This window comes from Strongylocentrotus purpuratus, unplaced genomic scaffold (genome assembly GCF_000002235.5).
Source record: "Strongylocentrotus purpuratus isolate Spur 01 unplaced genomic scaffold, Spur_5.0 spur5_contig_804, whole genome shotgun sequence".
Taxonomy (NCBI): domain Eukaryota; kingdom Metazoa; phylum Echinodermata; class Echinoidea; order Camarodonta; family Strongylocentrotidae; genus Strongylocentrotus; species Strongylocentrotus purpuratus.
This window is the reverse complement of record NW_022145507.1, coordinates 143,867-215,955: the sequence shown is the minus strand read 5'-3', so window position 1 is coordinate 215,955 and position 72,089 is coordinate 143,867. Positions and strand designations below refer to the sequence as shown.

General features: G+C 35.4%; 1 protein-coding gene across 19 annotated transcripts; it reads left to right on the top strand.

Moving 5' to 3' along the window:
* Nucleotides 1–12,133: 12,133 nt before the first annotated feature.
* Nucleotides 12,134–43,694, top strand: LOC584759 (hyalin). Of its 19 annotated transcripts, none has more exons than XR_004062482.1 (11): nucleotides 21,043–22,925; nucleotides 31,865–31,903; nucleotides 32,502–32,755; nucleotides 33,331–33,532; nucleotides 33,800–34,047; nucleotides 35,171–35,419; nucleotides 36,546–36,740; nucleotides 36,977–37,171; nucleotides 37,408–37,602; nucleotides 37,839–38,033; nucleotides 39,644–39,693. XR_004062482.1 is itself a non-coding variant. In XM_030977308.1 (9 exons), exons 2-8 carry the CDS (start codon nucleotides 22,908–22,910, stop codon nucleotides 39,913–39,915), a joined length of 1,440 nt encoding a protein of 479 aa, XP_030833168.1. In that variant the 5' UTR covers nucleotides 21,043–21,165; nucleotides 22,827–22,907; the 3' UTR covers nucleotides 39,916–39,920; nucleotides 41,035–41,121. The 19 variants fall into 19 exon arrangements, 10 of the variants coding, with proteins under 10 accessions (XP_030832801.1, XP_030832853.1, XP_030832915.1 ...); XR_004062487.1 differs by lacking the exon at nucleotides 39,644–39,693 and adding an exon at nucleotides 38,270–38,319; XR_004062470.1 differs by lacking the exons at nucleotides 36,546–36,740; nucleotides 36,977–37,171; nucleotides 37,408–37,602; nucleotides 37,839–38,033; nucleotides 39,644–39,693 and adding exons at nucleotides 38,270–38,518; nucleotides 41,047–41,172; nucleotides 41,594–41,698; nucleotides 42,530–43,694.
* Nucleotides 43,695–72,089: the final 28,395 nt, after the last annotated feature.

Here is a 72,089-nt window from a genome sequence, read left to right as displayed (position 1 = left end):
GATATTGCTCGCAAAAGACAGGAATGTAGTATCCAGATTTGAGAAAAAGTATTCTCCCATAGGGATTACACGCAAAAAGTAATGGATTAAGTGATAATAGGGTAATAACAAAGTGAAAAGGGTTGTTTATGACATTATTTTTCGATTTAACGTGTTTAAATAATCAAAGGAGATGGTACAGTGAAAGGTCAAAAGGAAAAAAAAGTGAAGAAAAAAATTGTTGGAGACACCCGGACTTGAACCAGGGATCTCGAGGTTGGAAGTGCGTTACTGATATACCAAAACATCTCCCATAGCGATAACACGTAAACGGGAAATGGAATTCTGAAGTCCTACTTTGCAAGTGAAATATGAGCATGATCCCGGCATATGATGGGAAAATAAGGTGCATACTGGAGATAGCCTTTTGTCTCAGCTACAACATACCCGAAGCTCAGCAAAAACAAAGCTAAAACAACCGAGATATTGCTCGCGAAAGAGGGAAATGTAGAATCCAGTTTTGAGAAATAGTCATGTGCCGTAGACAATACACGCAAAATGTGAAAAATTGACATGCCTCCTTTAATCGCAAAAATACGACATGATACCTTTGTCAAACTGGAAAATTGTGGACACTGCATTTGTAGAAAATTATCTCATCTAGAACATATCAAAATTTGCAAGAAAAACGATCAATATTTACAGAGATATAATCAATTGTCCAAAAAAATGCAAACGTCATACTATCAAAATTTTAATTTTTAGTTCGGAGGTCATTATGATGACGTCATGAGTTAATTGAGGGTCAAATGAGACATGAAATCATATCTCCGACCCATAATCTATCTAAATATGAAAAATATCGGGAGTTCCTATCTATTCTGAAGAGTTCCAAAGAATTTTGTATAGGCATGTTTTTGCTCATGTATTGTGGATAAAGAAAACGCAGGTCCGCGCGCGCTGTCAACTTTGACGGACGCTCATTGCGTTATTAAAAGGTTAACAAGTTATCAAAATGCTTGGAAAAATGTGCCAAATATGATGATAGAGAAAATTCGGCGATTCTATGTTGCAAAATGCTAGTACGCGCAAAAAACGCGCGCGCATGCGCGTGAGCATAATTTTTTGTCAAATGCTCCATATGGCCTAAAACGTATGCGAAAAAAATTTGGGATGATTTAGAGCATTTTTAATTTTTGCGCGCGCGTAAACGCGCGGACGAACGTGCACGCGCGCATTTGCGCACGTTTATTGACCTGAAATTGACCGGACGGATATTGATCTTAATCGTGATAATTATGAATGAGAAATACTTTTCCGTTATGAAGATATGATCATAAGTTGATTTTCACAAAATGGCGCCTGGATGACGTCACGATGATTTTGAGTTTTTGAAAAGTCAGGCAGTTCTAAGTTAGGCTAAGATCTATCATCATGGCAAGTTTCATGATAATGGCTTTAGCCATTCTTGAGATATCCTGCGAACAAAATTGAGGAAGAATAATAATAATTTCTTCTATACAGACACAAAATAAATACTAGACTTTAATTCGTCACTTTGACGAATTAGGTGATACGTAATTATGCTCATGTAACATAATGAAGAACGCATTTTCACGATTTCATCTTTTGTTATAAAATACTTCTCCCATTTATGGTCTATCTTTGAGTCAAGTTTCAACTGTGTAGGGCAGAGGGAGACAGAGCAATAGAATAAGAGGGAGGCAAGGCAAGAGAGAGAGAGAGAGGGAGAGGGTGAAAGAGTAGAGAGAGAGGGGCAGAGGGTGAAAGAGTAGAGAGAGATATAGATAGATGCAGAGACAGACCAAAAAAGGGAGCGGGGCAGAACATGAAACCAAGTAACACATTAATCCATTGCAAATTAAGAAACTGAAAAATCTTTAAATTGTTTTCCACCTCACATCCATATTCTGGACCCTTCAGAACATTCAAAGAAGATAAGACGATAGGTTTTTACCTCTTTTCTACAAAAGGAACATACATTTGACTGTGTTAATCCAAAAAGATACAGTTTATCATTACAAAATATGATATTATGTAAAAGTTTATACTGAAATTCCCTGGTGACCATGATTAAGAGTGGTATAGCACCCCCTTCAGGTATTTGATAGAGATTGTAGAATCAGGATTTCAGAAAATAGTCGCCTAACACGCAAACTAAGAAAATTCTGACATGTCCGCTTCAATTGAATTTTTCACTATAATGATGTTATCAAAATGATAAATGATGTTCAACATTCTTGTAGATAATTTTCTTAGCTACACCGTATCAAAATTTGGGAGAACATAGAGCACAAATAAGCTAGATAGTGCTCAAAGATCAACGTCATGTAGATTCATGATGTGAACGAAATTCACCTTACATAGGCATAACACGCAAATTGAGAAAATTCTGACATGTGGCCTTTAATTGAATTTTGTACTATGATGACATCAATGAAATAAAAAGCAGTGTGTATTTATTTTGTAGGCAATTGCCGCAGCTACAAGATACCGCAATTCGGAAGAAAATCAGTCAATATTATGAGAAATACACTAAATTGTCCATAAATATAATGACGTCATAATATGCAATTTTGTTTTTTGACTTCGAAGGCCATTGTGATGACGTCAAGATGCATTTAATGGCCAAATGAGATATGAAATCATATCTCTGACTCATACTCTATCTAAATATGAAAAAAAACTTGGCAGTCCTTGTTCATCCCAATGGACTTTTTATAGGCATGTTTTTGCCCATATATGCTATGTAATATATGAGCTCGCGCGCACGGATATTTATATTGAACGGACGCTCATTCCGTTATTAATAGTGATAAAGAGATGAACATGGTGTCAAAATGCTTGGAAAAATGTGTCAAACACGATGACAGGGAAATGCGCCGATAATATGTTGCAAAATGCCAGAACGTGCAAAAAACGCGCGCGCATGCGCGTTTGAGTGATTTTTTGTCAAATGCTCCATATGGCTTGAAACGTATGCAAAAAAATTTAGGAATGATTTGGAGCATTTTCAATTTTTGCGCGCACGTAAACGCGCGCACAGACGCGTACGCGCGGATTTGCGCACGTTTTTTAATCTTAAATTGACCGGTAGGATATTGATCTTATTCATGATAAATATGAATGAAAAATTACTTTTCGTTATGAAGATATGATCATAAGTTGATTTTCACAAAATGGCGCCTAGATGACGTCACGAAAACGTTGAGTCTTTGAAATGTCATGCAGTTCTAAGTTAGACTAACATCTATCATCATTGAAAGTTTCATGACAATGGCTTTTGCCATTCTTGAGATATCCTGCGAACAAAATTGAGGAAGAATAATAATAATTTCTTCTATACAGACACAAAATAAATACTAGACTTTAATTCGTCACTTAGACGAATTAGGTGATACGTATGATAATGGTTTACATAACGAATAATGCATTACACGATATATTATTTTGTAAAATGCTTCTCCCATTTATATGCTTCTCCCATTATGATCTATTCATATGTCAAGATTAAATTGTGTCTCCTTGATCATCATGGATCTAGGGAAGATAGATTGAAACAATATATGACCTTTGACCCTGTGCAGTAACCAGTTACACATTTGACTCTAATTTACATCATGAAGAACACCTTTTGACGATTTTATCTTATTCAAAGAAATGAAAATGTAATTGATAAATGATTATCATCATTATGATAATGATGATCATGATGATAATGATCATGATCATGAGCGCGATCATGACATCTTATTGAAAAAATGAGGGTTGATTTAGATAGCATATAGTCTCAGCTACAACTTACTCAAAAGTCAACAAAATCCAAGCAGAAATAACGGCGATATTGCTCGCAAAAGACAAGAATGTAGACTCCAGATTTGAGAAAAAGTCATCTCCCATAGAGATTACACGCAAAAAGTAATGGATTAAGTGAAAATAGGGTAATAATAAAGTAAAAAGGGTTGTTTGTGACATTATTTGCGATTCTACGTGTTTTAATAATCAAAGGAGATGGTACAGTGAAGGTCAAAAGGAAAAAAAAGTGAAGAAAAAAATTGTTGGAGACACCCGGACTCGAACCAGGGATCTCGAGATTGGAAGTCAAGTGCGTTACCGATATACCAAAACATTTCCCATAGCGATTACACGTAAACGGGAAATGGAATTCTGAAATCCTACTTTGCAAGTGAAATATGAGCATGATCCCGGCATCTAATCGAAAAATAAAGGGCGCACTTGTGATAGCTCATTGTCTCAGCTACAACATATCCGAAGTTCAGCGAAAACGAAGCTAAAACAACAGAGATTTTGCTCGCGAAAGACAGGAGTGTAGAATCCAGTTTTGAGAAAAAGTCATGTCCCATAGAGAATACACGTAAAATGTGAAAAATTGACATGCCTTCTTTAATTGCAAAATTACGCCATGATGCCTTTGTCAAAATGGAAAATTGTGGATTATTTATTTGTAGAAAATTGTCTCAGGTAGAACATATCAAAATTTAAAAGAAAATCAATCAATATTTACAGAGATACAATCAATTTTCCAAAATTATGCTGACGTCATAATATGCAAATTGAAATTTTGAGTTTGGAGGCCATTATGATGACGTTATGAGTTAATTGAGGGTCAAATGAGACATGAAATCATATTTCCAACTTATAACCTATCTAAATATGAAAAAATATTGGGAGTTTCTATCTATTCTGAAGAGTTACAAAGAATTTTGTATAGACATGTTTTTGCTCATGTATTGTGGATAAAGATAACGCAGGTCCGCGCGCGCTGTCAACTTTGACGGACGCTCATTGCGTTATTAAAAGGTGAACAAGTTATCAAAATGCTTGGAAAGATGTACCAAATATGATGATAGAGAACATTCGGCGATTCTATGTTGCAAAATGCTAGTACGCGCAAAAAACGCGCGCGCATGCGCGTTTGCGTGATTTTTTGTCAAATGCTCCATATGGCCTGAAACGTATGCAAAAAAAATTTGGGATGATTTAGAGCATTTTAATTTTTTTCGCGCGCGTAAACGCGCGTACGAACGCGCACGCGCGCATTTGCGCACGTTTATTGATCTGAAATTGACCGGATGGATATTGATCTTCTTCCTGATAAATATGAATGAAAAATTCCTTTCCGTTATGAAGATATGATCATAAGTTTATTTTCACAAAATGGCGCCTGGATGACGTCACGATAATTTTGAGTCTTTGAAAAGTCACGCAGTTCTAAGTTAGACTAAGATCTATCATCATGGCAAGTTTCATGATAATGGCTTTATTCAGTCTTGAGATATCCTGCGAACAAATTCGAGGAAGAATAATAATAAATAAATAAATAAATAAATAAATAATAAAAATCTTGACGAAATCAAAAGGTGATACGTCTACGTACGTATCACCTAACTAGACTTTAATTCGTCACTTAGACGAATTAGGTGATACGTATGATAATGGTTTACATAACGAATAATGCATTACACGATATATTATTTTGCTTCTCCCATTCATATGCTTCTCCCATTATGATCTATTCATATGTCAAGATTAAATTGTGTCTCCTTGATCATCATGGATCTAGGGAAGATAGATTGAAACAATATATGACCTTTGACCCTGTGCAGTAACCAGTTACACATTTGACTCTAATTTACATCATGAAGAACACCTTTTGACGATTTTATCTTATTCAAAGAAATGAAAATGTAATTGATAAATGATTAGCATCATTATGATAATGATGATCGTGATGATCATGATCATGATCATGAGCACGATCATGACATCTTATTGAAAAAATGAGGGTTGATTTAGATAGCATATAGTCTCAGCTACAACATACTCAAAAATCAACAAAATCCAAGCCGAAATAACGGCGATATTGCTCGCCAAAGACAGGAATGTAGACTCCAGATTTGAGAAAAAGTCATTTCCCATAGGGATTACACGCAAAAAGTAATGGATTAAGTGAAAATAGGGTAATAATAAAGTAAAAAGGGTTATTTATGACATTATTTGCGAATCTACGTGTTTAAATAATCAAAGGAGATGGTACAGTGAAGGTCAAAAGGAAAAAAAAAGTGAAAAAAAAGTGTTGGAGACACCCGGACTCGAACCAGGGATCTCGAGGTTGGAAGTCAAGTGCGTTACCGATATACCAAAACATCTCCCATAGCGATTACACGTAAACGGGAAATGGAATTCAGAAATCACACTTTGCAAGTGAAATATGAGCATGATCCCGGCATCTAATCGAAAAATAAAGGGCACACTTTTGATAGCTCATTGTCTCAGCTACAACATATCCGAAGCTCAGCGAAGACGAAGCTAAAACAACGGAGATTTTGATCGCGAAAGACAGGAGTGTAGAATCCAGTTTTGAGAAAAAGTCATGTCCCATAGAGAATACACGCAAAATGCGAACAATTGACATGCCTCCTTTAATTGCAAAAATACACCATGATACTTTTGTCAAAAATAAAAATTGTGAATATTACATTTGTAGAAAATTGTCTCAGCTAGAACTTATCAAAATTAAAAAAAGAAAATTAATCCATATTTACAGAGATACAATCAATTTTCCAAAAATATGCTGACGTCATAATATGCAAATTAAAAATTTGAGTTTGGAGGCCATTATGATGACGTCATGAGTTAATTGAGGATCAAATGAGACATGAAATCATATCTCCGACTCATAATCTATCCAAATATGAAAAAATATTAGGAGTTTCTATCTATTCTAAAGAGTTACAATGACTTTTATATAGGCATGTTTTTGCCCATGTATTGTAGATAAAGATAACGCAAATCCACGCGTGCTGTCAACTTTGACGGACGCTCATTGCGTTAATAAAAGGTGAACAAGTTATCAAAATGCTTGGAAAAATGTACCAAATATAATGACAGAAAAAATTCGGCGATTCTATATTGCAAAATGCCAGTACGCGCGAAAACGCGCGCGCATGCGCGTGTGCGTAATTTTTTTATCAAATGCTCCATATGGCCTGAAACGGATGTAAAAAAAAATTGGGATGATTTGGAGCATTTTAATTTTTTTCGCGCGCGTAAACGCGCGGACATAAGCGTACGCGCATTTTTGCGCGCATTTATTGACTTGAAATTGACCGGACGGATATTGAGTTTAATCATGATAAATATGAATGAAAAATGGCTTTCCTTTATGAAGATATGATCATAAGTTGATTTTCACAAAATGGCGCCTGGATGACGTCACGATGACCTTGACTGTCTGAAAAGTCACACAGTTCTAAGTTAGACTAAGATCTATCATCATTGAAAGTTTCATGATAATGGCTTTATTCAGTCTTGAGATATCCTGCGAACAAATTCGAGGAAGAATAATAAAAATAAATAATAATAATAATAATAACTAGACTTTAATTCGTCACTTAGACGAATTAGGTGATACGTATGATAATGGTCTACATAACGAATAATGCATTACACGATATATTATTTTGTAAAATGCTCCTCCCATTCATATGCTTCTCCCATTATGATCTATTCATATGTCAAGATTAAATTGTGTCTCCTTGATCATCATGGATCTAGGGAAGATAGATTGAAACAATATATGACCTTTGACCCTGTGCAGTAACCAGTTACACATTTGACTCTAATTTACATCATGAAGAACACCTTTTGACGATTTTTATCTTATTCAAAGAAATGAAAATGTAATTGATAAATGATTATCATCATTAAGATAATGATGATCATGATGATCATGATCATGATCATGAGCGCGATCATGACATCTTATTGAAAAAAATGAGGGTTGATTTAGATAGCATATAGTCTCAGCTACAACATACTCAAAAATCAACAAAATCCAAGCCGAAATAACGGCGATATTGCTCGCCAAAGACAGGAATGTAGACTCCAGATTTTAGAAAAAGTCATCTCCCATAGGGATTACACGCAAAAAGTAATGGATTAAGTGAAAATAGAGTAATAATAAAGTAAAAAGGGTTATTTATGACATTATTTGCGAATCTACGTGTTTAAATAATCAAAGGAGATGGTACAGTGAAGGTCAAAAGGAAAAAAAAGTGAGAAAAAAAAGTGTTGGAGACACCCGGACTCAAACCAGGGATCTCGAGGTTGGAAGTCAAGTGCGTTACCGATATACCAAAACATCTCCCATAGCGATTACACGTAAACGGGAAATGGAATTCAAAAATCCTACTTTGCAAGTGAAATATGAGCATGATCCCGGCATCTAATCGAAAAATAAAAGGCACACTTTTGATAGCTCATTGTCTCAGCTACAACATACTCGAATCTCAGCGTAAACAAAGCCAAAACAACGGAGATATTGCTCGCGAAAGACAAGAATGTAGAATCCACTTTTGAGAAAAAGTCATGTCCCATAGAGAATGCACGCAAAATGTAAAAAATTGACATGCCTCAATTAATTGCAAGATTACGCCATGATGCCTTTGTCAAAATGAAAAAGTGTGGACACTGCATTTGTAGAAAATTGTCTCAGCTAGAACATACCAAAATTTGAAACAAAATCAATCAATATTTACAGAGATACAATCAGTTTTCCAAAAAAATGCTTACGTCATAATGTGCAAATTAAAATTTTGAGTTCGGAGGCCATTATGATGACGTCATGATTTAATTGAGGGTCAAATGAGACATGAAATCATATCTCCGACTCATAATCTATCTGAATATGAAAAAAATATTGGGAGTTCCTATCTATTCTAAAGAGTTAAAATGAATTTTGTATATGCATGATTTTGCCCATATATTGTGGATAAAGATAGCGCAGATCCGCGCGCGCTGTCAACTTTGGCGGACGCTCATTGCGTTATTAAAAGATGAACAAGTTATCAAAATGCTTGGAAAAATGTGCCAAATATGATGATAAAGAAAATTCGGCGATTCTATGTTGCAAAATGCTAGTACGCGCAAAACACGCGCGCGCATGCGCGTGAGCGGGACTTTTTATCAAATGCTCTATATGGCCTGAAACGTATGCAAAAAAAATTTGGGATGATTTAGAGCATTTTAAATTTTTGCGCGCGCGTAAACGCGCGGACGAGCGCGCACGCGCGCCTTTGCGCACGTTTTTTGACCTGAAATTGACCGGACGGATATTGATCTTAATCGTGATAATTATGAATGAGAAATACTTTTCCGTTATGAAGATATGATCATTAGTTGATTTTCACAAAATGGCGCCTGGATGACGTCACGATAATTTTGAGTCTTTGAAAAGTCACGCAGTTCTAAGTTAGACTAAGATCTATCATTATTGAAAGATTCATAACAATGGCTTCATTCAGTCTTGAGATATCCTGCGAACAAATTCGAGGAAGAATAATAATAAATAATAAATAAATAAATAATAATAAAAATCTTGACGAAATCAAAAGGTGATACGTAGACTTCGTTACGTATCACCTAATAAATAACAATCTTGACGAAATCAAAAGGTGATACGTTGACTTCGTTACGTATCACCTAATGATTCCTTCAAAATTTGCAATTTCAACTTTCGATCGAAAATTTTAACATGATCCCAACATCTGATTAAAAAACAAAGTCACCCTTTTTTGTAGCCCATGGTCTCAGCTATAACATACCCCAATTTGGGAGAAAACAGAGCACACATAAGATAGATAGTGCTCATAGATGAATGCCATGTAGATTCATGATGTGAACGAAATTCACCTTCCATAGACATAACACGCAAATGACGAAAATTCTGACATGTGGCCTTTAATTGAATTTTGTACTATGATGACCTCATTAAAATGAAACTTAGTGAAAAGTGATCTTGTAGAGAATTGCCTTATCTACAACATATCGACATTTCAAAGAGAATCGATGAATATTGAGAGAAATACACTACATTTTCCATAAATACAATGACGTCATAATATGCAATTTTGTATTTTTGACTTCCAAGGCCATTATGATGACGTTAAGATGTACTTAATGGCCAAATGAGATATGAAATCATACCTCCGACTCATACTCTATCTAAATATGACAAAAAAATTGGTAATCCCTATTCATCCCAATGGACTTTTCATAGGCATGTTTTTGCCCATATATGCAATGTATTACAAAAATCGCGCGTACGGACGGTTATCTTGAACAGACGCTCATTCCGTTTTTAATAGTGATAAAGAGATAAACTTGGTATCAAATTGTTCGGAAAATTATGAGGAATATCCTGTCAAAAGTTTTTGCGGAGGAATTATTTTTCGTTCGGCCGTGACGAACGAAAACGCGCAAAAATGCGTGTTTTGCGCGATTTTTTATGAATGCTTATAATGGCCTGAAACGTATGCAAAAAACATTTAAGACGATTTTGAGCAATTTAAAATTTTACGCGCGCATTTTTGCGCGCGCCTACGCGTACGCGCATTTTTGCGCGCATTTATTGAACTCAAATTAACCCGACGGATATTGATCTTAATCTTGATAAATATGAATGTAAAATTACTTTCCGTTATGAAGATATGATCATTAGTTGATTTTTACAAAATGGCGCCTGGATGACGTCACGATGACTTTGAGTCTTTGAAAAGTCACGCAGTTCTAAGTTAGACTAAGATCTATCATCATTGAAAGATTCATAACAATGGCTTCATTCAGTCTTGAGATATCCTGCGAACAAATTCGAGGAAGAATAATAATAAATAATAATAATAATAAATAAATAACAATCTTGACGAAATCAAAAGGTGATACGTTGACTTCGTTACGTATCACCTAACTAGACTTTAATTCGTCACTTAGACGAATTAGGTGATACGCATTTTCACGATTTCATCTTCCGTTATGAAAGACTCCTCCCCTCATGGTCTATAGATGAGTCAAGTTTTAACTGTGTAGGGCGGGGAGGCCGTAGAGCAAGAGAATAAGAGGGAGGCAATTATAGGCAAGTGAGAGAGAGAGGATCGAGAGGGTCAACGAGTAGAGAGAGAGAGCGAGATGCAGAGACAGCCCATGCAATTAAGAGGATAACAATTTAATAGAGAAGAGAAGGGAAACAGCTAGAGCAAGCGAGAGGATCGAGGGAGAGAAATGCAATTGAGAACAATGCCTTTAATATTTTTAGAATTTCTTGAATCCTGATCAGGAAAGTGTTGCCGATAATTCAAAAAACGATAATGTTTATGAATACGATGATGACGATATTAATAATAATGATGACCATGATTAAAAGTGGCATAGCGCCCACTTCATGTATTTGATAGAGGATAAACTGTTTACTTACTAAACAAGCTTAAAACAATATTTTTAAATGAATAATAAAACATGTACATGGTGATTTATTTAGTCCTGCTTAAATATAAAATATGAGTAAGATATTAATATTGTACCCGTCCATATTTTAACATCTGTAAGATGTTAAATCTAGAAAAAGTTGTTATATTATGGCAGTGCATGGCCAAACGATAAAAAATACCTGGAATTTCCTTGGATCAAATTGTTATATTATGTAATAAACTAAGTAAATGAGACAAGTCGAGATGATATGCCGAGAAAAAGGGGAGAGAGTAGAGAAAGAGAGGCAGCTAGAGATCGACAGAAGGATCGAGACAGAGCAAGAGAGGAAGAGGGAGAGGGAGAGGGAATTGAGTGAGAGGAAGAGGGTGAAAATGTCGATAGAGAGAGGGAGAGAACAATAGAGATGCCGAGAGACGGAGCAAGAGAGAGGAGGGATAGAGAGGGGGAGAGATGCAATTGAGAAAGATGCCTTCACTACTATGTCTAACATAAGTAGGCTCTTGAATTACGATTTGTGCCGATGATGATATAATGATAATGTTCATGAATACGATAATGACGATATTTATTTTTTTTACTTTTTAAAAAGCTTTTTTTTGCCTTTATTCAGATTTTCATAATTATACAAAATGATGATTAGAAACACAATTGTTCTTACAGTATAAACATACATGTAGTACATTGTCTCATACATTATAAACACAGACATATTTCAAAAATATTTTCCATAAGTATCCAAACTAATATAGTACACATTCAATCAAGTGTACAAATTGTGCTACAATTCCTTTAAAAAAGGAAAAGGTGACGGTAATACTTCATATTAATATTTTTGGATAGGTCTACAACATTATAAAAAGGATATTGATGATGATAAAAAGTGGTAAAGCGCCTCCTTCAGGTATTTTTTAAATATTGATTTGTCGTTTAAATACACCGTACAATGTGTTCCCAACAACACCAACAAAACATAGCGCATGTGTATACGTACACACATGTCCAGGCTCCAGCTTTGAAATTTCGGTAAGCATTGCTGCTCTTGTATTATTAAAAAAAAAATATATATTTATTATTCCCATTATCGTGAATCATTTCATATTTCTTAGTAGGACATTTCGCATGTGGTTTAAGTCACCACTCTTTCAGTATGCACAGTATCGGTGTATTGCGTCAGTACAAACGTGATAGTGATACGGTGACTAGCTGTAGCTCTTGCAGTCTTGGCTACATGTAGGTACAAATTATGTGTGCGCTTTCGGCATGAAGGTTTCTGCCGCTGCCATGGGGCTAGCTGTTGGAGACCATTTGGATAGCCTACGCAATTCGAATGCGATCTGTTGATGTGCTGATTAGATTTTTGTTTCAGTATTGGATGAGAAGAATGACATTGTTATCTTTCATTTCATACTAAACTTCTATGATGTGATTTATGTTTTCGGCAGTTTGTTTTGCTGCACTGTTTTCAAGAGCCGTGTTTAGTGCCATTCTCTACCCTGATCCCGCATTCAGGATGAAACAAAAAAGGATCTAGGCCTAGGGTCTAGACCCTCTAGGATGATTGTTTACCATATGTGAATTTGCTTTTAGTGAAATTTCAGCGAAATCTAGCGTGAACACATACCACACAAAAATGATACCAAATGATTTGGGATAAAACACTCTTTCATAAGATAGAATCTAGAGTCTAACGTTAGATCTAGAAATCTATAGGTCTAGACTATAATTAGGGTGTCTGAACGATTTTTCAATTTTCAATTTGGGATCGTTTTTCACCATTTTTGTTGGATATTGGAAAATAAAATGTAATCAGAATAATACCTTTCAAATTTCAAGACTCACCGATGTTTCTATCAAAAGATACAGCCCCTCATAGGCTTTTTGGTCAGAATTAATGGACAAAAAAGTGGTTCACGCAGAGTTATAATTTCTGCTCAAAAGCTGCACAGCTAATGCATAGCACGATATGCAAAGCGTGGAGCAAGGGTATTTTCAAACTGTTGTGCCAAATGATCCCTTGGGACTAGAGAAAAAATAAGTGCATGGATATATTCTTTACAGCTGGCCGAACTTATCCCTCGGGGGAGCAGTTCGTGAAATTGGTAAATCTCCGAGTTACCATGGAATCGATGTTTAAATCGCTGTTTTGAGCAAGATATTTTTAGAATTCCGGGGGTGGCCCCCTATGGGGAATATGGAGAAAAACCTGCTCTTTCATATGACACCACATTTATCAAGTTTCACCTTCAGGGTCATTTGTTATAAAGGTTTGAATTTCAAATTTTTCATAAAATCATTGACCAATTTTGCTTAGTCGCGCAATGCACATAGGGATGCGTGCAATCTCTATGGGAAAGATTTTAGCACACAACATCGGGTGCGCGATCAGACACCCTACTATAATAATTTACTGTTTATAGAGGGTCTAAATTATTTTAAAAATAATTAGCAATTTTCTAGGTGTAGATCTAGACTCTAAACTTTTTTTTTACTCACACGGTATGAAGAAAACAATTTAATAGTGGATAGTCAGGCAATGACGTCACAGACTCATGAGTGAGTTGCCAAATTGTCTTGTGATTTTTAAAGTTGTTCATGTCATTAAAAGGTAATAGATCTACAAAGTTTTGAAAAATTTTGAAAATTGGCTTAACTCCTTACAATTTTGATTTGGATGCCCATGTGTTATAAGCACTACAAAATTTAGCACCTAACTTTTGCTTTGAAGAAAAATTTAATATCACAATTTACCGATGCTCCCGGTAAATTTTGATAAATTTCAAACGGCGTTCAAACAGTGCCCATGAAAAAAGTACAATTTGTTTTATTTTTTAAACTGTTCCATTTAGCTAGAACTATATATCATTAGGATAGGCAGGCCAATGCCCGGGCGTAAGGCTTCTACACCTATGATTTGTGCGCTCGTCGTCCACTTCAAAAAATTAGCAGATAGAAAAAAAATGATGTAAAAATAAAAATTGATGAAAATAACAAAAGAAAATACAATGATACATTTCACAACATAGGTCTACCTATAATCACGGATCTGTAACGGTCTTTCACCATTTGTTGACGATCTTGCAGATTTTGACGTATTTAAATCCAATAATTGTCATAGCAGAAGAACATGGCGCGCACGCCCACCGACTAAGAGAATCCTAGAGGGCGTACAGGTTTGCTCACTAAAAACCTTCTAATTGGCAAAAGGTAGACCCTAAAAATATGCGATCCGTTTTGATTTAAGAACTTTTGATAGAGATCAACATTTCAGATGTTCACAATTGTCACTTCTAACCACTAGAAAATATAAAGAAAAAAGATTATATCTTTTTAAATATGTTTGATTTTTACATACTGAACATTCGAAGGTAGATAGAGTACGATGTTTATGTCAATCTTGCGTTGGTTTGAGCCCCATAGCTACAGCCATCTCAAAATGAGAAGAAAAACAGTGAACAGTGATCTCATTGTTCTAGCCAAATATGGAGGTCTTGCGACATCATAATATGAATATGTATGGCTCCGGTCATATCGCGCGCCAGACAAATCTCTCGTAGTCTCACACACAGTACCTTACTCTCACAGCACTATAGACTCGAGTGTCGAGCTCGTGCAGTAAATCATGCATGAGAAATGTTTAAAAAAGATATTTCAGTAAAAAATGTCTACGTGAGCAGTCTATACTCCAATTGAGAAGTTCGGTTGAAAAGACATGATTGGATGATGTGTTGTCACGTATAGCCGGTCGAAGAAGAAGGAGAGAGAGAGAGAGAGATATCCAGGTAGCTAGGGTACAGGGTATGTACATGTATGCGAGGTACGGTGCATGCATAGTATCATTCCGGGGATTAAATAATGTGTTGTGCATTGTGCTGATTTTGGAGGTCGTTCTTGTTGATTGTACAGTAGATCTCGGACTGAAATCATAAGGAATACTCATGAGGAAATCAAGTTATTGGAATACACATCTAAGGTAAATATCAATGAATTAGATCTATTTTTTTTGTGCCAATTTTGATATCTCTTCTTTATTTTTTAACCATCGCCTTCGGCTCGTAGTAGTAGAAGATGTAATCGTTCGCACATTGATGGCTGGATTTCAGCCTGTGTCGGTGTGTACGTGTGCGACCGATTTAAGGCTAGCCGCTGTTGAGTGATTGTACTTTCGCACAAAGTTTTAAACTTCATCATGAACTTTGTCCGGACAATGACACGCCCATTCCCTCGGGCCTGTCTAATTATGAACGTAATTTTGCGACATGAAATATAATTGTTTCAAGGCTATTATTACGTAAGGATGGCGTAGAAGGAAATGCCTTCAAAAGAGCTGGATATCTCCTATTTTATGGAACTTATGGAGTCGGCAGATGGGTGAGTTGTCTTAGTGAAATAAAATGCTTTCTTTTAATCTTTGTTTTATTATAAACAAATTAGTAATTAAAAAGTTAGATTTGGGCATTGGCCTCCCTAATTAGGACACAGAGCTACTAATTCTTTCTACAGCTGTACTCCCTTGATTGCAATTAATATTACAAAATAAATGTCATCAGGGCATGTCAAATTACAAGTTTTTATCCCCAGTTCAGTTGTCATGAACTATTATGTATTTTGCTTACCGGACGCATCCTTTCGTGCAACTAAATTTGTGCTAAGCTACCAGCTAAATGAAACTTGATTAGTCTGACATTAATCAATATAATTTACAATGTTGTGTTTTTCTTATCAATCTTATCAAATGATCTCTTTGATTTTTGTCATTAATGTACTCTAATATATCATTACTTTTTGCTAATTTTTTTTTTCTTTTTTTCCCCCTCCTTTTGCATCAATGAATACAACGTGTGTGGTGTTAACCTTATCCTGCTGAATGCTGCTATTATACAGGTAAGAGACTGCTGTTTTATTTTTTAATTTAAATATTGTGAAACAGGTACGGTAAAATTGGTTTATTTAAAAATATTGTATGTGTGCAACCAGAAGGATGTAACACAGAGTTAATACCCTTCTGGCTCTGAACAGATGTGGTGTGGGAGAGTTTTTTTTACAACATATTTGGAATAAGAACATGTGTTTTTCAAGAAAATGAAGACTAGGTGGAATTGATTGATATGTATATGGGACTATGTGACAAGTATGTGACATGTGCGTGACATGTGTGCGATATCTATCCGGTCCAGATAGATATAATAATTTACTATTTATATCAAATACGGTAGTACCGTATCTGCCGGCGATAAGGCCGCAGTGCCGCATAGGCCACACCCCAACTTAGACATTTTAAAGAAGGAAAGAAAAAAAACGGAAGAAAAAAAATAATCGTAATTTTCTCGTAAAACACTATTTTTGTTGACAAACGGATACCAAATTTATCAATATTTTTATAATTTACCGGAAGTTTAGCTAAAAAAGTGATCGCAGGCAGATTTGGTGTCCGATATATGCAAAATGTATCCCTACCACAATGTACATGTATGGTGTAATGCGAAATTGCATGAAATGAAAAACGAAATGGCGACTTCGGATGGATGCTTCGCCGGTAGCTCCGTTAAACGGTCCCTTTCTTTACTTTTGCAAATGCATTGGCACAAACTTAGAGATCTATCGGCAAATTTTGTTTTAGGAAGTTGTTGTTTTAACAATGCAAGATAAAATTGTCGGTAAGATGTGTGGAAATGTCCTGTACCATAATGGTATAGTTATTTTACCGTTCGTAGTCCCATATGCGCAAATTCGTGCTGGTTTGGACTTTCGCACCCCAACTTTTTGATATTTTCTCTTCCAAAAATACTGCGGCCTTTACGTCGGCAAATACGGTAGGTGGTTTCCCGGCAAAATTTGTATCATCACGTATTAGTAAAAACATATTCTTTCACATGATTGGTAATAAAGAGCTTCCATTTCATTTTTTGAGAGGGGGGCATTTTCATAACTGGTCTTTACCATTTGCAGGCCCAAAAAATGAAAAGGGTAAATTCCAACGGCATTTGAAAGATAATACTAATTTAGAACTTCCTTAAAAAAGGTGGGGCTTCAAAATGTCTTCAAGTGGGAAAATAATGACCATTAGTTGTTAAATCGACTTAGGAGCTATAGAGCCAATAAGTAATAGTCTTGTTTTTCAGACCATTGTACCGAATGGTCATACGTTTTATGCTGCGCAAAGATTCAATCAGTTTAATATTGGCCATCGCAAGAAGTGGGTTATTGATGTAGACAAATGCTCATGAACCCTCACAGCTCATTTTATGTATATTATTACTAAAGAAGAAAAAAAGCCAGTCAGTCACTCAATAGTGTCTGACAGTGAAGTCTAGCAAGTAAACAGGTTTACTTGCATAATTTGAATATTAGGACACTGCTAAAGTTTAAATTTCACAGATAGGACATTCATGACATATTCATAATTCCTGCAAAGTTCTACAGAATTTGAGGTTGGCTGCAAAAGGGACATAGCACCTTTTAGCATGGGAAAGTGTTCTACTTTGCACAACTTTTATGAAAATGTATACAAACTAAAATCATGAAGAGACATTTTCACCATTTCTGGACCAATGCTGCATAGCACTAAGCAAACTGTGTGTTATATTTAGTCATAAGATTTCGAAAATTATGAAATGTTAATGTGACATCAAAGTTTGCAAATTAGCTCTCACCAAATTTAAATTTGTGATCGAATCTATTAAACTTGGTTTTATGCTTGACGGATTTTAATGAAATCTGATATGAAGGTACATTACATGGTATCAAAATACAGGCTAAATTTGATTTCGGAGTATGTAGGTGAAAGGTCATAGCTCATTAACCCTTTGAGAAGGAGCCCTCGCACATCGATTGTTTCCCCTGTGACGGAGCGATTTCGGTTACATCGCCAGTAATGGGAAATTTGGCGGTGCTTTCTACTTTCATTGCTCATTGTGCCTCATTCAGTCATTTTCGTGAGTTTTATTATATGTAAAAATATAAGTTTTGTTTATCAATACGAAAAATAAGATCTGTTATTTTTGAGAAAAATATTATTTTGCTGAAGCTTCACGTCTTTCCTTTTCAATACAGTCAACATACAAATTGCGTAAGCACCGCCACATGCTCAGATCTGTCGATACCTCCATTTATTCCCCCAATGTCAATGATTGTCGTCTGCTAAAGCTCGGCCGATTATCAACCGAGCCATAATTAATAGGCCTAAGCCTTCGCTTTACATGGGTTTTCGACAGATTTTGTAACTATATTCTGACCAACATTATGCCATGATCTACAGTAATTGCCCTTTTTTTTAAATGTGCAAATTGTTATGTATATAAAACAACATAATGGACATGCCAGCTGCAATGCATACCAATGTAATGCACATGCTAATGTAATGTACATGCCAATGTAATATACATACCAGCCAGTGACAATAGGACAATAACTCTCAGGTAAAGCACATATATGTTATAGTGTATCAGAGATACAACACAAATCAAATATAGGACTATTTGGGAAATGAATTTTGAGATGAACATGTGTGTTTTTGTTTTTGTTGAAAGGGTGTGGCTAATAAGGAGTTAATCACCGTAGTCTTGGTAGTCCTTTATTTATTTGAAAATAAATGGTATTTAAAATATAGTAATTCATTATATGTTACGAAACAATAAAGAAAAACATGCAAACAAAAACACAACAGTTGAGGTGGACAATGATGAGAAACATAGGCACACTAAAACAATACCAATATGTATAAAACAAATGACCGTGATTCGGGGGCAAGGACACAAATGATAGCAATCAACAATAAAAAGCTAGTTGCGCCACCACCCCCCTTTTTGGCTATGACAGGAAATCGATAACGGTAATATATCATGTTAATAGAACACATATAAAAACAAATAAGGCAAAACATTTGTAAATCTATATCTGCCTTTTACTTTTTTCAATGTGGGAGGGGATCATGATTATTCAAATAAAACTGCCATCTGAAGAAAAAAAGCCATTGTGTGCCTTATCATATTACCATCTTACCACTATTACCTAAATATATTTTATAAAATAAAATGACACACAAATCCCATTTATCAGGATAACCATTGAACATCTAGACTTGTTTTGGTCAAATCCCTTGTGAGAATTCAATTTATTTGTTTTCGTCTCCATTTGTGTTTTTGCTCAACCTATCGTGTCAATAAAACTTTGTTAATCCTTGTTTCATGATCAGTTTTGTAGATGGTATGTACATGTACAATGTATATATGAAATGATGATGATGATGATGATGCTTACAATATTGTAATAAAGTAGTAATGGTAATACAAATTTTTTTCTTCATCTTGCACTCGCTTTTTTTTATTGCCAGAAAACTTGCATTTTTTTTTCAACAATGGTAGCTACTGAACAATGGTAGTTACTTCTTTACATTTATTTGTTCTTCTTAGGGTGGGGTCCGGTCCAGGCAGCTGAGATAGGCGTTTTATAAAAGAGGAGATCCATACATTAATGATTCGCTAAATTGGTCAAGTTGATAAAATGAAAAGCGTATAGTCAGAGTTCCAGCACTGGTAATTACAGGGCAGAAGAATTACCAAGTCCTTTTATAAATGCGTACTTATACACAGTTGAGAGTAAGTTTTATTTAAAAGGAATAGTCCTAGGTCTTTATGAATAGGCCTACTATAGGCCTAATAATATTATTATATGAATAACCACAATACATCTATGGAAATGTGAGGAAAACAACGCCCTCTCATATTGCCCAGCGAAAGTCATCCAATCACTGATGGAAAATCGCCATGTAATCGTCTTCATCAACAAAACCAATAATCCAAAGACTTGAATCATAAATAAAAAAACGCAATAATATAGCTGTCTCATAATTCCTTTTTTTTTGTGTGTCATAAATCTGCCAATGTTTTAATAACTCTTTTTGTGTTGCATATTCTACTTTTTAACTATGCATCTAAATCAGTTATGTAAGTACAATGACGTAAAAGATAGATGTGGAGTCAAAACTTTTGAGACGATGGGCTTTATGAATAACATATGGAACGACGCGCGCGTACGCGTCCGTCTCCAGCTGTACCGGTATTTCAAGGGCTTTTTTTTCGATCCGAACACTAACTTAGGGTAAAGTTGAAATGATATCACTTTTTTTCCACATAACGTTATTATTTTTTTAATAGATGAGATGAATGAATATATCTAAATAATACTTCAAACAACTTTAGCACATAATAGCTAATGATAAGCTGGAAAATATTAGGGATACATCTCGGCTTCTGTAGAAACCCGTCGTCACAGACTTAAAAACTTGCTCGTCTTCTGTAGAATCCCGTCGTCTCCAAAGTGTTAAATATGCGAATATGTTTTTTTTTTGAATAACTTTAATAATGTTTAACAGATTTTAATCAAATTCGAAATAAAGGTACATAGTATCAAAACACAGCCTCAGTTCAATTTTCGAATATGTAGGTCAAGTGTCATAGCTCATTAAATATACGAATCTGGTTTGTGTTTGATAACTTTAGTAACGTTTAGCGGATTTTAATAAAATTTGATATGAAGGTCATGGTATCAAAATACAGCCTAAGTTTGATCTTGGAGTATGTAGGTCAAAGGAGAAAAGTCATAGCTCATTAAATATGCAAAAACACCTAATTATATCTGTAAAAATGTGGTCAACTTACTTGCCTACTAATATAATAGTATAGCCCAATGGAGGTAACTTGTTTTGATGTACATGTATATATAGGCCATTTGTACCCTGCGAGGGGATGCTACGCTTTGCGTTCGACTTGTTTAAATAAATATTTTGGTCATGTTTTACTTTTTACTTTGTTATTTTTCTTTTGAAGACTGGTGGCATCAATTGAGTGATTTGGACTTTAGGAGAAGCAAAGTTTCTGGAGAGTAGGTTTATTTTAATGCTACATTCCATGATTCTTTTAATAAATTACCCAACCTGTGTTACTAACAGATCTTCATCACTATTAGATGATATATTTATATGATTTTTGACATATTTATTTTTGAATATTATTAACTGACATTTCTGACCACTTCCCAGTATATTGTATTTGTGATATGGCTATTTACAAATGTACCTGTGAAACTGACTTTTTTAAACATGATTTAAATAAAAATAATATTATAATATTTTTGCATTTGCTGTATTCAAGGTACATGTAAATGGTATTTATCTAGTGATGTGAATAATATTTATGATAGCTTTGTTTTTAAATTCACAAAACTATAACTCGTGTTTCCCTGTAAAATTAATGTGTATGAAATATAAGCGTAAAAATAAACCTTGGATTACAAATGAAATTATAAAGTTGAGTAAGAAAATATGTGACTATATAAGTTGTATATTAAAAATCCTAATGATTATAGAAAAGAAATATATATAGGAAAATTTGTAATAAATCAAATAATAAGATTAAGATTGAGATAAAGAAATATTTAAAGAAAAGTCTTGAAGAAAACATGGAATATTATTAATAAAGCAATGGGAAAAAATGTAAGATAACTAACATTCAAGAGATTAAAAAAGTGATAATTGATAAGAATGACTTAGAAAATTATGAAATGTTTACGTGACATGATTGTAGACGGGAATGTATGATACAGTATTTAAAATTATGTACATTTTGTCTGTAATTCAAATGAAACTTTGTACAACTGATCATTCCAAGATTTACATGTCATATTCTAATTTTATGTTTCTTTTCGTTTCCTAGGCGGAGACTTTTACATTCCTTTCATTCTCATTGAGCTTGTTGGCGGACTGAACAATTCCATTTCATCTTCACCCATATTCCCTTCCCAACTGTCTTCAGACGTATATTCATCATTCACTTTTCTTTATCTCAGAAAGATCCTGCTCTCCGAAGAGAGTGTACCACAGCTGTCTCTTGTAGACCGTATTGGCTGTGTCTTTTATCCATTTCATCCCATTTCATCTTCACACTTGCAAAAACAAATGAAAAATTTACAAAAGCAATTATGAGAACATTATTATATATTCATGCAGAAGCATTCTATACCTAATCACAGAAGTCTTAAATGTTTGCTACAGAAGAAGTCCTACTTTTTACTTGTGATACTTTATATTACTGAATTTTCTAAATTTCACAAATCTTCTCTTATTCTACAAACTTTCTAAATCTATTCTTAATCACAAAAGTTATTCCTACAAGATCTCTAAATCTATTTTATACTAAGCTGTCTGAACTTTTCTAACCTATTTCATATTACTGAATTTTATATTTCTTAATTATGGAACTTGAAATTGATCAATTCAAGGAAGTGATGAAAGAGATTGTAGATATGCTATATACATGCGATCCGCATAATGAAGAATGTTGTGTCTGTAAAAATACAATCGAAGAAAGTGAAAACAAAGCTACTTGTGAGAGCTGCAATGAACATTATCATGTAACATGTATGGGCTTTTTGTGTCAAGATCTAGTAAATGAGCAAAGATTAATCTGGATATGTTCATATTGTGGAAATAACAACATTGCACATCGACTATTTGATAAAGTATGTATCCCCTCTCATATCAATAGATACCAGCCTCTCGAGACAGTGGATGAAGTATTCAATGATGATGTGCTCCTCTTACCCAAGCAAAATGACAAACAAAAGAAATGCAGATCAAAGAAAAGGTATTTTAAGAAATGCAAGAAAATCATTATAGAGCCAGGAAATCAAAGTGTAAAAGTAATGAAATCAAGTGAGTTTGACACGCATGAACATGATCATCTAGTCACTCAAAGAGATTCCCCCAAACAACGTGATCAAGTGCATAGTGAAGAAGTAGGCAGTAATGAATGGATGAAAGTGAAATCAAAAAAGGCAAAGATGTTGGAAAAGATGCAAGACAGAATATCACATTCAACAGCAAAAAGTGACAGTGGAACAGGTCAGAAAAAGAGAATCATAAATGGTGTTGTTTTAGAACCTGGAGTAACGTACATTGGCAAAGCAATGAAATCTTTCTACGAAAGACGAAAAAGTAAAAAATCAAAACGCAAAGTAGACATCAAACTAAACAGAGATGTAGAATGTCAGAATGTATTGGAAAATAATGTTCAAATGTACGCAGAAAAATTGCTAAATGAATACTCAAAGTGTGTGCAATCACCAAAATCTATGATGTCCCATGAAACGAAACTCTACAAAGAAAATAACATGAAGCAAAAACAATCTTGGGCTGATGTAGTAGGCCATGTACAAAATGAAATAATACAGGAACATTCTATTGTTGGCAGTGCGACATGCAGTCATGTTTTTTTAAAACAATATAAGGGCAAAGAACAGAGCACATTTCGAGTATGTGGTGGTGCAAAACCAAATGATAAAGGAAAAGTATGTGACGGAAAGACTGAAAACGCGGGTGAAGTAAAGGTGGATAAAGATTGTAAGCAACATGTGGACAAGTCTATTCCTATGAAAATGTTTGAAATGAAACATGATAGTAAATTTCATAAACAGTCAGTCAACACCTCTAATGTAAATTTAGAAGAGAAGCAAATACCAAATGAGAACATGTCAAATATGGAACAAAATACACTTGTGCAATGTGTTGCCCTGGGCAATTTTCATCAAGGAAATGCTAGATTTGGATTTTATTCTGGAAAGCAATGTGTTTCTAACAGTTTTGCTGCTATTTTATACAGTAAAATTACAGATGTTTCCCAATGGCAAAAACAAGATCTTGACAAGGTATTGAATTATGGTAATGAGTTGTATAGATTTATTCAGCTTAGTTCTGCAATAAATGAAGATTTCTTATTGATATCTGAGTTACCTGATCAATTAGAAGCTTTTGATGTCCATTTTAAGATGCAATGTTCTCAGAGTGTTGTGGGTATAATTTGTGGAGATGAATCTTTTTTAAGTCATTTTAATGCAGTAACATTAAAAGATGCTCTCCATCAGGAATTAGATAGACATGATGCATGCTTTTGTACATTTGGTGGCCAAACATTTGCAATCATATCCACACAAGAACAATATTTTATTTTTGATTCACATTCAAGAGATAGGCATGGACTTATGACAGATGGTGGGACCAGTGTCATTCTATGTTCATCAAACTGGGAAGGTGTGTACGATCATATTTTGAAATTAGCTGAATCTATGGGTATCAATAGAAACCAGACTGAATTTGAACTTACAGGTATAATTGTGAATCTTATCAATTCAAGCGAGATTACTGTGACAGAACATGGTGATAATGGTCATGTTGCAAAAGATGAACAGGACTGTATAAATGTAGTTGAAGGTAATGATGGATTTTTCTTGCCAACAGATAGAACTGACAAAAGTAGTAGATGTGTTCCCACAAATGTGCCTGATTCTATTGAAATCAATGAAGATGACTGCAATATTATTGATACTGAAAATGATCGGAATGATTGCAGATATTTCGCAAGCAGTTTTTCGACAGATATGTCTGATTGTATTGAAATAGATGATGATGAGGATGACTGCATAATAATTGATGCAGAGCATGATACAAATTATTGCAAAGATTTGTTTAGTGGTGCTCCCTCAGATAGGCCTGATTCTATCAATATAGATGATGTTGATGATGATGACTGCATGGTAATTGATACAGAATACATTACAAATAACTACAAATATTTTCCAGTCCATTCAAGTGAAAAGAAAAAAATGTGTGCTAGATTTAATATTACAGATACATGTATCAGTTCGAAATCAGATATCGACACGTGCATTAATATTGGTACTCCTGCTATTATTTCAAATATTACCGGCGATGGAAATTGTTTTTACCGGGCAATCTCTCTTTTTCTGACAGGGAAGGAAGGCAATCATAAATTTCTGAGGCAAAAGTGTATCCAACATTTGCTGGAAAACTCGCACTTATTTGCTGGTTGTTTAAGATATGAATTTGTATCAGTTAAAGACTATGTTAGTAAAAATAAGCCAGACATCAATGGTGAATGGGCCACAGAGGTAGAAATTGCTGTCATGGCCCATCTGCTTGAAACAGACATATTAATATTTAGTGATATTTATTTAAAGTGGAGACTATATTCATGGAATAACCCTGGACGCATTGTACATGATTCAAATATGGGCATTTATCTATTACATGTTAAAGGGGTACATTTTGATTATGTTGAATCTGTTAATTGTATTGATTTGGTTACTGACGAAGGAAAAAAAACAAAGGAAGTTACATGTAATAAAAAGAGATCTATTAATAGTGAAATGCTTAAAGACAAAAGTAAACTATCCAAACAATATGCATCTTGTGCAACGAAAGATGAAATTGAAGAAACGTTTATGCCTAGTCTAAGCGGAAAAAGTGAAGACATTTTTATGTCCAAAAGAAAGAGAAAAGGTGACACAATTCATGAAAGTGTAAAGTGTGCTAAGTCGAAAAAGATGTCTTTTCCAAAAATGCATAGATATTGCAAAACAAAAGAACCAAAACTGGAAAACGGTGAGAGGGATAAAAAATCAGCTTCTAAAATTACAAGTTATCCATCAGACAATTGTAATACTATGAATAGAGGTGTTTCTGATGTTTTAAATAAAGGAAACGTGTTCATTGTAAATGACCCTTTAAAAATACGGAATGAAAAAATTGTACTGAAAAAAGTGTCAATTAGACTTGTACGTTTATCTGAATCTGAAATAAAGAATCTTTCATTTGATCTATTGAAAGGTATAAAGAAAACACAATCTAGTGCTAACTTTAAAGGTACAAATATTCCAGGAAAAGGGTCTACAATTGAATTTCCTAAAAAACAAATTAAAAAAGAAAACAAGAAAAGCAAATGTAAGCAGTCCTTAAAAAAACGACAACAATTAGCTAAAGAAAGGATGAAAGCAAAACGAAAACAAATTAATGATCAAGATGCATACGAAAATGTACAAAACAATGAGAATTATGCAAATGATATGGATGGTTGCAAATTCAAAGGAGATTTCAGTGATGTAAAAAAGACAAAAATGAAACAAAAGTATCACTCTAACAAAAGTTTCAGAGATGAAAAGAAGAAAAAGATTAAAGAGAAGTATCAGTCTGACGAATCTTTCAGAGATGAACACAAGCAAAAAATAAAGCAGAAGTATGAGTCTAATATATTGTTTAGAGATGAACACAAAAAGAAAATAAAATTGAAATATGAGTCTAATGAATCCTTTAGAGATGAACATAAGAAAAAAATGAAACAAAAAATAAAACATGACTATGAGTCTAATAAATCCTTTAGAGATGAACACAAGCAAAAAATAAAGCATAAGTATGAGTCTAATATATTGTTTAGAGATGAACACAAGAAGAAAATAAAATTGAAATATGAGTCTAATGAATCCTTTAGAGATGAACATAAGAAAAAAATTAAGCATAAGTATGAGTCTAATATGTTGTTTAGAGATGAACACAAGAAGAAAATAAAATTGAAATATGAGTCTAATGAATCCTTTAGAGATGAACATAAGAAAAAAATAAAGCATAAGTATGAGTCTAATATGTTGTTTAGAGATGAACACAAGAAGAAAATAAAATTGAAATATGAGTCTAATGAATCCTTTAGAGATGAACATAAGAAAAAAATGAAACAAAAAATAAAACATAACTATCAGTCTAATAAATCCTTTAGAGATGAACACAAGAAAAAAATGAAACAAAAAATAAAACATAACTATCAGTCTAATATGTTGTTTAGAGATGAACACAAGAAGAAAAAAAGAAAAAAGTATCACTCTAACCAGCATTATAGGCAGAGACTCGCAGAAAAAAATAAAGAACGTGCTGGACTTAAGAAAATGAGTTTCAAAAAATTAGAAAATGTACTAGGAAATTTCAGAAATGTTATTTCTCATGGACCAGAATATGTCTGTTGTGTATGTCTAAAATTGCTTTTTCAAAGTCAAGTCTTAAAATGCATTAAGCCAAATTACCAAAACAAAACGTGTATGAATGAGTCCTATTTACATATTTGCAATTCACACTGTAATGAAAACTGTCAATTGGCGCACTCATCTCGTGGACATTTATGGATATGCTTTACATGCCACAGAAAATTGTTGGTGAATAAATTACCAGCTGAGGCTAGTGTTAACAGTTTGCAATTGCATGAGATTCCAGAAGAATTGAAGGACTTGAATAATTTAGAACAACATTTAATTGCACGTAACATAAGTTTTTTCAAATTAATCCGTTTACCTAAGGGAGGTCAAAATGCAGTTCATGGACCAGTTGTTTGTGTGCCTTCGAATACAATGAAAACTGTAAATATGCTACCTCCACCAGAAAGAGAAGATCAATTGATCCGTGTGAAATTGAAAAGGAAAATATCTTATAAGGGCCATCATGAGTATAAATTTGTTAATAAAAATAAGGTGCTAAATGGGTTGCACTATTTGAAAAAAAACAATAAGTGGTATTCTGATATAAGTATCAATGAAAACTGGAATAATTCGTTGTCAGGAGAAATGTGTAGTGCAGAAACAAACGACAATGACGATTCAATTCAAAACTTTGAAGAACAGGAAAATGATGACCAAGAAGCAAGGTTAAATGGAATTCAACTTGATACCTGCTTGCAACCAGTTGATATTGGACAAGAAATCCTTGATCAACATTTTGATGATATTTTCTGTTGTGCTCCATGTGAAGGCAACAATCCCATAGCACTTCTTAGAGATGAAAGCAATGAACCTAAATCTTTTCCTGTATTATTTCCAAAAGGTCAACCAACTTATCATGATTTCAGAAGTGTACGGGTGACCCTTGGAAGATATCTTCAAAATAGGCTAATGCACGTAGATAATCGCTTTGCTAAAAGTACAGATTTTATTTTTTATGCTCAGTGCATTTATGAAATTCAACAAGTTTTGTCCGGTGTTTCAATTGCATTGAGAAAAACATCAAGTAAAAGTGATACTGATGCACCAATCACTATCAAAGATTTAAAACAAATTGACAAAGTTCAGGACATATTAAAATCAGATAGAGGGTTTCGCTTTCTGAAACAGATAAGAGGTTCTCCTCCATATTGGTCTGCCACACAAAAAGATTTATTAGCCATGGTGAGACAGCTTGGTATACCTACATGGTTTGCAAGTTTCTCTGCAGCAGACATGAGATGGCCTGAAGTATTAAATACTTTATTAATGGAAAGAGGTGATAAACGAAAAATCAATGACCTAGATTGGACAGATAAATGTGAACTTTTAAAGTCGAATCCAGTGACTGTTGCAAGGATGTTTGACAAAAGATTTCACACTTTTTTGAAAAATGTTATTTTGTCTGAAGCACATCCCATTGGTCATGTAATAGATTATTTTTATCGTGTTGAATTCCAACAGCGAGGATCTCCACACACACATTGTTTATTCTGGGTAAAGGATGCACCAGAGCATGGATATAGTTCAGATGAGGAAGTAGTTTCCTTCATTGATAAATACATTTCTTGCAAGATACCATCCGAACAAGAAGATCCAGAACTCCATGAAATAATCACTCATGTGCAGCAGCATAGCAAAAAGCATTCAAAATCTTGTAAAAAGAAGGGAAAAACATGTCGGTTCAATTTTCCAAGACCACCATCTGATAGAACATGTGTACTTTATCCCAAAGAGGGTAATCCCGATGAAATTGATAGTGCAAAACAATTATTAGAATCTATCAAAAACGCTGTAAATCAGGAAAATAATTACACTAATGTCTCAGACCTTTTTAGAGATTGTAACACAACACAGACTGAATTTGAAACTGCAACTAGGTTATTAGCTAAACAAGAAATTTTGATCAAGAAAAGAGACCCCAAAGATGTATGGATAAATCAGTACAATCCTTTTCTACTGAGAGCATGGAATGCAAATATGGACTTACAATTTGTTATGGATGTTTATGCATGTGTTAGATATATTGTATCATACATTTCAAAATCAGAGAGAGAAATGGGAATGCTCTTAAGCCATGCTCAATCTGAAATAAATGAGGGAAATCATGATGCAAGAAAAAGTATCAGACAGCTCGGAAATGTCTACATGCAAAATCGAGAAGTATCTGCACAGGAGAGTGTGTATCGTGTATGTTCCCTTCGATTAAAAGAGTGTTCACGAAAAGTCGAATTTATTCCGGTTGGTCCAAATCCTGTTAGAATGAGTTTACCTTTACATGTTATTCAAAGGAGACCTGACGATGATGATGATGATAGGAGTCCATGGATGGCAAATAAACTTGATCGATATAAAGCTAGACCTAATGGAAGTGAATTTGACACTATGTGTCTTGCAAAATTCTGCGCATGCTACAGAATACTAACTGCATCGCAAGTGAAAGGCACTAAAACATCACCATATTTATTTGAATTGAAAAATAATTCGGGATACATTCAGAAACGAACAAGGTCTAGTGTTGCTGTCGTAAGATATCCACGATTTTCTAAAATACTTTCTCCAGAAAAATATTACCTCAGTATATTACAACTTTTCCTGCCATTTAGTAATGATGAGCAGTTAAAACCACCACAGTTTGAGACATATCAGGAATTTTATAAAACAGGTAATGTCAAACTACAGGGAGGCAATTTGGAAAGTGTAAAATCAATAGTAGACAAACATTGTAAAGAGTACGAAAGAAATTCAAGAGCCATTGAACAAGCTGAACTTTTCATGGACAAATTTGGTTCTCCAGAAGATGCGTGGGCTCTTTTATGTCCTGAAAGTGAAAAAGAAAGACTAGAAAATCCTAAGAACAAAGTTGAAATGGATGAACCAGAATGTGAATTGGACATTCCAGATTTTAAACATGAAAAAAAGAATGAAACTTCTAGTGTGGAATTTCGAAGCCATGGAATTTCAAAACATGAATCGAATAGTTTGATTCGATGTTTAAACAATGAGCAAAAAGAAATCTTTTACAAAATTAGACAATGGTGCTTAGAGAAAGTGAATGGTACAGAAAGTCAACCTTTTCATGTACTTATTAGTGGTGGTGCAGGAACAGGAAAATCTTATTTAATAAAATGTATATACCACGAAGCTGTACGCATACTTGGTAAAATGATGGTTAATCCTGATGACATTTCAATCTTGAAAGTTGCACCAACTGGCATAGCTGCATTCAATATAGAAGGATCTACAATTCACAGTGCACTCTCAGTTCCTATCACAGCCAAATTTCCTTATCGACCACTTGGTGAAGAAAGAATTAACACCCTTCGTAATAAGCTTGGACAGTTGCAAATTTTGATCATAGATGAAATTTCCATGGTAGATTCCAAATTGTTGTACTACATACACGGTCGATTAAGACAAATTAAGCAATCACGCACTGATTGTCCATTCGGTAACGTTTCGGTATTGGCAGTTGGAGATTTTTATCAATTACCACCTGTGAAAGGAACACCCTTGTATAAGGAATCGGTAGAACAATTGCTGTGGTCTGAAAATTTCAAAAAGGTAGAACTGGTTGAAATAATGCGACAAAAGGAAGATTTGGCATTTGCTCTACTCTTGAATAGATTGAGAGTTAAGGAAAAGAAAGACAATTTATCAGATGCAGATTTATCCATCCTTACCTCTTGTGAAACCGGTGAAGAATGTGAAGAAGATATGCACATCTATTCAACTAATAAACAAGTAAATGAATGGAATAGCAGAATGTTGCACAGCAAATGTGAAGATATTATATGTGTTAAAGCTGAAGACAGAAATAACAGCAAGGATAATGACGAAATATGTACCGAACCATGTAAATCTAGTCAAAGTTCTTTGCCTCGCAATCTGTCAATTGCTTTGAATGCCAGGGTGATGCTTTTAAAAAATATTGATACCAATATAGGTTTGACAAATGGATGTATAGGTACAGTTGCAGAAATAGTAAAACGAAACAACGAATCCAAGCCATACTGCATCAGTGTAAAATTTGATAGCCAGAAAATTGGCATTCAATCGATCAAAATGTATGAAGAATCAATGGGTAAAAATTACACAAGAAAGCAATTTCCCCTCAAACTGGCTTATGCTTGCACGGTTCACAAAGTACAAGGCATGACTTTAAATAAAGTAGTAGTATCACTGAAAAAAATATTTGCATCTGGACATAGCTATGTAGGCCTGAGTCGTGTAACTTCTTTATCTGGACTTACCATTGAAGATTTTCATCCAAAAGTTATATACTGTGATCCAAAGATTAAAAAACACCTTAATGATATGACCAATTTCTTGGAAACTTCTATAGCAGAGGAAACATATGATGATGGTTTATGCATAATGTTGCACAATATTCAAGGATTAAAACAACATTATGTAGACTTACAATGCAATCCAACATTCCTGAATTCTGATATTATTTGTTTGACTGAAACATGGCTATCGGATAAGGATGATGCTTTTGAAATATTCTTAGCTCATTTCAAATTGTATCATCAATCAAGATATAACTCTTATTCTATCACAAGTGACTCAAGGCAACAGTTCAAGGACCAGTCACATGGAGGTGTTGCAGTTTATAGCAAGAATGAATTTTCAAGCAGACTTGATATAAAGATTGATAATCTAGAGTTTATTGCTTTTCTTGTAACCTGTCCTGTTTCTGTTGTCATTGCAGTTGTTTATCGCCCTCCGACATACAGAATAAAAGACTTCTGTGAGTGTTTGAATAACTTATTAGAAGAGCTACATAAAGTGGGTACAAAATGTATTGTAATGGGCGACTTCAATGATAACTTATTAAAACAGTCATCTAAAATACAAGACTTGATGTGTAATCATGGCTATACACAACATGTAAAGCAATCAACCACTGAAGGTGATACTTTGATTGACCATGTATACAGCAAAGGTCTACCATTGGTTGAAACACAAGTGATTCCTATTTATTATAGTTACCATGAAGCAATTAAAATAAAGCTCTTTCACATTTGACATTTTAGATTTTTCAATCGTATCACAAGGTGATCCTTAGCTGTTAATCTAAACTACTCCAGACTTTATTTTGTTGAAGATTAAGATTAGGGTTGGTATTGAGTTCAAGGTTAGTTCTTTTAAATAAGTGAGCATTAGATATAGTGTTTGGTCCTGAGCTGAATTCGGGATTTGGTTGATGTAGAAAATTTGACCACGGACTACCTGTAATCATCTTTGGAGCATTTTTACTTTCTCTGATTGAAGCTTTCTCAGACCTAATCTTCATTACATTAATAAATAAAAGTTAAACTGAATTCGACCTCCACCACAAATGGCAGCGACACTACCGCCCCAGAGATCACGTTTTGTCCCTGTAACGTCTTCGTCCAGGCTGCGTCCTGTGCCAGCAGTGCCACGGCCTCCTGGGACGTCCCTACAGCTACGGACGCCTCAGAACCCATCACAGCAGTCAGTAACTTCTCGCCTGGTGATTCCTTTGATGTAAGCACTTATCTGGTCATCTATTACCTTATCGATAACGCTAGTTTCTACTCGACATGCAGCTTTAAAGTCGCTGTCACTTCAAGTGGAGGTCAGTGATTTTCTTTTAATAATTTTTGTTTGTTTTTGATTTGTTTTGGGAGTGTAGGACATTATTGTGAAATCTTGCTTTAACTGACCCATTTATGTATAGAGTACCAAGGTGTGACGTCATACTAGCCAAGTTGTCAAGGTTGCTGGTTCCAAACAATTTGTGCTAAACCATGATGTGGTAATCACACCGGTGCCAAACACTGACTTTGCCCTGCTCTAGCTTGTTGTGTGAATGATTGTGCCTTGAACCTCATTGACGGGCTCTGTTTAAAACCAGTAACCCGGACAAGTGAACATGACGTTAACACTTTACTCTATTACAGCAATTGTTTGGTTCAAATTTTTCCTGCATATAAACATGTTGCTATATTTGGCATTTGTCTGTGTTTCGTGAGCAGATTAGAATTGTAAAAATGTAAGTAGTGAAATGATTCAAATTTGTACCAAATCTGAGGAGATGAATGTACACTGTATCTCTGGATAGAGGAGGCAACTTATATTTTTTGAAAATGGAGGCTGCATGTAAATATTCCCTATCTCTGACATCATTTTCATCCTATTTCTTTGTCACAGTGGTCATCGACAGAGAGAACCCCATCCTGACCAGCTGTTTAACCGACATCGTCGCCAATGCCAGCCCTGGTACCTCGACCCCGGTGGTTTTATGGCTGGCTCCTGAAGCATCAAACAACTCTGACTCCGTTTCCCTGACGGTCAATCAACTACAAGGCGGTTCCATCGCTGTTGGATCTACTGAGGTCACCTACACAACTAGGTATGGATTGTTAGAAAGACAGAGCCAAGCTGTGTTATTGATAGAATTCTATCAATAACACAGCTGCATAATAAGTTGCAAGGGGACAAAAAACGAGGGTGCTGACTAGAACTATTTTATTTTTTGGGTACCATAGGAATTTTTGTTATCTGTCTTCTCTTTGAATGTCATGATTTAGACCTATGCTCAGTACAGATCGGGAGAAAAGTGTATAAAGGTGATATGCCATTTAAAGAGATATTTTTGCTTCATTATGATTCATCATAGTACGATTTATCCAGGAACGGATGGCACCCGACCATCCTTCCTCAACTGGCCAAGCAACATCGACGGGACTGTCCCCTTCGGTAGCAGCCCAACTACCGTCAGCTGGACCGAGCCCATTCGTGTAGCCAGCATTGCGGCCCCACAGAGCTCTGGATCTTTCTTTGCCATGGAATACACTAACATGGTGTACACCGACACAGACCCAAGCGGCAACTTCGAAAGCTGCTCTTTCTCTGTCACCGTCACAGGTAGGTGGGAACTTGTGTTTAAAAGAGATTGTGGTTGAAAGGGAGTAAAGATAGAAGCAAAAATGTTGATGTTTTAGAAAACTCAAATACATACATGTGTTCAAGTGTACCAATCGCCTGAAGATGAAAAAATCTTGTGTATCATTGGAATATATAAGATCAGCCGAACAAAAATTTGTAGGTCTTTAACAAAATAATGGAGTATGACTATGAAGACAATAAAGGGTAACAAACAAACAAATGGAACAGAGTGAGCAAGAAACTGAAGTCATTTGCGTTCCAGTTGCGTCTTTTCTACCCCTACAATTCGCTAAGCTACCTTATCCTAATTCTAAACTTCAACTCTGGACCAATGAAACCTAACACTAGAACCTAAGTGAAATCAGAATCGTCTTTGATTTTCATATTGTACCTATTGTTAAGTGCAAAATAGCATGTGTGACAAACGAGCGAAGATCGTAACTAAAGTGTTGAAAATAAGCTCTAAATATCATTTTAATAAACTTGTTTATTTTCCTTAGACAACACAGCCCCGGTCACCTCCAACTGCCCTGCGTCCTAGACTATCACCTGGACTGAAACCCATCTTTACTGATAGCTCAGGTGTGGTCACCAGCAACTTCAACTCAGGCTCCTCTTTCCCCACCGTCACTTACGCCGCGACCGATTTTCTCAGCAACGTTGGATAATGTTCCTTTAATATCGTTGTCAATCTTGGTACGTAGGCTTCTATTAAATGCACAGACTGCAATAATAAAATCTGGGCCCTGCTTATATGAATTTAGGAGCACTCGTAGTAGTAAACTATACTCCATAACATGTTCAGCAAGAGGCTATTAATCTGCCTGTAAAATATATTGCAACTCATCTCTGTATGCCAAAAATATGTAAGTTAGCATAGGTATAGATCATTAGAAAGACAGAGCCATGCAGTGTTATTGGTAGGAGTTGCAAAGGGACAAATATAGAGGGTACTGACTAAAATGGTACCATAGGAATTTTTCTTATCAGTCTTCTCTTTGAATGTCCTAATTAAGACCTATGCTCAGTACAGATCAGGGGAAAAGTGTAAAGGCGATATGCCATTTAAAGAGATATTCTTGCTTCATTATGATTTATCAAGGAACAATTTATCCAGGAACGGATGGCACCCGACCATCCTTCCTCAACTGGCCAAGCAACATCAACGGGACCGTCCCCTTCGGTAGCAGCCCAACTACCGTCAGCTGGACCGAGCCCATTGGTTTTGCCAGCGTTGCGGCCCCACAGAGCTCTGGATCTTTCTTTGCCGTGGAATACACTAACATGGTGTACACCGCCACAGACCCAAGCGGCAACTTCGAAAGCTGCTCTTTCTCTGTCACCGTCACAGGTAGGTGGGAACTTGTGTTTAAAAGAGATTGTGGTTGAAAGGGAGTAAAGATAGAAGCAAAAATGTTGATGTTTTAGAAAACTCAAATACATACATGTGTTCAAGTGTACCAATCGCCTGAAGAAAAAAAAATCTTGTGTATCATTTGAATATATAAGATCAGCCGAACAAAAATGTCTAGGTATTTAACAAAAAAATGGAGTATGACTATGAAGACAATAAAGGGTAACAAACAAACCAATAGAACAGAGTGAGCAAGAAACTGAAGTCATTTTGCGTTCCAGTTGCGTCTTTTCTACCCCTACAATTCGCTAAGCTACCTTATCCTAATTCTAAACTTCAACTCTGGACCAATGAAACCTAACACTAGAACCTAACTGAAATCAGAATCGTCTTTGATTTTCATTTTGTACCTATCGTTAAGTGCAAAATAGCATGTGTGACAAACGAGCGAAGATCGTAACTAAAGGGTTGAAAATAAGCTCTAAATATCATTCTAATAAACTTGTTAATTTTCCTTAGACAACACAGCCCCAGTCACCTCCAACTGCCCTGCGTCCTAGACTATCACCTGGACCGAAACCCATCTTTACTGATAGCTCAGGTGTGGTCACCAGCAACTTCAACTCCGGCTTCTCTTTCCCCACCATCACTTACACCGCGACCGATTTCCTCAGCAACGTTGGATAATGTTCCTTTAATATCGTTGTCAATCTTGGTACGTAGGCTTCTATTAAATGCACAGACTGCAATAATAAAATCTGGGCCCTGCTTATATGAATTTAGGAGCACTCGTAGTAGTAAACTCTACTCCATAACATGTTCAGCAAGAGGCTATTAATCTGCCTGTAAAATATATTGCAACTCATCTCTGTATGCCAAAAATATGTAAGTTAGCATAGGTATAGATCATTAGAAAGACAGAGCCATGCAGTGTTTTTGGTAGGAGTTGCAAAGGGACAAATATAGAGGGTACTGACTAAAATGGTACCATAGGAATTTTTCTTATCCGTCTTCTCTTTTTTAATGTCCTAATTAAGACCTATGCTCAGTACAGATCAGGGGAAAAGTGTAAAGGCGATATGCCATTTAAAGAGATATTCTTGCTTCATTATAATTTATCAAGGAACGATTTATCCAGGAACGGATGGCACCCGACCATCCTTCCTCAACTGGCCAAGCAACATCGACGGGACCGTCCCCTTCAGTAGCAGCCCAACTACCGTCAGCTGGACCGAGCCCATTGGTGTAGCCAGCGTTGCGGCCCCACAGAGCTCTGGATCTTTCTTTGTCATGGAATACACTAACATGCCAAAAATATGTAAGTAAGCATAGGTATAGATCATTAGATAGACAAAGCCATGCAGTGTTATTGGTAGGAGTTGCAAATGGACAAATATCGAGGGTACTGACTAAAATGGTACCATAGGAATTTTTTTTATCAGTCTTCTCTTTGAATGTCCTAATTAAGACCTATGCTCAGTACAGATCAGGGGAAAAGTGTAAAGGCGATATGCCATTTAAAGAGATATTCTTGCTTCATTATTATTTATCAAGGAACGATTTATCCAGGAACGGATGGCACCCGACCATCCTTCCTCAACTGGCCAAGCAACATCAACAGGACCGTCCCCTTTGGTAGCAGCCCAACTACCGTCAGCTGGACCGAGCCCATTGGTGTAGCCAGCGTTGCGGCCCCACAGAGCTCTGGATCTTTCTTTGTTGTGGAAAACACTAACATGCCAAAAATATGTAAGTTAGCATAGGTATAGATCATTAGATAGACAGAGACATGCAGTGTTATTGGTAGGAGTTGCAAATGGACAAATATCGAGGGTACTGACTAAAATGGTACCATAGGAGTTTTTCTTATCAGTCTTCTCTTTGAATGTCCTAATTAAGACCTATGCTCAGTACAGATCAGGGGAAAAGTGTAAAGGCGATATGTCATTTAAAGAGATATTCTTGCTTCATTATGATTTATCAAGGAACGATTTATCCAGGAACGGATGGCACCCGACCATCCTTCCTCAACTGGCCAAGCAACATCAACAGGACCGTCCCCTTCGGTAGCAGCCCAACTACCGTCAGCTGGACCGAGCCCATTGGTGTAGCCAGCGTTGCGGCCCCACAGAGCTCTGGATCTTTCTTTGTTGTGGAAAACACTAACATGCCAAAAATATGTAAGTTAGCATAGGTATAGATCATTAGATAGACAGAGACATGCAGTGTTATTGGTAGGAGTTGCAAATGGACAAATATCGAGGGTACTGACTAAAATGGTACCATAGGAATTTTTCTTATCAGTCTTCTCTTTGAATGTCCTAATTAAGACCTATGCTCAGTACAGATCAGGGGAAAAGTGTAAAGGCGATATGTCATTTAAAGAGATATTCTTGCTTCATTATGATTTATCAAGGAACGATTTATCCAGCAACGGATGGCACCCGACCATCCTTCCTCAACTGGCCAAGCAACATCAACGGGACCGTCCCCTTCGGTAGCAGCCCAACTACCGTCAGCTGGACCGAGCCCATTGGTGTAGCCAGCGTTGCGGCCCCACAGAGCTCTGGATCTTTCTTTGTTGTGGAAAACACTAACATGCCAAAAATATGTAAGTTAGCATAGGTATAGATCATTAGATAGACAGAGCCATGCAGTGTTATTGGTAGGAGTTGCAAATGGACAAATATCGAGGGTACTGACTAAAATGGTACCATAGGAATTTTGCTTATCAGTCTTCTCTTTGAATGTCCTAATTAAGACCTATGCTCAGTACAGATCAGGGGAAAAGTGTAAAGGCGATATGCCATTTAAAGAGATATTCTTGCTTCATTATTATTTATCAAGGAACAATTTATCCAGGAACGGATGGCACCCGACCATCCTTCCTCAACTGGCCAAGCAACATCGATGTGACCGTCCCCTTCGGTAGCAGCCCAACTACCGTCAGCTGGACCGAGCCCATTGGTTTTGCCAGCGTTGCGGCCCCACAGAGCTCTGGATCTTTCTTTGCCGTGGAATACACTAACATGGTGTACACCGCCACAGACCCAAGCGGCAACTTCGAAAGCTGCTCTTTCTCTGTCACCGTCACAGGTAGGTGGGAACTTGTGTTTAAAAGAGATTGTGGTTGAAAGGGAGTAAAGATAGAAGCAAAAATGTTGATGTTTTAAAAAACTCAAATACATACATGTGTTCAAGTGTACCAATCGCCTGAAGAAAAAAAAATCTTGTGTATCATTTGAATATATAAGATCAGCCGAACAAAAATGTCTAGGTATTTAACAAAATAATGGAGTATGACTATGAAGACAATAAAGGGTAACAAACAAACCAATAGAACAGAGTGAGCAAGAAACTGAAGTCATTTTGCGTTCCAGTTGCGTCTTTTCTACCCCTACAATTCGCTAAGCTACCTTATCCTAATTCTAAACTTCAACTCTGGACCAATGAAACCTAACACTAGAACCTGACTGAAATCAGAATTGCTTTGATTTTAATTTTGTACCTATCGTTAAGTGCAAAATAGCATGTGTGACAAACGAGCGAAGATCGTAACTAAAGTGTTGAAAATAAGCTCTAAATATCATTCTAATAAACTTGTTTATTTTCCTTAGACAACACAGCCCCAGTCACCTCCAACTGCCCTGCGTCCTAGACTATCACCTGGACCGAAACCCATCTTTACTGATAGCTCAGGTGTGGTCACCAGCAACTTCAACTCCGGCTCCTCTTTCCCCACCGTCACTTACACCGCGACCGATTTCCTCAGCAACGTTGGATAATGTTCCTTTAATATCGTTGTCAATCTTGGTACGTAGGCTTCTATTAAATGCACAGACTGCAATAATAAAATCTGGGCCCTGCTTATATGAATTTAGGAGCACTCGTAGTAGTAAACTCTACTCCATAACATGTTCAGCAAGAGGCTATTAATCTGCCTGTAAAATGTATTGCAACTCATCTCTGTATGCCAAAAATATGTAAGTTAGCATAGGTATAGATCATTAGAAAGACAGAGCCATGCAGTGTTATTGGTAGGAGCTGCAAAGGGACAAATATAGAGGGTACTGACTAAAATGGTACCATAGGAATTTTTCTTATCAGTCTTCTCTTTGAATGTCCTAATTAAGAGCTATATGCTCAGTACAGATCAGGGGAAAAGTGTAAAGGCGATATGCCATTTAAGGAGATATTCTTGCTTCATTATGATTTATCAAGGAACGATTTATCCAGGAACGGATGGCACCCGACCATCCTTCCTCAACTGGCCAAGCAACATCGACGGGACCGTCCCCTTCGGTAGCAGCTCAACTACCGTCAGCTGGACTGAGCCCATTGGTGTAGCCAGCGTTGCGGCCCCACAGAGCTCTGGATCTTTCTTTGTCGTGGAATACACTAACATGGTGTACACCGCCACAGACCCAAGAGGCAACTTTGAAAGCTGCTCGAACGGATGGCACCCGACCATCCTTCCTCAACTGGCCAAGTAACATCGGTAATCTTTTCAATGGAGGATGGTTGTTAGCTCACAAGGGAGTAAAGATAGAAGCAAACATGTTGATGTTTTAGAAAACTCAGATACATACACGTGTTAAAGTGTATCAATTGCCTGAAGAAAAAAAATCTTTGCTATCACTGGAATATACAAGATCAGCAAAACAAAACTTTCAAGGTATTTTACATAATAAAGTAGTATGACTATGAAGACAATAAAGGGTAACAAACGAACCAATAAAACAGAGTGAGCAAGGAACTGAAGTCATTTTTCGTTCCAGTTGCGTCTTTTCTACCCCTACAATTCGCTAAGCTACCTTATCATGATTGTAAACTTCAACTCTGGACCCAAAAAACCTAACACTAGAATATAATTGAAATAAATTGTCTTTGATTTTCATTTTGGACCTATCGTTTTGTGCAAAATAGCATGTGTGACAAACGAGCGAAGATCTTAACTAAAGTGTTGAAAATAAGCTCTTAATATTATTCTAATAAACTTGTTGATTTTCCTTAGACAACACAGCCCCACTCTTGTCAAACTGCCCTTCAGACCAAACCGTTTTGATCGATAAATCACAACTCCAATCAATTGCATAAGAATAAACTGAAATTGAAATTGGTATCGAGTTGCTATCAATTTGCAAAAAACACATCTGTTTATGTTATTTAACAATAGCACTTTATCTACTTTCCTCCCCATACGGGTGTTTAATAAATACCTGGTTAGATAAGCATGTGTGGGCATCTATTAGAAAGTGACTAGCTGGAATGCACCCCAGGGAGCAGAGAATGTGCACTGTAATGTGGAATATAATAATTGAATCCAGTGACCTGGGTAATAATAATACTGTATTGCGCTTTGGTCAGTTAATGGTCACGCGCTATGTGAGAGACAGACATTATTACAGTCAAACCTGTTTGGCGACCACCTGTATAGAAAGGCCACATATTTTGTTTCCCTTGAATATTGTTTCTCATTGAAACCTGTTCATAAAGACCAACAGCCTTTAAAGACATTTAATGTCTCCCTTGAGCGGTCTTTATATACAGGTTTCACTGTATTATTATCATTATTGTTATAATCATTGTCTTGTGTATGTGTGTATTTTCAGTTCACAACTGAGTTGGTGCCAACCCTTGTTCCAGCAACCCATGTGCTCCCAGCGAACAGTGCTTTTACATCCCGTCCTGATACCTGTGTATCAACAACAGCAGGAGGAGGAGAGAAGCTGAGATGCTCGACCTTAGCGGTAAGAACATTCTGTTCTTCTGAATCTGTCCTCTTTCTAACTTTGGCGTCCGTCCATCAGACTTGGGCTTTGTTTTATAAAACCTCTTATCAATAATTAATGCTAAAATTCTATGACAAATTTGATCTCGGCCAATCAAATGCGTTGATTTCAGTATCTTATAACAGTTATGTTACTTTTCATTGAGAACAACTTGGTACATTTAGTTGCTCTTTCATTGAAGGTCTTGACAACCTGGTGTGGCATCAGCAAAAATTATCATTCAATAAGTTTGCATGCCATTAAATAAATTATATCAGCTTTGGAACTCTTTTACTTGATTTGGCTCTCATACACCTATTTTTCATAAGCAAAATATTTATATTTTGTTATCTTTTATTTGAATGTTTTACACTGATGTTGTCTATTTTTCTTTATACAGACATCTGCCCCTGCCAGAATGGCGGTATGTGTCTCCTAGACGACGCCACATCCTCAGCCACCTGTTAATGCCCTATTGGATACGCTGGTGTGCTCTGTGAGATGGGTAAGCCACCATACTAGCTGTTCTACGAAGATAGTCATCAAGATTATAGGGAAACCGTTCTATGAACGGAATACCAGCTGTCCTGCAAATAAGGGAATATGAAGAAAAAAAGTTGCTAAAATCTGGGATTCATCAGCAAATTTCATTAGCCTTTAACAAAAAGCGGTCTCTTATTTTTTCGTCTCGTGTCCAAAGATTGTATCATTGGATTTTGGAATTTTGAAACCATTTATCTTTTTTTTTTAAATTGGAAAGTTTTATTTTTATAAAGTTCTGGGAACCCTGACAAAAGACTACCAGAGGAATACACAGTAATGAGACCTTTGAGAGGTTGTTGTAGTACAGTGCTTAAACCTTTAACTTAAGATGTAAAGATTGTGGGTTTGAGCTGTGGTTCAGTAGGAATGTAATTTGATGAGACATCGATCAGAGTCAGTCATTCACATATGCCTCTGTAATACCTCGATCAAACCAACCAATTCTTGGCCATTGGAGTTAATGTAATTCCTTGTTTAGTCTCTTTTTGGTCTCTTATTGGTTGATAGGACCAAAGTATTAAAAGGTGAAAGCCACTGTAATATCTGTGATATGTGATCTCATACATGTTATATATTGACCTTACATGATCAAATACAACCATGCTGCACTGTCAATACGAAGTTCATGTGTTTTAGTAATAAAGCCAAACAACACACAATTACACGGTGGCAGCTGTGAGATTCTAACCCATGCCATTGAAATGACTGGTGGCTAGTCTCATGATGTTAAGTTGTCAACCAAGTTTTCATTCAAAGTTGAAATAACTTATAAATTCCTTTCGGTCTATTTCAGTTACAATGCCTGCTGCATGGCGATTATGCTCATCGTCATCTCTCTATCTGGGTTGCTTTGTTGCATCATTCCGCGCCTCGGCATGGTTCGTTGACATCGAAGCAAGATGAAATTCCTATCCTTCAATAAACACAACACTGCTCACAAGCTCATTTAAATCTAATCTAAGCTTATTGCATTCATGCCTTTGCTAGAAAGATCCATTGTGTAATCCCAATGGTAAGTTATGAGAATTGAAATATTGGGATGTACATGCGAGGAGAATATATTTCTATGCAAAACATGAATTCAAATGGCCTGTAATTAGATTTTTCAAAAGGGAAAAATCTTGTGGCCATTATACAATGTTCATTGAAGAAAGTCTTTCTAACCATGATATATTAATTGTGCTATAAATGTCTGTAAATAGTGTGTACGCTTAATGGTAGATTCTTAATTGCATAGTTTCATGTTGATGTAAGACATAGTGGAATGCCGATACATGGAGGAGGTTAACAATTTGTTAATAATGTTATGTTACTACTCTGGGATTACTCTAAGAATATTCTCTCCCCGTGAATAATAATATTAAAAAACAGTATTTATAAAGCGCTTACCACCAAAGTCTCTAAAAACACTTACTAGCCTTTCTCTCTGAAATTCAGTCTAGAAATGCTGTTTTTGTAACATTTTTTTTAACGACAGAACTGATCATTTGTCAATTTTTTTCTTCTTCAAACTAATTGGTGACGGCTTAGACTTTAATGCCAACTGAAAAATATGGCTATGTTTAGGTCGTTTTGTTGGGAGGGAGTAATGTTTGGAAGTATTTTTGACTTTATTTCGCTTTAGATATGCTCATAAGCGATGTTGTGGGGTTTAAATCCTGACTATCGTATATCAAACCTACTTTATTCCACTCTTAAAGTATTTCAAACACCAAAGCATTTCAGAAATGCCAAATATATCATGTTTTATATTGCATTCACTTATATATATATTGCAGAATTTTTATATTGAATTACATCAATTCTGTTTTGTTTTTCTTCAATTTTATCTTCGCATAAAGTCGTGGCTATTTAGAATATGAATTCATTTAGTGACTTGTGTTTGTGTTTAAATAGATATGAGTTTTCAAAATATCTCAATTGATATAATAAATAAAAAAATGGCCTGATTGCATAAATAATGTTTATACTGATTTTCCTTGTATTATTGTGATAGTAGTGGCGGTTGTGATGATTATGATGATGGTGGTGATGGTGTATGAAATTGATGATGATGATGGACTTGGTAAAAATAAAGTTGATAATGATGATGCTAATGATGATGATAGTTATGATGGTGGTGATAACGGCTATGATAATTGTGATGATGGTTCAATTCAATTTGACATTTATTCCATTTTTTTTTTTTTTTTTAAAGTATATTGACACAATTTATAGAGGAGATCATGAAATAACAATGCATGAATAAAGAGACAGCTCAATTACAAAAGGCAAGAGCCTTATAGGGGCTGTCATCGAGAAAAAAAGGTGGCATGATGGTGATAGTGATGTTTCTCGTACCGACTAAACTAATGAAATTACAAACAAAAAATCATGAACATAATTCACAAACATAAGTGTCATCAAGTCAGTAGATAGCATCAGTCCTTATGAAATTAAAGGCCATACACATATGTAACTGTTTACCCACTAGATGAAACGTGTTTGTATTCCTATAACTTCAATCAAAACAGTTACAAATGATAATTGTCTGAAACGTATAGAAAACGAGTTTTAAATTTGTCACTTTGCGAATGAGGTGGTGTGTCTGTTTTTTATAAGGGTCTATGGTGTTAACGAAAAGATAAAGAGAGAGAGAAAAAGATGGCAGTAGATATATATAGAGAAGGAGGGAGACAGGGTATAGTCCTGTACAAAATAAATGAGCTGGACAGAGATATAAAATAGGGATCTGAATGCATGCACTTAGAGAGAGAGAAGAGAGAGAGGATAGTGAGGAAACGTGGTAGGTGTGAAATAAGAATACAAGGGGCAAAGGGGAGTGCTAGAGAAAATTCAAGAGCATCCAAGACATAATAAGAGGCAGAATAAAAGCTAGAAGCGGGAAAGTAGAGAAAGAGAGAGAGAGAGACGGAGCAAGAGAAGGAGAGCGGGCAAAACAAGAGAGCCAGAGGCGGAAAAGGGGGAGAGTAGAGAAAGAGAGATACAGAGACAGAGTAAGAGAATAAGAGGGAAGCAAGGCAAGAGAGAGGGAGAGGGTGAAAGAGTAGAGAGAGACAGAGAGAGAGATAGATGCAGAGACGGACCAAAAAAGGGAGAGGGGCAGAACATGAGGGGAGAAAGGAAACCGAGCAAGAGAGATGCAATTGAGAACAATGCCTTCCATTTTTCTACCACACATAAGCTCTTGTGAATACTGATCATGAAAGTGTTGCCGATAATCAAAACAACGATTATGTTCATGAATACGTTGATGACGATATTACAATAATGAACATGATTAGTGGCACAGCGCCCCTTCAGACTTTCGATAGAGGATTAAACTGTTTACTTATACTAAACTAGCTCAAAACACTTTTTAAAAATAAATATTACAAAATGTACATAGTGATTTATTTAGTCCTGATTACATATAAAATATGAGTAAGATATTCATATTGTGCCCATCCATAATCCAACATCTATGATGTTAAATCTAGAAACGATTGTTAGTATGCATGGCAGTGAATGGCCAAACGATAGAAATTGCCTCGAATTTCCTTGGATTAAATTGTTATACATATAAATGACACAAGCTGAGATGATGCAGAGTGAGAAAGTGGAGAGAGTAGAGAAAGAGAGAGAGAGACAGAGACAAAAGGAGACATAGCAAGAGAGAAAGAGGAAAATGGAAACAGTGAGAGGGAGAGGGTGAAAGTGTAAGAGAGAAGGAGAAGACAAGAGAGATGCAGATGAGAGAGACCAAGAGAAGGAGAGGGGCAGAACAAGACTAGGTGAAGGGAGACAGAGCAAGAGACAAAAGAGAGAGAGGGGAGAGATGCAATTGAGAAAAATGCCTTCAATATTTCTAGCATAAATAGCTAGGCTCTTAAATTACGATCATGACAGTGTTCCGAAACTACCGTTGTGATATAATGATAATGTTCATGCATTCGATAATGACGATATTGATAATGATGAAGATGCCATGATTAAAAGTGGTATAGCGCCCCCTTCAGGTATTCGATTGAGGATTGATAACTGACATGTCACCTATGATTGAATTTTTGACTATGATTACGTCGTGATAATGTTATATAGTCTACATAAATCTTGTGGGAAACTTGTCTCAGCTACAACATGTTCTAAAATCAACAAAATCCAAGGAGCAATATCGGCGATATCGCTCAAAAAGACAGAAATGTAGAATCCAGATTTGAGAAAAAGTCATCTCCCATAGGGATTACACCCAAAAAGTAATAGATTAAGTGTAAATAGGGTAATAATAAAGTAAATAGGGTTTTTTATTACATTATTTGCGAATCTACGTGTTTTAATAATCAAAGGAGATGGTAGAGTGAAAGGTCAAAAGGAAAACAAAGTGAAGAAAAAAATTGTTGGAGACACCCGGACTCGAACCAGGGATCTCGAGGTTGGAAGTCAAGTGCGTATACCGATATAACAAAACATCTATAGCGATTACACGTAAACGGGAAATGAAATTCTGAAATCTTACTTTGCAAGTGAAATATAAGCATGATCCCGGCATCTGATCGAAAAATAAAGTTTACATTTGTGATAGCTTATTGTCTCAGCTACAACATACTCGAAGCTCAGCGTAAACAAAGCTAAAACAACGGAGATATTGCTCGCGAAAGACAAAAATGTAGAATCCACTTTTGAGAAAAAGTCATGTCCCATAGAGAATGCATGCAAAATGTAAAAAATTGACATGCCTCCTTAAATTGCAAGATTACGCCATGATGCCTTTGTCAAAATGAAAAATTGTGGATACTAAATTTGTAGAAAATTGTCTCAGCTAGAACATATCAAAATTCTAAACAAAATTAATCAATATTTACAGAGATACAATCAGTTTTCCAAAAATATGCTTACGTCATAATGTGCAAATTAAAATTTTGAGTTCGGAGGCCATTATGATGACGTCATGATTTAATTGAGGGTCAAACGAGACATGAAATCATATCTCCGACTCATAATCTATCTAAATATGAAAAAAAATTGGGAGTTCCTATATATTCTAAAGAGTTACAATGAATTTTGTATAGGCATGATTTTGCCCATGTATTGTGGATAAAGATAACGCAGATCCGCGCGCGCTGTCAAATTTGGCGGACGCTCATTGCGTTATTAAAAGATGAACAAGTTATCAAAATGCTTGGAAAAATGTGCCAAATATGATGATAAAGAAAATTCGGCGATTCTATGTTGCAAAATGCTAGTACGCGCAAAAAACGCGCGCGCATGCGCGTGAGCGCGATTTTTTATCAAATGCTCTATATGGCCTGAAACGTATGCAAAAAAAATTTGGGATGATTTAGAGCATTTTAAACTTTTGCGCGCGCGTAAACGCGCGGACGAGCGCGCACGCGCGTATTTGCGCACGTTTTTTGACCTGAAATTGACCGGACGGATATTGATCTTAATCGTGATAATTATGAATGAGAAATACTTTTCCGTTATGAAGATATGATCATTAGTTGATTTTCACAAAATGGCGCCTAGATGACGTCATGATGACTTTGAGTCTTTGAAAAGTCACGCAGTTCTAAGTTAGACTAAGATCTATCATCATTGAAAGATTCATAACAATGGCTTCATTCAGTCTTGAGATATCCTGCGAACAAATTCGAGGAAGAATAATAATAAATAATAATAATAATAATAATAAATAAATAACAATCTTGACGAAATCAAAAGGTGATACGTAGACTTCGTTACGTATCACCTAACTAGACTTTAATTCGTCACTTAGACGAATTAGGTGATACGTATGATAATGGTTTACATAACGAATAATGAATTACACGATATATTATTTTATAAAATGCTTCTCCCATTTATATGCTTCTCCCATTATGATCTATCCAATGTCAAGATTAAATTGTGTCTCCTTGATCATCATGGATCTAGGGAAGATAGATTGAAACAATATATGACCTTTGACCCTGTGCAGTAACCAGTTACACATTTGACTCTAATTTACATCATGAAGAACACCTTTTGACGATTTTATCTTATTCAAAGAAATGAAAATGTAATTGATAAATGATTATCATCATTATGATAATGATGATCATGATGATAATGATCATGATCATGGTCATGAGCGCGATCCCGACATCTTATTGAAAACATAAGGGTTGATTTAGATAGCATATAGTCTCAGCTACAACATACTTAAAAATCAACAAAATCCAAGCAGAAATAACGGCGATATTGCTCGCAAAAGACAGGAATGTAGAATCCAGATTTGAGAAAAAGTCATCTCCCATAGGGATTACACGCAAAAAGTAATGGATTAAGTGAAAATAGGGTAATAATAAAGTAAAAAGGGTTGTTTATGACATTATTTGCGATGCTACGTGTTTAAAAAATCATAGGAGATGGTACAGTGAAAGGTCAAAAGGAAAAAAAGGTGGAGAAAAAATTGTTGGAGACACCCTGACTCGAACCAGGGATCTCGAGATAGGAAGTCAAGTGCGTTACTGATATACCAAAACATCTCCTATAGCGATTACACGTAAACGGGAAAAGGAATTCTGAAGTCCTACTTTGCAAGTGAGATATGAGCATGATCCCGGCATATGATCGAAAAAAGGTGCACATTGGAGATAGCTTATTGTCTCAGCTACAACATATCCAAAGCTCAACAAAAACAAAGCTAAAACAACGGAGGTATTGCTCGCGAAAGACGGAAATGTAGAATCCAGTTTTGAGAAATAGTCTTGTCCCATAGACAATACACGCAAAATGTGAAAAATTGACATGCCTCCTTTAATCGCAAAAATACGCCATGATGCCTTTGTCAAAATGAACACTACATTTGAAGAAAATTGTCTCAGCTTAAACATTTCAAAATTTGAAAGAAAATCAATCAATATTTACAGAGATACAATCAATTTTCCAAAAATATGCTGACGTCATAATATGCAAATTGAAATTTTGAGTTTGGAGGCCATTATGATGACATCATGAGTTAATTGAGGGTTAAATGAGACATGACATCATATCTCCATTTCATAGTCTATCCACATATGAACAAATATTGGGAGTTCCTATCTGTTCTGAAGAGTTACAATGAATTTTGTATAGGCATGTTTTTGCCCATGTATTGTGGATAAAGATAACGCAGATCTGCGCGTGCTGTCAACTTTGACGGACGCTCATTGCGTTATTAAAAGATGAACAAGTTATCAAAATGCTTGGAAAAATGTGCCAAATATGATAATAGAAAAAATTCGGCGATTCTATGTTGCAAAATGCTAGAACGCGCAAAAAACGCGCGCGCATGCGCGTGAGCGTGATTTTTTTTTAAATGCTCCATATGGCCTGAAACGTATGCAAAAAAAATTTGGGATGATTAAGAGCACTTAAAATTTTTGCGCGCGCATTAACGCGCGCACGAACGCGTACGCGCGCGTTTACGCACGTATATTGACCTAAAATTGACCGGACGGATATTGATCTTAATCATGATAAATATGAATAAAAAATTACTATCCGTTATGAAGATATGATCCATAGTTGATTTTCACAAAATGGCGCCTGGATGACGTCACGATAACTTCGAGTCTTTGAAAAGTCACGCAGTTCTAAGTTAGACTAAGATCTATCATCATGGCAAGTTTCATGTTAATGTCTTAAGCCATTCTTGAGATATCCTGCGAACAAAATTGAGGAAGAATAATAATAATTTCTTCTATACAGACACAAAATAAATACTAGACTTTAATTCGTCACTTAGACGAATTAGGTGATACGTATGATAATGGTTTACATAACGAATAATGCATTACACGATATATTATTTTGTAAAATGCTTCTCCCATTCATATGCTTCTCCCGTTATGATCTATTCATATGTCAAGATTAAATTGTGTCTCCTTGATCATCATGGATCTAGGGAAGATAGATTGAAACAATATATGACCTTTGACCCTGTGCAGTAACCAGTTACACATTTGACTCTAATTTACATCATGAAGAACACCTTTTGACGATTTTATCTTATTCAAAGAAATGAAAATGTAATTGATAAATGATTATCATCATTATGATAATGATGATCATGATGATTATGATCATGATCATGAGCGCGATCATGACATCTTATTGAAAAAATGAGGGTTGATTTAGATAGCATATAGTCTCAGCTACAACATACTCAAAAATCAACAAAATCCAAGCCGAAATAACGGCGATATTGCTCGCAAAAGAAAGGAATGTAGACTCCAGATTTGAGAAAAAGTCATCTCCCATAGGGATTACACGCAAAAAGTAATGGATTAAGTGAAAATAGGGTAATAATAAAGTAAAAAGGGTTATTTATGACATTATTTGCGAATCTACGTGTTTTAATAATCAAAGGAGATGGTACAATGGAGGTCAAAAGGAAAAAAAAAGTAAAAAAAAAAATTGTTGGAGACACCCGGACTCGAACCTGGGATCTCGAGGTTGGAAGTCAAGTGCGTTACCGATATACCAAAACATCTCCCATAGCGATTACACGTAAACGGGAAATGGAATTCAGAAATCCTACTTTGCAAGTGAAATATGAGCATGATCCCGGCATCTAATCGAAAAATAAAGTGCACACTTTTGATAGCTCATTGTCTCAGCTACAACATATCCGAAGCTCAGCGAAAACGAAGCTAAAACAACGGAGATTTTGCTCGCGAAAGACAGGAGTGTAGAATCCAGTTTTGAGAAAAAGTCATGTCCCATAGAGAATACACGCAAAATGCGAAAAATTGACATGCCTCCATTAATCGCAAAAATACACCATGATACTTTTGTCAAAAATAAAAAATGTGAATACTACATTTGTAGAAAATTGTCTCAGCTAGAACATATCAAAATTTGAAAGAAAATTAATCATTATGTACAGAGATACAATCAATTTTCCAAAAATATGCTGACGTAATAATATGCATATTAAAATTTTGAGTTTGGAGGCCATTATGATGACGTCATGAGTTAATTAAGGATCAAAGGAGACATGAAATCATATCTCCGACTCATAATCTATCCAAATATGAAAAAATATTAGGAGTTTCTATCTTTTCTAAAGAGTTACAATGAATTTTATATAGGCATGTTTTTGCCCATGTATTGTGGATAAAGATAACGCAAATCCGCGCGTGCTGTCAACTTTGACGGACGCTCATTGCGTTATTAAAAGGTGAACAAATTATCAAAATGCTTGGAAAAATGTATCAAATATAATGACAGAAAAAATTCGGCAATTCTATATTGCAAAATGCCAGTACGCGCGAAAATGCGCGCGCATGCGCGTGTGCGTAATTTTTTTATCAAATGCTCCATATGGCCTGAAACGGATGTAAAAAAAAATTGGGATGATTTGGAGCATTTTAATTTTTTTCGCGCGCGTAAACGCGCGGACATAAGCGTACGCGCATTTTTGCGCGCATTTATTGACTTGAAATTGACCGGACGGATATTGAGTTTAATCATGATAAATATGAATGAAAAATGGCTTTCCTTTATGAAGATATGATCATTAGTTGATTTTCACAAAATGGCGCCTGGATGACGTCACGATGATCTTGACTGTCTGAAAAGTCACACAGTTCTAAGTTAGACTAAGATCTATCATCATTGAAAGTTTCATGATAATGGCTTTATTCAGTCTTGAGATATCCTGCGAACAAATTCGAGGAAGAATAATAAAAATAAATAATAATAAAGAAAAATCTTGACGAAATCAAAAGGTGATACGTTGACTTCGTTACGTATCACCTAAAAATAAATAATAATAAAAATCTTGACGAAATCAAAAGGTGATACGTTGACTTCGTTACGTATCACCTAATGATTCCTTCAAAATTTGCAATTTCAACTTTCGATCGAAAATTTTAACATGATCCCAACATCCGATTAAAAAACAAAGTCACCCTTTTTTATAGCCCATGGTATCAGCTATAACATACCCCAACTTGGGAGAAAACAGAGCACACATAAGATAGATAGTGCTCATAGATGAATGCCATGTAGATTCATGATGTGAACGAAATTCACCTTCCATAGACATAACACGCAAATGACGAAAATTCTGACATGTGGCCTTTAACTGAATTTTGTACTATGATGACCTCATTAAAATGAAACTTAGTGAAAAGTGATCTTGTAGAGAATTGCCTTATCTACAACATATCGACATTTCAAAGAGAATCGATGAATATTGAGAGAAATACACTACATTTTCCATAAATACAATGACGTCATAATATGCAATTTTGTATTTTTGACTTCCAAGGCCATTATGATGACGTAAAGATGTACTTAATGGCCAAATGAGATATGAAATCATACCTCCGACTCATACTCTATCTAAATATGAAAAAAAAAATGGCAATCCCTATTCATCCCAGTGGACTTTTCATAGGCATGTTTTTGCCCATATATGCAATGTATTACAAAAATCGCGCGTACGGACGGTTATCTTGAACGGACGCTCATTCCGTTTTTAATAGTGATAAAGAGCTAAACATGGTATCAAATTTTCCGAAAAAATATGAGGAATATTCTGTCAAAAGTTTTTGCTGGGGGATTATTTTTCGTTCGGCCGTGACGAACGAAAACGTGCAAAAATGCGTGTTTTGCGTGATTTTTTATGAAATGCTTATAATGGCCTGAAACGTATGCAAAAAAAATTTAAGACGATTTTGAGCAATTTAAAATTTTACGCGCGCATTAACGCGCGCGCCTACGCGTACGCGCATTTTTGCGCGCATTTATTGACCTCAAATTGACCCGACGGATATTGATCTTAATCTTGATAAATATGAATGTAAAATTACTTTCCGTTATGAAGATATGATCATAAGTTGATTTTTACAAATGACTCTGAGTCTTTGAAAAGTCACGCAGTTCTAAGTTAGACTAAGATCTATCATCATTGAAAGATTCATGATTATGGCTTTATTCAGTCTTGAGATATCCTGCGAACAAATTCGAGGAAGAATAATAAATAATAAATAAATAAATAATAAATAAATAAAAATCTTGACGAAATCAAAAGGTGATACGTAGACTTCGTTACGTATCACCTAACTAGACTTTAATTCGTCACTTTGACGAATTAGGTGATACGTAATTATGCTCATGTAACATAATGAAGAACGCATTTTCACGATTTCATCTTTTGTTATAAAATACTTCTCCCATTTATGGTCTATCTTTGAGTCAAGTTTCAACTGTGTAGGGCAGAGGGAGACAGAGCAATAGAATAAGAGGGAGGCAAGGCAAGAGAGAGAGAGAGAGGGAGAGGGTGAAAGAGTAGAGAGAGAGGGGCAGAGGGTGAAAGAGTAGAGAGAGATATAGATAGATGCAGAGACAGACCAAAAAAGGGAGCGGGGCAGAACATGAAACCAAGTAACACATTAATCCATTGCAAATTAAGAAACTGAAAAATCTTTAAATTGTTTTCCACCTCACATCCATATTCTGGACCCTTCAGAACATTCAAAGAAGATAAGACGATAGGTTTTTACCTCTTTTCTACAAAAGGAACATACATTTGACTGTGTTAATCCAAAAAGATACAGTTTATCATTACAAAATATGATATTATGTAAAAGTTTATACTGAAATTCCCTGGTGACCATGATTAAGAGTGGTATAGCACCCCCTTCAGGTATTTGATAGAGATTGTAGAATCAGGATTTCAGAAAATAGTCGCCTAACACGCAAACTAAGAAAATTCTGACATGTCCGCTTCAATTGAATTTTTCACTATAATGATGTTATCAAAATGATAAATGATGTTCAACATTCTTGTAGATAATTTTCTTAGCTACACCGTATCAAAATTTGGGAGAACATAGAGCACAAATAAGCTAGATAGTGCTCAAAGATCAACGTCATGTAGATTCATGATGTGAACGAAATTCACCTTACATAGGCATAACACGCAAATTGAGAAAATTCTGACATGTGGCCTTTAATTGAATTTTGTACTATGATGACATCAATGAAATAAAAAGCAGTGTGTATTTATTTTGTAGGCAATTGCCGCAGCTACAAGATACCGCAATTCGGAAGAAAATCAGTCAATATTATGAGAAATACACTAAATTGTCCATAAATATAATGACGTCATAATATGCAATTTTGTTTTTTGACTTCGAAGGCCATTGTGATGACGTCAAGATGCATTTAATGGCCAAATGAGATATGAAATCATATCTCTGACTCATACTCTATCTAAATATGAAAAAAAACTTGGCAGTCCTTGTTCATCCCAATGGACTTTTTATAGGCATGTTTTTGCCCATATATGCTATGTAATATATGAGCTCGCGCGCACGGATATTTATATTGAACGGACGCTCATTCCGTTATTAATAGTGATAAAGAGATGAACATGGTGTCAAAATGCTTGGAAAAATGTGTCAAACACGATGACAGGGAAATGCGCCGATAATATGTTGCAAAATGCCAGAACGTGCAAAAAACGCGCGCGCATGCGCGTTTGAGTGATTTTTTGTCAAATGCTCCATATGGCTTAAAACGTATGCAAAAAAATTTAGGAATGATTTGGAGCATTTTCAATTTTTGCGCGCACGTAAACGCGCGCACAGACGCGTACGCGCGGATTTGCGCACGTTTTTTAATCTTAAATTGACCGGTAGGATATTGATCTTATTCATGATAAATATGAATGAAAAATTACTTTTCGTTATGAAGATATGATCATAAGTTAATTTTCACAAAATGGCGCCTAGATGACGTCACGAAAACGTTGAGTCTTTGAAATGTCATGTAGTTCTAAGTTAGACTAACATCTATCATCATTGAAAGTTTCATGACAATGGCTTTTGCCATTCTTGAGATATCCTGCGAACAAAATTGAGGAAGAATAATAATAATTTCTTCTATACAGACACAAAATAAATACTAGACTTTAATTCGTCACTTAGACGAATTAGGTGATACGTATGATAATGGTTTACATAACGAATAATGCATTACACGATATATTATTTTGCTTCTCCCATTTATATGCTTCTCCCATTATGATCTATTCATATGTCAAGATTAAATTGTGTCTCCTTGATCATCATGGATCTAGGGAAGATAGATTGAAACAATATATGACCTTTGACCCTGTGCAGTAACCAGTTACACATTTGACTCTAATTTACATCATGAAGAACACCTTTTGACGATTTTATCTTATTCAAAGAAATAAAAATGTAATTGATAAATGATTAGCATCATTATGATAATGATGATCGTGATGATCATGATCATGATCATGAGCGCGATCATGACATCTTATTGAAAAAATGAGGGTTGATTTAGATAGCATATAATCTCAGCTACAACATACTCAAAAATCAACAAAATCCAAGCCGAAATAACGGCGATATTGCTCGCAAAAGACAGGAATGAAGACTCCAGATTTGAGAAAAAGTCATTTCCCATAGGGATTACACGCAAAAAGTAATGGATTAAGTGAAAATAGGGTAATAATAAAGTAAAAAGGGTTATTTATGACATTATTTGCGAATCTACGTGTTTAAATAATCAAAGGAGATGGTACAGTGAAGGTCAAAAGGAAAAAAAAGTGAGAAAAAAAAGTGTTGGAGACACCCGGACTCGAGGTTGGAAGTCAAGTGCGTTACCGATATACCAAAACATCTCCCATAGCGATTACACGTAAACAGGAAATGGAATTCAGAAATCCTACTTTGCAAGTGAAATATGAGCATGATCCCGGCATCTAATCGAAAAAAGGGCACACTTGTGATAGCTCATTGTCTCAGCTACAACATATCCGAAGCTCAGCGAAAACGAAGCTAAAACAACGGAGATTTTGCTCGCGAAAGACAGGAGTGTAGAATCCAGTTTTGAGAAAAAGTCATGTCCCATAGAGAATACACGCAAAATGCGAAAAATTGACATGCCTCCTTTAATCGCAAAAATACACCATGATACTTTTGTCAAAAATAAAAATTGTGAACATTACATTTGTATAAAATTGTCTCAGCTAGAACATATCAAAATTAAAAAGAAAATTGATCCATATTTACAGAGATACAATCAATTTTCCAAAAATATGCTGACGTCATAATATGCAAATTAAAATTTTGAGTTTGGAGGCCATTATGATGACGTCATGAGTTAATTGAGGATCAAATGAGACATGAAATCATATCTCCGACTCATAATCTATCCAAATATGACAAAATATTAGGAGTTTCTATCTATTCTAAAGAGTTACAATGAATTTTATATAGGCATGTTTTTGCCCATGTATTGTGGATAAAGATAACGCAAATCCGCGCGTGCTGTCAACTTTGACGGACGCTCATTGCGTTAATAAAAGTTGAACAAATTATCAAAATGCTTGGAAAAATGTACCGAATATGATGACAGAAAAAAAATCGGCGATTCTATGTTGCAAAATGCCAGTACGCGCGAAAACGCGCGCGCATGCGCGTGTGCGTAATTTTTTATCAAATGCTCCATATGGCCTGAAACGTATGCAAAAAAAATTTGGGATGATTTAGAGCATTTTTAATTTTTGCGCGCGCGTAAACGCGCGGTCGAGCGCGCACGCGCACATTTACGCACGTTTATTGACCTCAACTTGACCGGACGGATATTGATCTTAATCATGATAAATATGAATGAAAAATTATTATTCGTTATAAAGATATGATCATTAGTTGATTTTCACAAAATGGCGCCTGGATGACGTCACGATGACTTTGAGTCTTTGAAAAGTCACGCAGTTCTAAGTTAGACTAAGATCTATCATCATTGAAAGATTCATAACAATGGCTTCATTCAGTCTTGAGATATCCTGCGAACAAATTCGAGGAAGAATAATAATAAACTAGATTTGTAATACTTGTTTGGTACAAGTATAGGTGGGCTGGTCCAGCTAACATTTTAGACAAAATGAAGGGCACATTTGAGATAGCTAATTGTCTCAGCTACATCATACTCGAAGTTCAGCGTAAATGAAGCTAAAATGACGTAGATGTTGCCCGCGAAAGACGGGAATGTAGAATCGAGTTTTGAGAAAAAGTCATGTCCCATAGAGAATACACGCAAAATGTGAAAAATTGACATGCCTCCTTTAATCGCAAAAATACGCCATGATACCTTTGTCAAAATGAAGAATAGTACTGACTGCATTTGTAGAAATTTGTCTCAGCTAGAACATATTAAAATTTGGAAGAAAATTGATCAATATTTACAGAGATACAATCAATTTTCCATAAATATGCTGACGTCATAATATGCAAATTGGAATTTTGAGTTCGGAGGCCATTATGATGACGTCATGAGTTAATTGAGGGTCAAATGAGACATGAAACAATATTTCCGAATCATACTCTTTTAAAATATGAAAACAAATTGGGGTCACCTTGCATCCTAAAGAGCTACAATGGATTTTGTATAGGCGTGTTTTTGCCCATATATGCTATGTATTACAAGAGCTCGCGCGCATGGAGATTTATGTTAAACGGTCGATCATTCCGTTATTAATAGTCATAAAGAGACAAACATGGTATCAATATGTTTGTAAATATATGTGGTATATTATGAAAGAAAAAAAAAAGGCAATTCAATGTTGTGCAAAAGTTTTACGCGCGAAAACGCGCGCGCATGCTCGTACGCGCGATTTTTTATAAAATGCTTAGAATGGCCTAAAACGTATGCAAAATGATTTTCAGACGATTTTGAGCATTTCAAAATTTTGCGCGCGCATTGACGCGCGGACGTACGCGCACGCGCGCGTTTTTTGACCTTTTATTGACCGGACGGATATTGACCTTGATCATGATAAATATGAACGAGAAATACCTTTTGGTTATGAAGATATGATCATGAGTTGATTTTCGTAAAATTTTACAAAATGGCGCCTAGATGACGTCATCAGTGAAGGTCAATGTTGAAAACGTTATTGTGCTTTGTACATATGTCTATACATATGTGTGCCAAATTTCTAGGCATTTGATTGAGCCATTTCCAAGTTATCTTGTTCACAAAAAAGTGGTTAGAAATAAGAAAAATATATAATAAAGGCAATTCTAACGAAATTATAAGGTGGTCTGTACGTTATACAGCCCACCTGATAAGAAAAATATATAAATAAAGGCAATTCTAACGAAATTAAGGGTACATTTGAGATAGCTTTTTGTCTCATCTACAACATACTCGAAGTTCAGCGTAAACGAAGCTAAAACGACGTAGATATTGCTCGCGAAAGACGGGAATGTAGAATAGAGTTTTGAGAAAAAGTCATATCCCATAGAGAATACACGCAAAATGTAAAAAATTTACATGCCTCCTTTAATCGCAAAAATACGCCATGCCTTTGTCAAAATGAAAAATAATAGCAATTGCCTTTGTAGGGAATTGTCTCAGCTAGAACATATCAAAATTTGGAAGAAAATCAATCAATATTTACAGAGATACAATCAATTTTCCATAAATATGCTGACGTCATAATATGCAAATTGGAATTTTGAGTTCGGAGGCCATTGTGATGACGTCATGAGTTAATTGAGGGTCGAATGAGACATGAAACAATATCTCCGAATCATACTCTATTAAAATATGAAAACAAATTGGGGTCACCTTGCATCCTAAAGAGCTACAATGGATTTTGTATAGGCATGTTTTTGCCCATATTTGCTATGTATTACAAGAGCTCGCGCGCACGGAAATTTTTGTTAAACGGTCGATCAATCCGTTATTAATAGTCATAAAGAGACAAACGTGGTATCAATTTGTTTGTAAATATATGTGGTATATTATGAAAGAAAAAAAAAAGCAATTCAATGTTGTGCAAAAGTTTTACGCGCGAAAACGCGCGCGCATGCTCGTACGCGCGATTTTTTATAAAATGCTTAGAATGGCCTAAAACGTATGCAAAATGATTTTCAGACGATTTTGAGCATTTCAAAATTTTGCGCGCGCATTGACGCGCGGACGTACGCGCAGGCGCGCGTTATTTGACCTTTTATTGACCGGACGGATATTGACCTTGATCATGATAAATATGAACGAGAAATACCTTTTGGTTATGAAGATATGATCATGAGTTGATTTTCGTAAAATTTTACAAAATGGCGCCTAGATGACGTCATCAGTCAAGGTCAATGTTGAAAACGTTATTGTGCTTTGTACATATGTCTATACATATGTGTGCCAAATTTCTAGGCATTTGATTGAGCCATTTCCAAGTTATCTTGTTCACAAAAAAGTGGTTAGAAATAAGAAAAATATATAAATAAAGGCAATTCTAACGAAATTATAAGGTGGTCTGTACGTTATACAGCCCACCTGATAAATAAAGGCAATTCTAACGAAATTATAAGGTGGTCTGTACGTTATACAGCCCACCTGATAAATAAATAAAGGCAATTCTAACGAAATTATAAGGTGGTCTGTACGTTATACAGCCCACCTGATAAAGAAAATCTTGACGAAATCAATAGGTGATACGTAGACTTCGTTACGTATCACCTAAAAAGAAAATCTTGACGAAATCAATAGGTGATACGTAGACTTCGTTACGTATCACCTAATAAATAACAATCTTGACGAAATCAAAAGGTGATACGTTGACTTCGTTACGTATCACCTAATAAATAAATAAATAAATAATAAAAATCTTGACGAAATCAAAAGGTGATACGTCTACGTACGTATCACCTAACTAGACTTTAATTCGTCACTTAGACGAATTAGGTGATACGTATGATAATGGTCTACATAACGAATAATGCATTACACGATATATTATTTTGTAAAATGCTTCTCCCATTCATATGCTTCTCCCATTATGAATTATTCATATGTCAAGATTAAATTGTGTCTCCTTGATCATCATGGATCTAGGGAAGATAGATTGAAACAATATATGACCTTTGACCCTGTGCAGTAACCAGTTACACATTTGACTCTAATTTACATCATGAAGAACACCTTTTGACGATTTTTATCTTATTCAAAGAAATGAAAATGTAATTGATAAATGATTATCATCAATATGATAATGATGATCATGATGATCATGATCATGATCATGAGCGCGATCATGACATCTTATTGAAAAAATGAGGGTTGATTTAGATAGCATATAGTCTCAGCTACAACATACTCAAAAATCAACAAAATCCAAGCCGAAATAACGTCGATATTGCTCGCAAAAGACAGGAATGTAGACTCCAGATTTTAGACAAAGTCATCTCCCATAGGGATTACACGCAAAAAGTAATGGATTAAGTGAAAATAGGGTAATAATAAAGTAAAAAGGGTTATTTATGACATTATTTGCGAATCTACGTGTTTAAATAATCAAAGGAGATGGTACAGTGAAAGTCAAAAGGAAAAAAAAGTGAAGCAAAAAATGTTGGAGGCACCCGGACTCGAACCAGGGATCTCGAGGTTGGAAGTCAAGTGCGTTACCGATACACCAAAACATCTCCCATAGCGATTACACGTAAACGGGAAATGGGATTCTCACATCCTACTTTGCAAGTGAAATATGAGCATGATCCCGGTATCTAATCGAAAAATAAAAAGCAAAATTGTGATAGCTTATGGTCTCAGCTACAACATATTCGAAGCTCAGCGAAAACTAAGCTAAAACAACGGAGATTTCGCTCGCGAAAGACAGGAGTGTAGAATCCAGTTTTGAGAAAAAGTCATGTCCCATAGAGAATACACGCAAAATGTGAAAAATTGACATGCCTCCTTTAATCGCAAAAATACGCCATGATACCTTTGTCAAAATGAAGAATAGTACTGACTGCATTTGTAGAAATTTGTCTCAGCTAGAACATATTAAAATTTGGAAGAAAATTGATCAATATTTACAGAGATACAATCAATTTTCCATAAATATGCTGACGTCATAATATGCAAATTGGAATTTTGAGTTCGGAGGCCATTATGATGACGTCATGAGTTAATTGAGGGTCAAATGAGACATGAAACAATATTTCCGAATCATACTCTTTAAAATATGAAAACAAATTGGGGTCACCTTGCATCCTAAAGAGCTACAATGGATTTTGTATAGGCGTGTTTTTGCCCATATATGCTATGTATTACAAGAGCTCGCGCGCATGGAGATTTATGTTAAACGGTCGATCATTCCGTTATTAATAGTCATAAAGAGACAAACATGGTATCAATATGTTTGTAAATATATGTGGTATATTATGAAAGAAAAAAAAAAGGCAATTCAATGTTGTGCAAAAGTTTTACGCGCGAAAACGCGCGCGCATGCTCGTACGCGCGATTTTTTATAAAATGCTTAGAATGGCCTAAAACGTATGCAAAATGATTTTCAGACGATTTTGAGCATTTCAAAATTTTGCGCGCGCATTGACGCGCGGACGTACGCGCACGCGCGCGTTTTTTGACCTTTTATTGACCGGACGGATATTGACCTTGATCATGATAAATATGAACGAGAAATACCTTTTGGTTATGAAGATATGATCATGAGTTGATTTTCGTAAAATTTTACAAAATGGCGCCTAGATGACGTCATCAGTGAAGGTCAATGTTGAAAACGTTATTGTGCTTTGTACATATGTCTATACATATGTGTGCCAAATTTCTAGGCATTTGATTGAGCCATTTCCAAGTTATCTTGTTCACAAAAAAGTGGTTAGAAATAAGAAAAATATATAATAAAGGCAATTCTAACGAAATTATAAGGTGGTCTGTACGTTATACAGCCCACCTGATAAGAAAAATATATAAATAAAGGCAATTCTAACGAAATTAAGGGTACATTTGAGATAGCTTTTTGTCTCATCTACAACATACTCGAAGTTCAGCGTAAACGAAGCTAAAACGACGTAGATATTGCTCGCGAAAGACGGGAATGTAGAATAGAGTTTTGAGAAAAAGTCATATCCCATAGAGAATACACGCAAAATGTAAAAAATTTACATGCCTCCTTTAATCGCAAAAATACGCCATGCCTTTGTCAAAATGAAAAATAATAGCAATTGCCTTTGTAGGGAATTGTCTCAGCTAGAACATATCAAAATTTGGAAGAAAATCAATCAATATTTACAGAGATACAATCAATTTTCCATAAATATGCTGACGTCATAATATGCAAATTGGAATTTTGAGTTCGGAGGCCATTGTGATGACGTCATGAGTTAATTGAGGGTCGAATGAGACATGAAACAATATCTCCGAATCATACTCTATTAAAATATGAAAACAAATTGGGGTCACCTTGCATCCTAAAGAGCTACAATGGATTTTGTATAGGCATGTTTTTGCCCATATTTGCTATGTATTACAAGAGCTCGCGCGCACGGAAATTTTTGTTAAACGGTCGATCAATCCGTTATTAATAGTCATAAAGAGACAAACGTGGTATCAATTTGTTTGTAAATATATGTGGTATATTATGAAAGAAAAAAAAAAGCAATTCAATGTTGTGCAAAAGTTTTACGCGCGAAAACGCGCGCGCATGCTCGTACGCGCGATTTTTTATAAAATGCTTAGAATGGCCTAAAACGTATGCAAAATGATTTTCAGACGATTTTGAGCATTTCAAAATTTTGCGCGCGCATTGACGCGCGGACGTACGCGCAGGCGCGCGTTATTTGACCTTTTATTGACCGGACGGATATTGACCTTGATCATGATAAATATGAACGAGAAATACCTTTTGGTTATGAAGATATGATCATGAGTTGATTTTCGTAAAATTTTACAAAATGGCGCCTAGATGACGTCATCAGTCAAGGTCAATGTTGAAAACGTTATTGTGCTTTGTACATATGTCTATACATATGTGTGCCAAATTTCTAGGCATTTGATTGAGCCATTTCCAAGTTATCTTGTTCACAAAAAAGTGGTTAGAAATAAGAAAAATATATAAATAAAGGCAATTCTAACGAAATTATAAGGTGGTCTGTACGTTATACAGCCCACCTGATAAATAAATAATAAAAATCTTGACGAAATCAAAAGGTGATACGTCTACGTACGTATCACCTAACTAGACTTTAATTCGTCACTTAGACGATTTAGGTGATACGTATGATAATGGTTTACATAACGAATAATGCATTACACGATATTTTATTTTGTAAAATGCTTCTTCCATTTATATGCTTCTCCCATTATGATCTATTCATATGTCAAGATTAAATTGTGTCTCCTTGATCATCATGGATCTAGGGAAGATAGATTGAAACAATATATGACCTTTGACCCTGTGCAGTAACCAGTTACACATTTGACTCTAATTTACATCATGAAGAACACCTTTTGACGATTTTATCTTATTCAAAGAAATGAAAATGTAATTGATAAATGATTAGCATCATTATGATAATGATGATCATGAGGATCATGATCATGAGCGCGATCATGACATCTTATTACAAAAATGAGGGTTGATTTAGATAGCATATAGTCTCAGCTACAACATACTCAAAAATTAACAAAATCCAAGCCGAAATAACGGCGATATTGCTCGCAAAAGAAAGGAATGTAGACTCCAGATTTTAGAAAAAGTCATCTCCCAAAGGGATTACACGCAAAAAGTAATGGATTAAGTGAAAATAGGGTAATAATAAAGTAAAAAGGGTTATTTATGACATTATTTGCGAATCTACGTGTTTAAATAATCAAAGGAGATGGTACAGTGAAGGTCAAAAGGAAAAAAAAGTGAAGAAAAAAATTGTTGGAGACACCCGGACTCGAACCAGGGATCTCGAGATTGGAAGTCAAGTGCGTTACCGATATACCAAAACATTTCCCATAGCGATTACACGTAAACGGGAAATGGAATTCTGAAATCCTACTTTGCAAGTGAAATATGAGCATGATCCCGGCATCTAATCGAAAAATAAAGGGCACACTTGTGATAGCTCATTGTCTCAGCTACAACATATCCGAAGTTCAGCGAAAACGAAGCTAAAACAACAGAGATTTTGCTCGCGAAAGACAGGAGTGTAGAATCCAGTTTTGAGAAAAAGTCATGTCCCATAGAGAATACACGTAAAATGTGAAAAATTGACATGCCTTCTTTAATTGCAAAAATACGCTATGATGCCTTTGTCAAAATGGAAAATTGTGGATTATTTATTTGTAGAAAATTGTCTCAGGTAGAACATATCAAAATTTAAAAGAAAATCAATCAATATTTACAGAGATACAATCAATTTTCCAAAATTATGCTGACGTCATAATATGCAAATTGAAATTTTGAGTTTGGAGGCCATTATGATGACGTTATGAGTTAATTGAGGGTCAAATGAGACATGAAATCATATCTCCAACTTATAACCTATCTAAATATGAAAAAATATTGGGAGTTTCTATCTATTCTGAAGAGTTACAAAGAATTTTGTATAGACATGTTTTTGCTCATGTATTGTGGATAAAGATAACGCAGGTCCGCGCGCGCTGTCAACTTTGACGGACGCTCATTGCGTTATTAAAAGGTGAACAAGTTATCAAAATGCTTGGAAAGATGTACCAATATGATGATAGAGAACATTCGGCGATTCTATGTTGCAAAATGCTAGTACGCGCAAAAAACGCGCGCGCATGCGCGTTTGCGTGATTTTTTGTCAAATGCTCCATATGGCCTGAAACGTATGCAAAAAAAATTTGGGATGATTTGGAGCATTTTAATTTTTTTCGCGCGCGTAAACGCGCGTACGAACGCGCACGCGCGCATTTGCGCACGTTTATTGATCTGAAATTGACCGGATGGATATTGATCTTCTTCCTGATAAATATGAATGAAAAATTCCTTTCCGTTATGAAGATATGATCATAAGTTTATTTTCACAAAATGGCGCCTGGATGACGTCACGATAATTTTGAGTCTTTGAAAAGTCACGCAGTTCTAAGTTAGACTAAGATCTATCATCATGGCAAGTTTCATGATAATGGCTTTATTCAGTCTTGAGATATCCTGCGAACAAATTCGAGGAAGAATAATAATAAATAAATAAATAAATAAATAAATAATAAAAATCTTGACGAAATCAAAAGGTGATACGTCTACGTACGTATCACCTAACTAGACTTTAATTCGTCACTTAGACGAATTAGGTGATACGTATGATAATGGTTTACATAACGAATAATGCATTACACTATATATTATTTTGCTTCTCCCATTCATATGCTTCTCCCATTATGATCTATTCATATGTCAAGATTAAATTGTGTCTCCTTGATCATCATGGATCTAGGGAAGATAGATTGAAAGAATATATGACCTTTGACCCTGTGCAGTAACCAGTTACACATTTGACTCTAATTTACATCATGAAGAACACCTTTTGACGATTTTATCTTATTCAAAGAAATGAAAATGTAATTGATAAATGATTAGCATCATTATGATAATGATGATCGTGATGATCATGATCATGATCATGAGCGCGATCATGACATCTTATTGAAAAAATGAGGGTTGATTTAGATAGCATATAATCTCAGCTACAACATACTCAAAAATCAACAAAATCCAAGCCGAAATAACGGCGATATTGCTCGCAAAAGACAGGAATGTAGACTCCAGATTTGAGAAAAAGTCATTTCCCATAGGGATTACACGCAAAAAGTAATGGATTAAGTGAAAATAGGGTAATAATAAAGTAAAAAGGGTTATTTATGACATTATTTGCGAATCTACGTGTTTAAATAATCAAAGGAGATGGTACAGTGAAGGTCAAAAGGAAAAAAAAGTAAAAAAAAAGTGTTGGAGACACCCAGACTCGAACCAGGGATCTCGAGGTTGGAAGTCAAGTGCGTTACCGATATACCAAAACATCTCCCATAGCAATTACACGTAAACGGGAAATGGAATTCAGAAATCCTACTTTGCAAGTGAAATACGAGCATGATCCCGGCATCTAATCGAAAAATAAAGGGCACACTTGTGATAGCTCATTGTCTCAGCTACAACATATCCGAAGCTCAGCGAAAACGAAGCTAAAACAACGGAGATTTTGCTCGCGAAAGACAGGAGTGTAGAATCCAGTTTTGAGAAAAATTCATGTCCCATAGAGAATACACGCAAAATGCGAAAAATTGACATGCCTCCTTTAATCGCAAAAATACACCATGATACTTTTGTCAAAAATAAAAATTGTGAACATTACATTTGTAGAAAATTGTCTCAGCTAGAACATATCAAAATTAAAAAGAAAATTGATCCATATTTACAGAGATACAATCAATTTTCCAAAAATATTCTGACGTCATAATATGCAAATTAAAATTTTGAGTTGGAGGCCATTATGATGACGTCATGAGTTAATTGAGGATCAAATGAGACATGAAATCATATCTCCGACTCATAATCTATATAAATATGAAAAATATTAGGAGTTTCTATCTATTCTAAAGAGTTACAATGAATTTTATATAGGCATGTTTTTGCCCATGTATTGTGGATAAAGATAACGCAAATCCGCGCGCGCTGTCAACTTTGACGGACGCTCATTGCGTTAATAAAAGGTGAACAAATTATCAAAATGCTTGGAAAAATGTACCGAATATGATGACAGAAAAAAATCGGCGATTCTATGTTGCAAAATGCCAGTACGCGCGAAAACGCGCGCGCATGCGCGTGTGCGTACTTTTTTTATTTAATGCTCCATATGGCCTGAAACGTATGCAAAAAAATTTGGGATGATTTAGAGCATTTTAAATTTTTGCGCGCGCGTAAACGCGCGGACGAACGCGCACGCGCGCATTTGCGCACTTTTATTGACCTCAACTTGACCGGACGGATATTTATCTTAATCGTGATAAATATGAATGAGAAATACTTTTCCGTTATGAAGATATGATCATTAGTTGATTTTCACAAAATGGCGCCTGGATGACGTCACGATAACTTTGACTCTCTTGAAAAGTCACGCAGTTCTAAGTTAGACTAAGATCTATCATCATGGCAAGATTCATGATAATGGCTTTATTCAGTCTTGAGATATCCTGCGAACAAATTCGAGGAAGAATAATAATAAATAATAATAATAATAAATAATAAATCTTGACGAAATCAAAAGTGATACGTCTACGTACGTATCACCTAATAACAATCTTGACGAAATCAAAGGTGATACGTTGACTTCGTTACGTATCACCTAACTAGACTTTAATTCGTCACTTAGACGAATTAGGTGATACGTATGATAATGGTTTACATAACGAATAATGCATCAGAAGATATATTATTTTATAAAATGCTTCTCCCATTTATATGCTTCTCCCATTATGGTCTATCATATGTCAAGATTAAATTGCGTCTCCTTGATCATCATGGATCTAGGGAAGATAGATTGAAACAATATATGACCTTTGACCCTGTGCAGTAACCAGTTACACATTTGACTCTAATTTACATCATGAAGAACACCTTTTGACGATTTTATCTTATTCAAAGAAATGAAAATGTAATTGATAAATGATTATCATCATTATGATAATGATGATCGTGATGATCATGATCATGATCATGAGCGCGATCATGACATCTTATTGAAAAAATGAGGGTTGATTTAGATAGCATATAATCTCAGCTACAACATACTCAAAAATCAACAAAATCCAAGCTGAAATAACGGCGATATTGCTCGCAAAAGACAGGAATGTAGACTCCAGTTTTGAGAAAAAGTCATTTCCCATAGGGATTACACGCAAAAAGTAATGGATTAAGTGAAAATAGGGTAATAATAAAGTAAAAAGGGTTAATTATGACATTATTTGCGAATCTACGTGTTTAAATAATCAAAGGAGATGGTACAGTGAAGGTCAAAAGGAAAAAAAAGTGAAAAAAAAAGTGTTGGAGACACCCGGACTCGAACCAGGGATCTCGAGGTTGGAAGTCAAGTGCGTTACCGATATACCAAAACATCTCCCATAGCGATTACACGTAAACAGGAAATGAAATTCAGAAATCCTACTTTGCAAGTGAAATATGAGCATGATTCCGGCATCTAATCGAAAAATAAAGGGGACACTTGTGATAGCTCATTGTCTCAGCTACAACATATCCGAAGCTCAGCGAAAACGAAGCTAAAACAACGGAGATTTTGCTCGCGAAAGACAGGAGTGTAGAATCCAGTTTTGAGAAAAAGTCATGTCCCATAGAGAATACACGCAAAATGCGAAAAATTGACATGCCTCCTTTAATCGCAAAAATACACCATGATACTTTTGTCAAAAATAAAAATTGTGAACATTACATTTGTAGAAAATTGTCTCAGCTAGAACATATCAAAATTAAAAAGAAAATTGATCCATATTTACAGAGATACAATCAATTTTCCAAAAATATGCTGACGTCATAATATGCAAATTAAAATTTTGAGTTTGGAGGCCATTATGATGACGTCATGAGTTAATTGAGGATCAAATGAGACATGAAATCATATCTCCGACTCATAATCTATCCAAATATGACAAAATATTAGGAGTTTCTATCTATTCTAAAGAGTTACAATGAATTTTATATAGGCATGTTTTTGCCCATGTATTGTGGATAAAGATAACGCAAATCCGCGCGTGCTGTCAACTTTGACGGACGCTCATTGCGTTAATAAAAGGTGAACAAATTATCAAAATGCTTGGAAAAATGTACCGAATATGATGACTGAAAAAAATCGGCGATTCTATGTTGCAAAATGCCAGTACGCGCGAAAACGCGCGCGCATGCGCGTGTGCGTAATTTTTTTATCAAATGCTCCATATGGCCTGAAACGTATGCAAAAAAAATTTGGGATGATTTAGAGCATTTTTAATTTTTGCGCGCGCGTAAACGCGCGGACGAGCGCGCACGCGCGCATTTACGCACGTTTATTGACCTCAACTTGACCGGACGGATATTGATCTTAATCATGATAAATATGAATGAAAAATTATTATTAGTTATAAAGATATGATCATTAGTTGATTTTCACAAAATGGCGCCTGGATGACGTCACGATGACTTTGAGTCTTTGAAAAGTCACGCAGTTCTAAGTTAGACTAAGATCTATCATCATTGAAAGATTCATAACAATGGCTTCGTTCAGTCTTGAGATATCCTGCGAACAAATTCGAGGAAGAATAATAATAAATAAATAAATAATAATAAAAATCTTGACGAAATCAAAAGGTGATACGTCTACGTACGTATCACCTAATAAAAAAAAAAAAAAAAAAAAAAAAATCTTGACGAAATCAAAAGGTGATACGTTGACTTCGTTACGTATCACCTAATGATTCCTTCAAAATTTGCAATTTCAACTTTCGATCGAAAATTTTAACATGATCCCAACATCTGATTAAAAAACAAAGTACACCGTTTTTATAGCCCATGGTCTCAGCTATAACATACCCCAATTTGGGATAAAACAGAGCACACATAAGATAGATAGTGCTCATAGATGAATGCCATGTAGATTCACGATGTGAACGAAATTCACCTTCCATAGACATAACACGCAAATGACGAAAATTCTGACATGTGGCCTTTAATTGAATTTTGTACTATGATGACCTCATTAAAATGAAAGTTAGTGAAAAGCGATCTTGTAGAGAATTGCCTTATCTACAACATATCGACATTTCAAAGAGAATCGATGAATATTGAGAGAAATACACTACATTTTCCACAAATACAATGACGTCATAATATGCAATTTTGTATTTTTGACTTCCAAGGCCATTATGATGACGTTAAGATGTACTAATGGCCAAATGAGATATGAAATCATACCTCCGACTCATACTCTATCTAAATATGAAAAAAAATTGGTAATCCCTATTCATCCCAATGGACTTTTCATAGGCATGTTTTTGCCCATATATGCAATGTATGACAAAAATCGCGCGTACGGACGGTTATCTTGAACAGACGCTCATTCCGTTTTTAATAGTGATAAAGAGCTAAACATGGTATCAAATTTTCCGGAAAAATATGAGAAATATTCGGTCAGAAGCTTTTGCGGAGAAATTATTTTTCGTTCGGCCGTGACGAACGAAAACGTGCAAAAATGCGTGTTTTGCGTGATTTTTTATGAAATGCTTATAATGGCCTGAAACGTATGCAAAAAAAATTTAAGACGATTTTGAGCAATTTAAAATTTTACGCGCGCATTAACGCGCGCGCCTACGCGTACAAGCATTTTTCCGCGCATTTATTGACCTCAAATTGACCCGACGGATATTGATCTTAATCTTGATAAATATGAATGTAAAATTACTTTCCGTTATGAAGATATGATCATAAGTTGATTTTTACAAAATGGCGCCTGGATGACGTCACGATGACTTTGAGTCTTTGAAAAGTCACGCAGTTCTAAGTTAGACTAAGATCTATCATCATTGAAATATTCATAACAATGGCTTCATTCAGTCTTGAGATATCCTGCGAACAAATTCGAGGAAGAATAATAATAAATAAAAAATAAATAATAATAAAAATCTTGACGAAATCAAAAGGTGATACGTTGACTTCGTTACGTATCACCTAACTAGACTTTAATTCGTCACTTAGACGAATTAGGTGATACGTATGCTAATTGTTTACATAACGAAGAATGCATTACACGATATGTTATTTCATAAAATGCTTCTCCCATTATGATCTATCCATATGTCAAGTTTAAATTGTGTCCCCTTGATCATTAGGGATCTAGGGAAGATAGATTGAAACTATATATGACCATTGACCCTGTGCAGTAACCAGTTACAACTTGAACTCTAATTTACATCATGAAGAACACATTTTGACGATTTTATCTTATTCAAAGAAATAAAAATGTTATTGATAAATGATTATCATCATTATGATCATGATGATCATGATCGTAAGCGTGATCCTGACATCTTATTGAATAAATGAGGGATGATTTAGTTTGTATATAGTCTCAGCTACATTATACTAAAAAATCAACAAAATCCAAGCAGAAATAACGGCGATATTGCTCAAAAGACAGGAATGTATAATCCAGATTTGAGAAAAAGTCATCTCCCATAGGGATTACATGCAAAAAGTAATGGATTAAGTGAAAATAGGGTAATAATAAAGAAAATGGGGTTGTTTATTACATTATTTGCGATTCTACGTGTTTTAATTATTAAAGGAGATGGTACAGTGAAAGGTCAAAAAGAAAAAAAAAATTAAGGCATATATTGTGGGAGACACCCGGACTGTAACCAGGGATCTCGAGGTTTGAAGTCAAGTGCGTAACCGATATAGCAAAACATTTCCCATAGCGATTAAACGTAAACGGGAAATGGAATTCTCAAATCCTACGTTGCGAGTAAAATTTGAGCATAATCCTGACATCTGATCGAAAAATAAAAGGCAATTTGTGATAGCTCATTGTCTCAGCTACAACATATTCGAAGCTCAGCGAAAACGAAGCTAAAACAACGGAGATTTTGCTCGGGAAAGACAGGAGTGTAGAATCCAGTTTTGAGAAAAAGTCATGTCCCATAGAGAATACACGCAAAATGCGAAAAATTGACATGCCTCCTTTAATCGCAAAAATACACCATGATACTTTTGTCAAAAATAAAAATTGTGAACATTACATTTGTAGAAAATTGTCTCAGCTAGAACATATCAAAATTAAAAAGAAAATTGATCCATATTTACAGAGATACAATCAATTTTCCAAAAATATGCTGACGTCATAATATGCAAATTAAAATTTTGAGTTTGGAGGCCATTATGATGACGTCATGAGTTAATTGAGGATCAAATGAGACATGAAATCATATCTCCGACTCATAATCTATCCAAATATGAAAAAATATTAGGAGTTTCTATCTATTCTAAAGAGTTACAATGAATTTTATATAGGCATGTTTTTGCCCATGTATTGTGGATAAAGATAACGCAAATCCGCGCGTGCTGTCAACTTTGACGGACGCTCATTGCGTTAATAAAAGGTGAACAAATTATCAAAATGCTTGGAAAAATGTACCGAATATGATGACAGAAAAAAATCGGCGATTCTATGTTGCAAAATGCCAGTACGCGCGAAAACGCGCGCGCATGTGCGTGTGCGTAATTTTTTTATCAAATGCTCCATATGGCCTGAAACGTATGCAAAAAAATTTGGGATGATTTAGAGCATTTTTAATTTTTGCGCGCGCGTAAACGCGTGGACGAGCGCGCACGCGCGCATTTACGCACGTTTATTGACCTCAACTTGACCGGACGGATATTGATCTTAATCATGATAAATATGAATGAAAAATTATTATTCGTTATAAAGATATGATCATTAGTTGATTTTCACAAAATGGCGCCTGGATGACGTCACGATGACTTTGAGTCTTTGAAAAGTCAC

Bases quoted from the DNA above. Each gene is read 5' to 3' on its own strand.
- LOC584759 (XM_030976858.1), top strand. From the start codon at position 22,534: ATGGAACTTGAAATTGATCAATTCAAGGAAGTGATGAAAGAGATTGTA. The intron at 31,904-32,553 runs GTGAGTGTTTGA...GTCTTCGTCCAG, and splicing joins ATACAGAATAAAAGACTTCT to GCTGCGTCCTGTGCCAGCAG.